We start from the raw sequence: 72,089 nt of genomic DNA on the forward strand, positions 1-72,089 counted from the left end.
GCTTGTCGTCGGACATGAGGAAATTGCGGCGCAAAGTTAAAAGACGTGAGCTTGTTTATGAGTTGGGCATATACAAATAGTCTTGATGATTTCTATTGTCCTGAACAAGGTTGATTGTCTTGTGAGACTAGATTATAAGTATTGTTTGATTTGTGTCCTCTTTTAGGGTTTGATTTGGTAATGGTTGTCTGTTATATCACCCAGTGAAGTAGACCGACTGTGAGGCTTTCTTTTGATGTGTAATGCATCCTTGGGTTCCTTTTGCCAGTCAGTTGTGTCTTGAGATTGAAAGCGAGACAAAATATACAATACTGAAATTGATCGGGCTAGGTCCGTAAAAAAATTTCATAGAAAGATTCAAATCGGTAAAAACAAAAGCAAGAGTGTTAACTCAAATGGATTCGGGTTGGTTTATTAACGTAAAAAAAATTACAATCTGAACTTTGATAATCTGACCAACTGGAATAATTCGGTCGACCTTTTTTTATTATTTTTTTAATATTTTTTTATTTTTATCTCAATATTTCATTATTAATATACTAATATTTACTATTTATTTATAAAACATCTTAATTTTTAAAATAAAATTTAATTTAATTTAATTCTAAAATTCTCTTAAATTTTCAATCCGGATCCATCCAAATCCAACCTAACCTGAATCTAAATCAACTAAAAAAACTCCAATCCATATTCGACCCAAATCCAAAAACTTCCAATCTCAACCCGATTTTTTCTGAGTCTACTCAGATCCAGATGATGGGTCGAATTCATTTTTAATATCCCTAATAGTAAGTGAACCATGGCCTAATGAGACCGGTAAAGCTTGTAGACAATTTCAATAGACTAATGAGTTCCTAAGCCTATGATCGTGGGTATTGGTTATACGATTAATGTTTAATTTTGGTAGTCGACTATAAGTTGATCCCGTGATTTATCTTCCTTCATATAATTTGGGGATGAGATGTGAGAAACGTCTAATATGAGCATAATCAATTTTTGCTATAATTAATATTTACTGGGTGTTGTTGGGCTTTAGATGACCTATTATAGTTAGAACCGTAAATGAACTAAATAAGTTAAGTTTTAGTAATTTAGTTACACTAAGTCAAACATAAAATTAATTAAATTGTTGAAATAATTGTTCAATTTTTTTTTTCTGAACTCAAGTTTGGTTCAAGTTTGACTTGAGCTTGGTTTAAATTTAATTTGAGTTTGATTCATTTAGATATTATCAAGCTCAGTTCAAGCTTATTTGATTGTTTAAATTTTTTTATAATTTTAAATTTGTTTGATTAGTTATTAAGTTTGATAATATAAGACTATTTGTTTATTTTAAGAATTTCTTTATTTATTTATCATGAGAATTTTATTGATGAATATAATTCATAAATTTTATTTGTGGATATTATTCACGAACAATTTACAATCCGTATTTATAAATATTATGTTTAAATTTATTTATTTAATTATTATATATATATATATATATATAAATAAATAAATTTAAACACTTTATGTTAAGCGACACTTTATGCGCGATCGTGAGCGAAATTCGACGTAGGTTATCTGACGCGACCAAAACTCATTTTTTTAATCTCTCTCATTTGCATGCAACAACTTTTCTCTCTTATCTGCATGCAATAATTATAAAAATTTTTAATCTCTCTCCTCTGCATGCAACAACTTTTTTTTCTTTCTTTTAAAATTAAAATGATATTTTATTTTCTCTCTCCTACTATTACATGCAAAAAAAAATATTATGGTAGTGATGATATAATGTTGTGCAGTAGCTACTAAAACTTATAGCAGTTACTATGCAATAGCTGCTACAACTTGTAGCAGTTATTATGCAATAGCTGCTACAACGGTGCAATAGCTGCTACAATTGTGCAGAAGTTGCTACAACTATGCAGTAGTTGCTACAACTGTGCAGAAACTGCGACAACTGTGCAGAATCTACTACAACAGTGCAGAAGCTGCTACAACGATGCAGAAGCTGCTACAACCGTGCAGTAGCTGCTATAACGGTGCAGAAGCTGCTATAACGGTACAAAAGCTGTTACAACGGTGCAGTAACTGCTATAACAGTGCAGAAGATGCTATAACAGTGCAGTAGCTGCTACAACGGTACAGAAGCTGCTACAACGTGTAACAACTATTGTGTAGTAGCTGCTACAATGTTGTAGTAACTACATCACCTTTAAAAATTAGCAGTACAGTGATTGTTGCATGCAATCAGATGAGAGAAATTAAAAATTTTTATAGTTATTGCATGCAGATGAGAGAGAAAAATTGTTGCATGCAGATGAGAGAGAGATTAAAAAAAATTAGATTTTGGCTGTGTCAAATAGCCCATGTCGAATTTCGCTCACGGTCGCACATAAAGTGTCGCTTAGCATATCAAATTTATATATATATATATATATATATATATATATATATATATATATATATATATATATATATATATATATATAACAATCATAAATAAGTATATTTTATTCACGAAAGGTTTGATTCATTTCCATAGTAGCCTTCTTTGGATTACTGATTTGCCATTCCTGGGCCAATGGCATGGGCTGTAATAAAACTACTGGGCCGCATTCCTACTGCCCCGTATAGCCCATAATGGGTTGAACTAAGAAAAAAAGAATGTTTTAATGGGCTGCTCTTCATGATTTGGTATGCAATACAAGTAGTTGACGGGCATTGCTGGGATGATTTTGATCTTTAGGAGCGGAAGATAAACTTCAGTTCCATAGGAAAAGAAAATTTGAAATAGACAGACATTCATGTTTTGTACGTAAACATTGTGCTCAACTAGTCGTAGGAACACAAGCAAACACATTCATGTTCTGTGCGTAAACATTGCACTTCAACTAGTAAAATGAACCAACCGCGCTTAAACGCCCAGTAAGGAGAATCAGCAATAAATGAAATGGAGGGAGTAATGGAAGGAGCTTTTGAAGGACAAAAGAGCGAGCCAAAGAATTTCTAGGGCTACATCTTAGCAGCCTCTCCTACTATTGCAATTGTCGCACGTCCAGAACACTTGGTTTTCTCTGTTTCCATCATCTATGTTTTCGCTTGTTATGAGAAACCGATAAAGGAACCCTGAAGAATCAACAGCTCCAACGGTTTCAAAAATTCTGTTGAATAAAGGAGAAAAAGAGTCAAATAAATATTCAAGTCATGCAGCTTTAATGACTAAGTCAACTGATTTAAAAAGTCCAGAACAATCATAAAATCCTATGAACAAATGATGAAGTTTAAGTTCTACAAAAGTGTCATTTCATTTTCACTGCTTAAGCTTCGTGTATTGGATGGCTTTGCAATGGTTAAAGGATAGTAGTCTGACTCGGGCTTAAATGATAGCTACAATTAGTAATAAGTTATAAAATCTGGTTCTTGTCATGGGCTCTGTTGCATTATCTAATCAGTAAATCAACAAGGTGAAGGTGGAATCCCCTAGTTCGAGACAAAGAGACAATTTTGAAGCCTGGACAAATTGAGAAATCTGTACTAAATTCAAAATGGATTCCAACTTAAATAAGAAACAAGCGAGGTTTACATTGACACATTTGACTTCATTCAACTTACTCATGTGGTTTGCACATGCATAGTTGAATTCCAATCGACATGTTAGCTCCCTGAAATGAGCTTAGCTGACTTTCAAATCAGTTTGAGGAAATATGTAGACTTCTGCTTTGCACTGCACAGCTAACCTGGTCGAAGAAAAATCCTCAGTCAATTATTTCAGCAGAAACTAAATAAAAACAATGTTTGATACTTCATAAAAGAAAAACCTACAAGACAACTGCACAAAGTCTGAAAATCCTTGGAATAATTTAATATGTGAAGCGCAATAGCCTACCAGATTTTCCATCTAAGTTGCAGCTGCCAATGTGCTGAACACGCACATAGTATGAAGATAGGCATGAGGAAGTTTGACTACAAGAAACAACTGATGTCAAATAAAAAAAATGTTCACCATAAAAGGAATCAATAGTAGCAAACGAATGACTAATATGACTATATCACACCTGTCCAATGACATTTGAACTAAGCTTAATTCGCTTGGGATTACATAAGTGATTGATACATCCATGTATGTTTTCTTCAAGGAGGCCAAAAGGTGTGTGCGCATGGCATCACCGTGGTCCCAGACCTGAGCTACCAGCGAGTTGTTAAAAGTGCTTTCAACGCTAAGGAGCTAGCTACTAACATTGCAAAGGCTCTTTACTTCTAGGTAATCCAACTTAGCCCAGGCTCTTTTCTCATTCTTGGTCCTGCTAACTTCCTCATGTATTCAGCATCATGAGGTCTTCCTAGTTCACTATACAAATTGGATATGAGAACGGCTGTAGGAATAAGTTCGCCTTGCATTTTCATTACTTTATCTGTAGCTGACTCCGCAAGCTCTAGATTGCCATGAAGCTTGCAGGCAGATAAGAAAGTTGCCCAAATTGATACATCAGCTTCAAAAGGCATGTCAAGAATTAGACGTTTTGCTCTATCCAACTTTCCAGACCTACCAAATAAATCAACCATGCATGCATAATGCTCCATGCTTGGCATCATTCCATGCTTAGAAACCATTAGATCAAATATCTGAATCCCTTCGTCTACCAGCCCACAATGGCTACATGCTGACAAAAAAGAAACAAAAGTTACATGGTTCGGATGTATGTTATTTTTCTCCATTAAAGTATAAAGCTCTAGAGCCTCAAGACCATAACCATGTTGTGCATATCCAGCGACCATTGTGTTCCAGAGGACTATGTCCTTATATCTATGTTCATCAAAAAGTCTCCTACTCTCTTTCAGGGATCCACACTTAGCATACATGTCCACAAGAGAATTGTTGGTGTAGTGATCCATGGTCCCATGCTTTATGCATTGTGCATGAAAGCATCCCCCTCCTTTTGGACAAGATAAATGACCACAAGCCTTCAAAACACTAGAGAAAGTGAAGCTATTAGGCGATATACCTGAAGATGTCATTGTTTTGAAAAAATATATTGCATCAAAATATTGACCCGACATTGTAAGCCCTGATATCATAATAGTCCATGAAATAACATTTTGATATTCCATCTTGTTGAAAAATTCTAGAGCTTCATCAACAGTCCCATTTTTACAAAGACTATGTAACAGTGCATCATTAACCATCAGCTCTGATGCAAAACCATGTTTAATTGCATGGACGTATGTGATCCATTCATGTCCACAACATGAAGATAACAAAGCAACAAAGGTAGCAAGATCAAAATTGATATTATTATTATTCATGTCATTGAAGACGGATATGGCCTCTCTATAGTTTCCATTTAGCCCATGCCCAAATATCAAAGAGTTGTAAGACACAGTATTTCTCTCATGCATGTAGCCAAACACTGTGCAACTTTCCTTTATAGAACCACATTTAGCATACATATCAATCAAAGCAGTATTTACCACCACATCTTGTCGAAATCTGGACTTCTCCACAATCCCATGAATCGCCCTTCCCGAATCCAAAGACTTCAAACTACCACAAGCTTTGAGTACGCTAGATAAAGTGCAATCGTTTGGTAAAAAACCTTCCAACATCATGTCAATGAAATAATCCAATGCTATTTTGTCAAGTCCATTTCTTGAAAATCCACCGATTGTGGCATTGTACAATGCAATATCACATGACTCGGTACCCCGTAAAACCATTTCCATGCTCTCTGTATCTCCAAATCTGCTATACATATCGACGAGAGAAGTTCCAACAAAACAGTTAGAATCAAATCCCATCTTTAGAATAAGACCATGAAGTTGCTCTCCGATCCCTCTCTCTAAGTCCGAGCAGGCTTTAGTAATGCTCGCAAAACAAAATTCTGATGCCTTAATATTAAATCTCTTTCTTGTTTGCTTAAAGACCCATATAGCTTGCTCACACTCACCATGACTAACATATCCACTCAGCATAGCATTGAACATAACAGGGTCGTCACTTGGGCATTGGTAAAAAAGACTTGTAGCACCGGCCAGATCACCAAGTTTTGAGTACATATCAACAAGTGCAGTATTGACAAATGAGTCAGTTGCCCGTCCAGAGACAACAGCTTGTGCATGAATTTGCTGGCCAAGGCCCAAATCCTTTAGCTTCGAGCATGCCACGACTGAGGCTGAGAATATGAAAGGATTCAGCTCAATTTGCGACCTGTGTAACTCAGACAATAGACGCAAACCAAATGAAGGATTTCCCAGCTTAGAATTTGCAGAAATGAGTGTGGAATAGGAAACCAAGTTTGGTTCATCAATTTCATCGAACAATGCATTGGCATCACTGACGCTGTAAGATTTTGCGTAAAAGTTGAGCAGATGGTTGCAAAGATAAATATCATGCAAATATCCGATCTTGATCACACGAGCATGGAAGCATTTTCCCCCAAATAGAGAATTTTGAACTAAGGCAGATTTGATTCCAGAAACGATCCAAGAATAAGATGCAGAGCTGGGTAATCTCATTGAATTGCCTGAATAAACAACAATGGAGATGCCAATTATGCAAAATTAAGCCACTCCAGGAAGCAGAAAGAAGACCGACAGGCCTTTCTCAAACGAAACTGCTGCTGCTCGGGGGAGTCCCGACCGCAACAGGAAGCTCGGCGACGGCAAGGAAAGGACACCGATCGTTGGGCTTTGAGGTCGCTCGGCTCCTTGAAATGGCCACGAGGAGGAGATGCTCGTCGCGTTTGAGGTAGCTCGGTGGCAGATGGGATCGAGACGGAGAGCTCGCCGGGCAGGGTTGGACCGGACGTTCGTGAGCGCGTTCCGAATGCTCGTCGAACTGTTAGGGGTTTAGTTGCTGAGATTTATGAATAAATTTATTTATTGATTTTACGGCAATTTCCCAAGAGCTACCTGTGGTTTTTCGAATTCCTAGAATGCACCCCAAGATTTCATTCTTTCCAAAAGCGTGTACAATTTTCATTTTAGCTTCTTTTGTTCCTCTCTCCTTTGTATATAACATTCTCTTTTTTCTCTCCATTAGTCTCGTGGCTAACTCAGTGGATAACTACATGCGATAACTACTAGGGTGCGTTTGGTTCGAGATTATTTTTGATAACCTTGATTATCCATCCAAGGTTATCAACAAAAATCTTGTTTGATTTAGGTATTCGATGATTCCCAAGTAATGTTCCATGCCCGACACGTCAGCAAAAGGGTCATGTAGCCCAGAATCGGAAAATCTCAGAAAACTAAGGTTTTTGTTGATTCCGGGGTTAACGATTTTTTTTACCAAAAATATCCTCCGATAAGAAAAAACATGAAAAAAAGAGAAAAAATGTAAAAAAAATATTTAAAAATGTAAAAAAATAAAAAAATGTTTTAAAAAATTTTAAAATTTATTTTTTTTTAAAAAATAAATAAATAAATAAATAAAAAATTTTTTTTTAAAAATGATAAAAAATTTAAAAAAGATTAAAAAAAATTTATAAAAATTTAACATTTTTAAAAATGTTAAAAAATTTAAAAAATTTTTAAAAATAAAAAAAATTATAAAAATTTTAAAAATAAAAAAAATTAAAATTAAAATTTAAAAAATGTAAAAAAAATTAAAATATATAAATATAAATAATATAAAAATATAAAAACATTAAAAAAATAAAAAAAAACACATAAAAAAGTAAAAAAATATACAAGGAAAAAGAAAAGTAAAAAAAATAAAAAATAAATAATAATAATAATAATAATAATAATGATCCTGTCCGAACCAAGAGTCAGCGGACGCTGGGCACGTGGCGCTCTCTGCTGGATCCTCGAGTGCTCCGGCGAACCTGCAACAAAACCGAGCCGGGAGGGGTGCCCCGGCGACGGTCCTCCGACGCTCAAGTCAGGTAAGTGGTGGAGAAAGTGGCTGCCAAATTTATATTCTGCGTACCTTTGGCGAAGTAATGGCCTCTTTATATAGGACGGAGAAGGAACTGATGCACGCCCACCGAGGTGCGTACGTGTCAGCAACCCATGCCACGGTATGCACTTGTCAGAGAGCTTACCTGACACCATGCTGCCACAGTCCGAGCATGTTCTTTGATGGGACGGCAGGACCACCCGTTGTCAGACTAGAAGTAAGGCACAGCCATACGACTTGACGGCTGTCAGAAGATGTCCCCGTCTTTTACCCACCGTCTGACTGGGGTGCCCGGCCCGCCGGGCGGGCGATGAACGTCGTCCGGACGGCCTTGATTCTTTGCGCCGTCCGGGCGGCACCTCCTTCCGCTCGGTCATTACGCACTGCTTTATTTGAGCGTCGGACCCCTGGTCCCTACCAGGGTGCCTTTTACTATCAGATTTCCCTTTCTTCTGAGTCCGGTCGGCTCGCCCTTTTCCGGCGAGCCACTGGACCCTTTGACCTCCCCTCAGCGTTGACTCCTTATGGGGTTCCGGATTTTTACCGCCGGATCAAGCATGTTAGAAGTAGAGAATGTGAGCTAGATTTGAAAATCTATTTTGGAGCTTAATGTCAATTATGGACTTTTAATTTTCTTAAGGTTTCTACTTAATGATGGACACTTGATTGGTTAATTGGATCGATACATTTTCATGCCTAGTGAGGATAAGCCTTAATTGAGTGATGCACTTGTGTTATTGCACTCTAGAACTTGCTTTGATTCTTTCAAAACTATAATTCAATGGATTGAATCATATTAGTGAAGGGTAAATCAATTTGCTTTAATATTCTTCCACACAATATCTTTCTTATCTACTTGTTTATCATCATATCATTTCATTTCCTCTCATTTCTTAATCTTTTGGATGTGGGTACTTTGTTTGTTATATGATGAATTATTAGGCCAAGAGGACAAGGATTCAAGTGTGGGGGAAATGTGAAGTGGTTTTGAATGTTTGGATGCACTTGTTAATGGCTGAAAATTAAATTCAAGACAAGGATGGAATTTTTAAAGGATGTACTAGAGTTAAATGTTAAAGGCTGTAGAGTTTGCATTAGTACAATTCTATGGGTTGAAGTTTACAGAATTTCAGAACTTGGCTGTACTAAATTGGTTGTAGCTTGTGAAATCTGCGGATTCCAAGTAATTTGAATTGGTTAACTTGGAAGTTTCTGTTATGTGCTTTATGGATGTTCAGTATTGGAGTTGCTGACTCGAGCTCTTGGTTACTGAGAATTGTGTAATTTCTGCAACTTTAACTCAAACTATTTGAAGAAATATGTTCAAGAAGGTTCAGATATGCTAGAATTCGAATATTTTGATGATGTTGCTACCTATGGTGCTGTGCTATAGCCTTCAAATGACTGTGATAAGGAACAAGTGCAGCTTTAGAATTGTATCAAGTTGTATCAACCTTTTATGTTCAGCTCTCAATTAGCAAGGAAAGAACAGTGATTCTCTTACACTTACAGATTCAAATGAATTTTGGAAGTATCAAGAGGCTTAAATGGAAATTGGGAGCTATTTGTATATGATGAGTGTAATGGCTGGAAATCTGTTATGGAAGAGCAGAATTTTCAATTTAATTGGTGGACACCACACCATTTATGAAGCACTTGAAGATGGTATTATTGAATTTGAAAAGAAGAAATAGTGAGGAAGGAAGGCTTTAATTCTGAAAATCTGAAGTTGCAGGAAACTCAATAAAGTTGCTGCATTCTGTTCATTGGGCAGTTTTCTGTGCCAATTTTGGAGTTAAATTTTTAGCCAAATAAATTGAATTCAAGCTAATTGTTAGTGAGTAATTGAATGCCATAGTTCATAGAGATTTATCAGCAAAATTTGAGCTAAGTGTGAGTGAAACAGAATTCTGGAACTTAGAAATCTACAACTGAACAGCATGGGGATTTCTGTGGTTTTGTTTTAGCTAAATTTCCAAATTGGAAATAGATTGAAGTAAAGCCTTCATTTGTGGAGAATAATTGAGATGATCCATTGAGATTGGAGTTTCAAGGCTTTAATCCTTGAGTGAAATCAGAGGCTGAAATGAAACTGCACAGTGATGTTTTAGAGGGTGCTGTTTTGCTGGAAACTGAGTTATAGAAGATGAATTGTATTCAATAAGCATTCAAGATTATATCAATATAAAGGATTGTATCATAAGCTTTGGAAACAAATTAGATTCGGTACATTTGAATCTTCTAATTCATCTTTTCTGTTGAATATTTCAGATAAGAAGTGTTGATTCTGGGCAGTGCAGAAGAAGTGTTTTGCTGAACCCTGCGGAATTCTGAAGGCAGCTGATTGAAATGTGATTCTAGATATTATTTGGGATGTAAATTGCTATTGATATATGTCATTAAGATATCTTATAATGACATTAAAATTCTGAAACTGTAATTGTAGGAATCTGCAGATTTCTGGGCAGGTTCTGTACGAATTCTGGAAAATGAATTATAGCAAGATTGAATTGCTTAAATCCAGAAATTTTTGAGAGGATGATTTGATAGGAATCATAAGGGGCAAGATGAATTGAATCTCTGTAATTTAGCTGAATTTTGTAGTGAGATTTGATACAAAACAGGAACACATATTGAGTGGACAGAATTTGTATGTCTTCACTAAACAGCTGCTGTACTAATCTTGTAACTTATGTTCTGATCAAAAATGGGATTGAATTCAAGTTTTTACTGATTGAATGCTAAATGAGGGGCATTGTCAAGTACAACTATTCTATCCTTAAGCTAGAATGACTTGGAATTCCAAATCTTGATACACTATGCTGAATTCGTTGACGTTGCAGAAATATGCAGGAAATCTGTTCCTATAGTTCACGCATCTAATTGTTGAGTAATTGTTAGGTTTTATTGCTCGAGACTAGCAAAGCTTTAAGTGTGGGGGAGGTAAGGTATGGTCCAAGTTGTCTCATTGATTGAAGGCACAAGTAGAGAACAAGAAAGTTTATATTGACACCATATCAGTTGATGAAATGCTGAAATGTTGAGTGGAATTAGAAATGTAGAATTTTATATTAAAGGTGTGTTTAAATCCAGAGGGAAAAGCAGTGATGTTCTTGCATTGTTTGAAACAAATGTTGTTGCATTTTCTCCATGCTGTTGCAAATTTATTTGATAGAATTTTGAAGAATCAAAGTGCTGAAATTGGAAAATGCAGTGCAGTGAAGGTTCAGTTTGCATTTGTAAGTGCAGTTTTTGTGCCGGAATTTTGAAAGGCTAAGAATTGAAGCTAAGTAAATGAATATTACTGGAATTGGGAAGGAATGAAATGTTTCTCAAGGGTTAGTTTTTAGGGATGTAATCTTAGAAAAATTCTGAATATGAGAAGAAGAATAACCTTGCTAAGCTGAATTGAATTCTTAGAGTTACATTCATTGGAATTAAAGGAATGAGAATGAAATTGTTGATTGATGTTTATGCAATTGGAAGGAAGTAGTTAAGTAAGTTACAAGCTGCAAAGATTATCATATCAATCTTGGAATCTGCAAAGCTATATGCAGGAATGTTGATAGAATTGAAGCTGCAGTGTAAGAAAATTGTGAATTGAAGCTGTTTTGTGTGCCAGGAATTCAAAAGGGCTGAGAACGGGAAGGAAGTTAAGAAGATATACTTCAACTGAGAGTGAATGGATGTCTTTCTATGATTGAATCTAGGGGAGTAAGCTCAGATAGTTAGATTAAAAACAGCACATCTAACATTGAGTTTTCTGAAGTTGGAAGTGGTGGCCGGAATTCATTTATATAGCATTCTTTGTATCCATGTCTTCCACTTAAGCTAAATCTTTCTTGCTTATCTTTTCTTTGAGCAAATTTTTTTTTCTTTTCTTATCTTTTCTTGCAACTAATGCTTTGATGTGCACTTAATTCATATTCTTACATTTTCTTGTCCATGATTAACCTTTATATCGTGATTTGTATCCATGATCATGGTAGAGAGTAGAAGATAAGCAAGCATATGGTAGTTCAAGAAGCACAAGTAGCATGAGTGCCCTCCATTTTTGTGATTACATGTAAAATAGGATGAGGGACACAAAAACTCTTATCTTGTGAGGTTTTTAGTGTGAATCAATTTCAATTTATTCATGATAGATGGAAATTATTATGTGGCTAACCAAGAGTAAAGTTTTAAGTCCATGAATGCTTGAGATTTTGGAATGTGATAATCTTAGATGGTTTACTTTCTTTATTTTCTAATCATGTTTAGGAATTTGTTTCGGGGGTGCCATTTAAGTAGGATTTTAGTTTTCTTGACTTGAACGGGACGTTCAAGACTAAGTGTGGGGGATTTGATAACCATGATTTTACTGTATTATTTTGATTCATTTATGCATGGTTTTGATGTTGGTTTCATAGTTTAAATCATGGTTACATTACATTTTTGTGCATTGCATAGATTTTGGATTTAATTGCAAATCATATTATTTTTGGTGTTATTTGATGCTAATATTTAACTCTTATTTTGTAAGCATCAAAGGATCTATTTGGACTGAAATTGGGCTCGGATCAGAATTTAAACGAGAAGATCAAGCTTTGGGTTGATTTGGGGCCGTTCATCAAGAATAGGAGAGATCTGGATCATCCGTTGAAGATCTGGCCGATCCAACTTAATGGGGAGCAGATCTGAGCCATTTATGAAGATCCAGAAGTTTTGATCCAGATCTGAGTTCATTCAGCCATTGATCCAGCCGAATAAATTTGGACCGTTCATTTAAGACTGGGCGGATCTGGGCCATCCAGTGATGATCTGATCGATCCGACCTACAGGAGAGTAGATCTAGACCCTAGATCAACATCAGCACCTTCGGATCATATTTTAGGCAAACTTTCACCGTTGATTTAGCTCCGAATCAATCTCAGCCGTTGGTTCAAATCTGAGATCTGTTTAAATGAGAAGCTACAGTGTTCCAGCTTCTTCGTCGATTCCTCCGCGCTCAGCTCCGCGTCCCGGCGTTTTCTTCAGGATTTCGGCCCCATCCTCTTCCAGATCTACTTTTCAGTGAGCTTCATTGGCGTTGGAGTTTCTATCCATTGGCTTCCAAGTTTCGATCATCTGCTCGCGCCGGCGACTTTCTCTCCGGAGCACAGATCTGTTCGTGTGCTTTCTCTGTTTCAGCCATCATCGGAGGGATTCTTTGGTGATAGTGGCTCGCCCTCCATCAGAGAGCATCGATCCAGAGAATGCAGATTTCAGATCTGCAGAATTTCGATGCTTGCAGTTCATTTCTTCATCAACTTTTCCAGGAAGTTTTTCTCTGGTGCTGCAGGAGATTGAACTAAATTCAGTGGTTGAGAGCTCTTTCGTCAAGTCCGAAGTGAGGTTTCATCAAGGATCCTTGTGTGACGGCAAGGAGAGGCTTGTTAAAAGAGTAGATTTGATTAGAGATGGTTTAAATTTTGATTATGCAGTTTATTGTTTCTGCATTTTAGTTTTCTTAAGATTTCATTGTCGAATTTCTTGTTTCATGAAATCTGAACTGATAGTTATAGATTTATTCCTTTAGATCTCATTTCTGCAATTAAATTTTGTTCCTCTCGTTTCTCTAGCTGAGAATCTTTATTTTTGTTTTTGCAACTTTCCTTCCTGCAAATTCCATATTCGTATCAAGTTTCTGCATATGTTATTTCTGCAATTTTAATTCTGTCATAGTCCTTTTAGCTTCTTAGTCATAGATTATGTTATTTTTCCTTAGTTAGGATTTGATTACTGCTCAAGATCAGATTTGTTAGTTGCATTTTAATTCGCAATCTAGGATGTGAAGCAAAACTGATCATTCCCATTTTATCAGAAGAAAACCTCAAAAGGAGAATAATGCTAGTCTAATTTCAATCATTCTACTATTAGTTTTCTTGTGAGATTCGACTTGGGACTCCATATTACACGAGATTTACTTAAGTTAATTGAGTCCTTAACTCTTATTAATTTGATGTGCCACGTGACATGAAAATGGTAAACACCAGTGGGAAGTCTCAACAGATCATAGTTTATCGGAAGTTAAGCAAGGGAACCCTAGACTTGGGTTAACCAAGTTAGGGTTTGACAATCAATTGGGTAATTGATTGGGTCAAAGCCAATCGATCATGTGGTAAATTGAAAATCTTTCTTCGTGAAACAGAAAGGTTCTGAATTGATTGGGCAATCGATCAAGGGTTACACCAATCAATCAGGTGATCGATTGAGAGTTTTTCTTCGTGAAACAATAAATGTCTTAATCAATTAGGTAATCGATTGGGAGCACGCTTGATCGATCAGCTAATCGATCAAGAGGAGTTTTTTTTTCACGGAGCACAATGGCTTCCTCATGAGGAGTTTAATCGATCAAGTGAGAATAGAGAGACGTTGAATCAATTGGGGGTTGTTCTCGTGACAATAGAGAGATGCTAAATCGATTGGTTAATCGATTCAACCCTCTTCAATCGATTGATTAATTGATTAAAGTGAGGTTTTTCGTGAAGCACTGTGTTTTTCTATGCTTAATTGATTAGGAAAGTGCTCAATCGATTGGGAGAAGTTTGTGACAAACAATGGGATTCTAAATCGATCAGGTGATCATTTGGGAGAAGGTCGCGAGTGAACATAGGACTTATGAATCGATTCGGTGATCGATTAAGAAGCCTAGTAATCGATTGGCTAATCGATTGAGAGAAAAAGGGAAAAAAATCATTATGACGTTTGGACGGCTGGATTTGCTTGGATCTGACATGACAATCAATTCGGGGTAAGACCAATCAATTGGGAATCCTAATCCGCGGGATATAAAGGCGTTCAAAGATTCAAATTAATATATTTTTCTTCTTCGCTCTCTTCACCAGTTCTTGAAACTTCTTGGAGACAAGTTGTAACGACCCGGTCCTTCGGCCCATTTGGCGGTTCATTTGATGATTTCTCATGTCGTCGACCGTCGACCCTTGGTCGTGCCGTTACTCACTAGGTCTTTCCTCCCCTGGCCAGTGGATTTTCGCCTTTCCCAGGATTCAAACTCTAGACCTCCAGGCTTAAGTACTAGAGTTTATGAATCATGGTAGCCAAGTGATAGTCAGGATTCGAACTCTAGCGCCGCTCACTTGGCTACCAGGATTCATAAACTCTAGTACTTAAGCCTGGAGGTCTAAAGTTCGAATCTCGGGGAAGGCAAAAATCCACTGGCCAGGGGTGGAAAGACCTAGTGAGTAATGGCACGACCGAGGGTCGATGGTCGACGACATGAGAAGTCGCCAAATGGGTTGAACGACCGGGTCGTTACAATAAAAAGGCGCAAAAGTCAAATTAATATATTTTTCTTCTTCGCTCTCTTCGCCAGTTCTTGAAATTTCTTGGAGACAAGTGTTGCTGTATTTTTCAAGTATCAAGAGGCAATATATAGTAACAAGAGATCAAGAGCAAAAGTCATTCATTGTTTATTTATTTCCTTATTCTTTTTACATTTCTTGTTATATTTCTTGTATTTGCTTGTATAAGGTTTCTCCGTCTCCTAAAAGGAGGTTTTCATAGTATACTGTGAGTAATGAGAGTGGACTCTTAAATTAGTCATCTCAAGGAGGTGGATACCAAGTAAAATCAAGGGTATTAGCATTACTTCAAGTTTTTCCACTGCAAATCATCATCCACGAAGCAATTGGAGTTAATCACCCACCTCTAACTCCCCAAGTGTCCTAACAAAACTATCCATTGTACCACTTTTATGAGAAAATATCACGACTTAGAATGTTAAGTATTAAAATTTAAAAATAAAATATATAATAATAAATGAATGAATTAAATTGTAGAACACAAAGTGAGAGAGCTAAATTAAAATTGGATCTAGTTTCAAACTAAATCAAACAGTTAGGCACGGAGATAAGAATTATGTTGGTTCAAACCGGAATTGATTTAGAGTTGATTTGATAAAGTTATGATTGAATCAAATTTAAGATTTAAACAAGTTCTATCAATTTAAAATGAATTAGGGTATTTTTGAAAACATTTTCTTTCCTTTTCCTCTCCCTTTTCTCCCTACTCACGCTACAACCCACACCTTGCCATACACCACCATCGTGCCTTCTTCCATCCCTCTCTTTTATTTTTATTTTCCCTTCTTCTCCTTCTCTTTTACAACGACAGTAAACCTATAGTTTTTTCCTCTCCTCTTTTCAAGTACAAAAGTTCTCTTTTTTTCTCTAACAAGCAAGAAACATAGCATCTATCCTCTGCTAGCAACAAGAGCAACTCTCATATCTTTTTCTTCTTCTTGTATTTTCTTGGGTTTTTTTTGATACCGCAAGAATAACTCTGTTTTACCTTACTTTGCTCTCTTTGTGTTGTTGTCGAGCTCACCGACACTAGTCAATGTTGCTAACGAAAAAGGTAAAGTTCTCCTCTTTTTATTATTCCTCTTTATCTTCTCTTCTTTATTTTCCTCAAAAGTAACTATCTTCCTTTTATTTTTTCTAGCAAGCAACCCTTTATAAATAGTTCTTTTTTCCTTTTGTCCAATCATAACAACAAGAGAAATAAATTGTTCTTTTCTTCTTTCATATTTTATTAATTGAAGGAGAGGTGTAAAGTGTAAATTTTATTTTATTAATTTGTTAGTTAGGATGATTATTTAAATTAAAATGAAGATCTCATATACAATGTTAAATATTATGATAAAGTGAGATTATAAATAATTCATCTTTAAGTCGTAGATAAATTCTAGGAATCAGGATCACTATTTCAACAATAATCAATGACTAAATATTTTTGTATTGTATTATTTTTTAAAAAAATTTTGAGTCGTAGATAAGTTCAAGGATCAACGGATCAATTAGAATCAATGACTAAATATTTTGTAGTATATTATTTTTTTTAATTTATTGAATTTGTACCGGTTAAAATTCCTAGCTATGCTATTAGGAATAAGTTCCTCTTATCTAAAAGGCCGCCCAGAATAATGATTTATCTCTCTTTAACACCTGTGTGAGGGCGTTAATCTTTACCACATGAATTGCTAACTTAATTATCTTCAGAAGTACGGCCAATTTAAAAACTTATATTATCAAAACAAAATAAAATAATGAATAGCTAACTTAATGTTACTTTTGGTAATTTGTTGTCTTTTCGTAATCCAAATCACAGCTCACAAATTTGACTACATTCGCAAAGTCAACTCGCATGCCGCAATTTGGTTCGAAGAACCGTTGACTTTGAGATGATTCTTGATCGATAATGCCGGGTTACTACCCGTTGACATTGATAGAACGAGAAAACGGCCTTTCGATTGAGTTCAATAGTTCTTTAGATCAAGAAGTAAATCGAGCGATAGCGATCATGAGCAGCGGCGGCAACGGCACGAGCTCGGATCCGTACTACTTTCCCGGCGGTTCGCAGGGGCGGATAACCGGCTTCGGCTTCGGCGTTGGCATCTTCGCCGGCATCTTGGTCCTCGTCGGCACCATCACCCTCATGTCGTTCTTCTGCCTGCGGACCTCCCATGACGGCGGGGACACGGCGCCGCAGTCGCGCCGGCGGCGTCGGCCGGAGGAGGCGGCCGTTCCGGACGTGGAGGCGGCAGGGCTCGACGAGGAGACGCTGGGGAGTTACCCGAAGGTGACGCACGAGGAGGCGATGAGAGCCACGTCGGCGACGAGGACGACGGCGTCATGCTGCTCGATTTGCCTGGCGGACTATCGCGACGCCGACGTGGTCCGGCTGCTGCCGGAGTGTGGACACCTGTTCCACGTCGACTGCGTGGATCCGTGGTTGCGGGCGCGGTCGACGTGCCCCGTCTGCCGGGCGTCGCCGGCGCCGAGCCCGATGCCAACGCCGCTCGCCGAGGTCGTTCCGCTGGCGATGGCACGGCGGCCGGATCAATAAATTATTTGAACCGGTTTTTGTTTTTTTTTGTCAGATTTTTTTTTCATATCTGTACTGTTAGAATCACTTATCTCCGCCGTTGACTTTTTTCATTAGTTTTTATATATGATTCAGATTTCGTCCAACTAATTTAAAAAATATAAAATATTTCTTTCTTACTCGTCTATTTGATAAATTCAAATCACAACTACACGTACTCAGAAATCACAATTAAAGTTAAAATTCTCATTTATTTATTTATTTTAAAAAATGTTTTTTTTATCATAATTTATTACTTTCTTGATGATGTGCAAACAAAAAAGAGGTAGCATCAAAAAATAAGGATGAACATTCAGTTAATTCAGTTCATAAATTAATCGAATTAATCAAAAATTAATTTAGTATTAGTTAATCGAATCAAATCAAAATTTTACTAAAATTAAATTAACCGAATCAGTTATTTCGGTTAACATCGAATTAATTAAATTTATTTAAAATAATAATAAAAAAATTTATACAAAATTAATATTAAATTAATCGAATGCGAAGCAATGAACTTTTATTGCAAATGGGAAACAGAAAGGACATTACTGGGTCCAAGAGAAGAATTTATTGTGCCCAACTTTATTCTATTTTGTAAGAGATTACTTTCAATACTCCAATCTGCAATCATTTTACACTTGCTCCAAGAACATGGGGAAAGGGAAGATATCCTTGTTCTAATCCAAATCCCAATAGTTGATGGTTAATTAACAAAGCAGGGCTATTCGTAGGATTGCTGTTCTAACAAAAAATGCTTGGTCTGGTTCTGGAGGCCAATGACAACTCAGATGATGCTGTCGCCTCTCTTCTCCCTAAGGTTCAATCTCAGACTCTGCAGCACTGGAGAACAAAGAACAGAAACTTGTCGGTTAGTTCTCATACAGGCTCCACCGGTCTCTCCTTGAAGCTCTTGAGTGTAATGAAGTCGATCTGGAGGCGCTGATGGATTAGCGTGGAGGTAGTCGATCTGGTCCTTAGATCAGCTTGGAGTTGCCTGATTGGTATGGCTGCCAGGAAGCTCTTGATGTATTCTTTGCAGGATTCCTTTCCATGGCATATGAGCTCATCCTCAGAATTGGAGGTCACAATATCGGGTTCTTCCTGTGTGGCTTTCATTCTCTGTTTGCTAATTGTCGTGGTTTCATCAAACTTGAGGATGTAAGCCTTGCTGCACCCTTCATGAAGTCTTTCCCCAAGTGTCTATTATGTAATAAGCATCGTGCTCGACCTTGAGGATGAAAAAATGGTCATTCCAACTGATAATGTACAAATGAGGATCGTCGGCGGCTGAGGTCTCCAATTCAGCATGGCTGATTTCATCCCAGATCTCGTCAAAAGACTTAGCCTCCTTTAGAAAGTTGAATTCTTCACCATCATCAGCTGCTCCAGCATCAGGATGGAAGAATCCCACAAAGGACTTTGCAGGGACAAGTGAAAGATGTCGAATCTTGGCCTCGAGGACAGTTTCAATGTCAAAGTGTCTATCATGGAATCGGTCCTTGTATGAACAATTCTCACAAAGGTCCCTCCAATTAGAAGAGCCTTCCCGGATAAGTTGGTCTAATTGAGATTTGATAGGCATCACATGGGGGTTAGCATAAAACCAGTCGGCGATGATGGTAACAAGAACAGCACAAGCAGCCTTGCCGGATGTTTGTTCACTCCTCTGGTCGATCGAAGCAAAGAAGACTCGGGTTTGGAGCTTCGACTGACCGTCACGGCTTATTATATCTTTCAGTTCCCATCTCCCTACTACAAAGTTGTCATCACCAAAGTCATGTGCTGGTGAGCAGTTCTCCGATGAATTGCCATTACAGTTCTGCAATAACTTTTGAAGTTATTTGAAAGCTATTATATGATTAAAATGGTGCTCATAGACAGAGCAGAGTAGGCAAGCAAATATATCCAGAATACAGTTTAGGAAATGTAATATTCATGAATTAAGATATATGAATGGTTGCACTAACCGAGGATGTCAATATAAGCAAACAGGGCAAAATATATCGATTTTTGCCTTCAATATCAATGCTGTCCAAGCCTCGGGATGTGGCTATAAAGTTGATGTGGCGAAGATTTCACGTAGTTCTGCAAGACAACAAACGTAGCTAGGGGTGCTAAGTCGGGAAGGGGTTTCCGGCGTTGAACCTCCGACGCTCAAGTCAGTGTCCAGTAATCTCAAGAAATGGGAACTGTAGCTAGGGGTGTAATTGAACCGAATTGAGCCGAGCCAAACTCTTGAATGTTTGAGTTTGACTAGTTTATAATCGAGCCGAGCTCGAGCTTTATTTAACAAATATATTCATGGCTCACGAGCTTATTCGAACTTTTATCGAGCCTAAATAAACTTAATAAATATAAATTATAAATTTAAATATTCATTAAAAATTAAATTATTTATTTATAGGAAATTATAATATTCTTATTAAAATTTACAATTTTATTTTAATAAATAAATTTAATATATGTCTATATTTTTCATAAGTAGAATATAAAATATATAAATTCAATATCAAAATTATTATTTTTTTTTCATTTAAAAGTTGATTCATGAGCTTACTAATGAACAGCTTCACGAGCTAACTGTTGGTGCGGGTAGCACTAACGATCTAACCTAGGTTTTGATGAATGACAAATAGGTTAAGTTAGTTTTGTTGTTGTCTGACACTTTGATCAAGTGTGCAGGAGAAGTCCAGACAGGTCGACGGGCTGACCGGATGTATGGCACGAAGCCCAGCTAGGTCGACGGGTTGACCGGATGGCTGGCGAGAAGTCCAAGCGGGTCGACGGGCTGACCGGACGCTTAGCAAGAAGTCCAGCTAGGTCGATGGGCTGACTAGATAGCTGGCGAGAAGTCCAGACGGGTCGAAGGGCTGACCGGACGTCTGGCAGGTAAGTGAGGTAAGTCACTGGAGGGGAGTGACTGCGAGGACGCGTTCCCGGGAAGGGAACATTAGGCGTCGATCCGGCTTAGATCCATTTCGGATGTCTAAGTCGAGATCGTGACTAGATTCCGGTCTCGGAAAAACGGAATCTAAGTCATACTATTTGTGCTAATTCATACTATTATAAAATGTGCTAATAAACTATTTTGCAAGAAACATATTGCCTCAGACTAACTTTGTTTTGCAGGAAAAGGGAGTTTTCTGGAATAAGGTGGTCCGGGCGCCCGGAGGTCCGGGCGCCGGAAGGCAAATTATATCCAGCCAAGTCGTCGCCACGTGGAGCATCTCGGTTTGAGCAGCTACGTCACATTCCAGGCGCCCGGAAGGAATCCAGGCGCCCGGAGCAACATATAAAAGAAGCCCAGGTAGGAGCTTCAAAAACAGATCTGAGAACTCCTCTACTGCTGGTCCTGCTGCTCTACGTTCTTGCGACGCCAACAAGCTCCGACAAAGTGCTCCTTCGGGTTTTAGTTAATTTCCTTGTCGGTATTTTTTCACTAGCATTTCCTGTACTTATTTTGTAACTATATTCGAATTGATAGTGATTGTCCAACGAAAGTGGTCAAGGACCACGGGCCTTCGAGTAGGAGTCGTCACAGACTCCGAACGAAGTAAAAACAACTGTGTTCATTTACTTTTCCGCTGCGTATTTTAACTCAACTTTTCGAATCGATATTCACCCCCCCCTCTATCGAACGATCACGGTCCTACAAGTGGTATCAGAGCAGGTACCGCTCTGATTTGGTGCAACCACCAATCAGACTGGGGGTGAAACCTTTCCTTTGTTTTTTATTCCTCTTAATTTTTTTTTTCTAATTCTAAACTGGTATATCATTTTTTTTGCAATTAAATCTAAATTGGTGAAACACCAATCTAGATTTGTCTACTATTTTTTGCGTCCCGCACTACTAATCCAAGACCAAGTCTTGGGATTTTTTTTGTCTCTTTTCTTTCGTCTGTACATAGGACTAAAATGTCTCAGACAGAAGGATTCAGCACAGTACGCCCTCCACTCTTCAACGGGGACGATTTTCCGTACTGGAAAAAGCGGATGGAGGTTTACCTCAAGACAGACTTCGACCAGTGGATGAGCATTACGAGACCCTACAAAATTCCAGTAGACAACTCCGGGAATTTACTGGATCCTGAAGACTGGACAGCAGACTTAAAGAAAAAGGCATCAACAGAAAATAAAGCGATCAACACTCTACAGTGCGGATTAACAAGAGAAGAACTAAACAGAGTCGGTCCACACAAAAACGCTAAAGAACTGTGGGACAAATTGATCGAGCTGCACGAGGGAACGAGCGACGCCAAGGTAACAAAACGAGACCTGCTTTTAAATAAAATTTTTAATATAAAAATGCAGGAAGGAGAAACGGCGAATCAGCTCCATGCGAGGATGAAGGACATCCTCAACGGGCTTCATGCGATAGGCTACCAGATGGAAAACAGAGACTTAATAAGGTACGCATTAAACGCCTTTCCACGTAATAGTTTGTGGGCATCAATAGTGGATGCCTACAAAATTTCAAAAAATCTTTCTAAGTTAAAATTAGATGAGCTTTTCTGTGAATTAGAATTACATGAACAAACTAATGCTGGAGCCGAGAAAGGTATAGCTTTATTTGCAGGTTCCACCAAAGAAAAGAAAAGCAAGCCTGAATTTGAAGAAGATTCCGACCAAGACTCCGAAGACGAAGAACACCTGGTGAACTTGGTAAGAAAAATGTTCACCAGGAGAAAGAGGAGCTTCAGTAAAAAGGACCTTCAAAAGATCAGCTCTCCCACAGAACAAAGGAACGTTACTTGCTTCGGCTGCAATAAAAAGGGACACTACAAGAACGAATGCCCAAAACTGAAGTTCGACAAACCGAAGCCAACCAAAAAGAAGGCACTCAAAGCAACGTGGGACGACTCCTCGGACGAATCGGAGGAAGAAGAACAGAAACATCAGAGCCACCTCGCACTGATGGCCCACGAAGCTGAAATAGAAGACGAGTCGGAAGATGAAGACGGGTCTGAACCCGAAACAAGTCACGAGTCCGTACTCGTTTCCGAAAGCCCGAATAAGGTATACTTTAATTTAAACAAATTTTTTTTTAGAATTATTTCCTGTTTAAACAATAAATTAATTAAAATAGAAAATGAAAACAAATCACTTCTTGAGGAAAATCAAAACCTCAAGGAACAAATCAAAAATTCAAATCCAACTCAAGATCTAACACTTGAGAAGGAGAATTTATCATTAAAAAATGAGATTAATAATTTAAAAGAAATGTTAGAAAAATTCACAACAAGATCAAAAAATTTAGACTTAATCCCGAATAATAAAAAAGCATGTTATAATAAAACCGGACTAGGATATAAGTCGAATTCAAATAAAACCTTCAAATCATTAATAACCTAATACAAATCAACCAATCTAGCTTGGGTTCCGAAAGTGTGTCTGACCACACAAGTAGGACTTAATCAATATTATATACCTAAAGAAAAAATACATTATATAAAATCGAATAAACCAAACCAAAATCCAAAATACAAACCTAAATCAAATTCAAAATCTAAACACTTTAAAAATCAACAAAATTATCACCAAGTTAACCATAACTATAAAAAGAATCGACACAAACCTAAAACCAAAATTTAAAATCAATGGCCAATAATTCAGGGGGAGGCTCCAGAATAGCTGGCAACTCCAAAACTAACTTACCCGACAGAGTAACCCAAAACAAATTAACCCGGCAGGGTAATTAGGATTAGAGACCAAGTTTAACTTGAATCATGGTACTGGTGAAGTTTTTGGATGATAGTACGTTAGGGAAACTTGAGCATCGCATGTCTAGAAAGATATGACTTCGATCTGGTGCATTTGGCCAAGTGGAACTGACCGAAGCTACCCTTAAACGAATCCTAACCAGTTAGACCAAGATTTAGTACTAAGCTCCGTGGATAGGACTATTCGGAAAACCTCGAAAGGTTGGTTACTTCTAATGACGTCCATGTGACTCACCAAGCTTAGAAGTTTATCCGAAGAATGCCTGTTTGTAGAGACCAAAACTAAACCTGAATCTAATACTAGTTAAACCAAACTCTGTAATCAAACCAATTTCATCTCACAAAATCACAGGATTCCCTGATTGATAATATAGATCGGGTGAGATGAATAAGACTTAAATTTGCTTAATTAAAAATTAATTTCAAAATTTTATTTTTAAACTAAAAAAAAATTTCAAAATATTAATTTTAAACTTAAAAATAAATTTTAATTTTAAACTTAAAAATTAATTTCAAAATTTTTAATTTGAAACTTAAAAATTAATTTTAAAATTTTATTTTTAAACTCAAAATTTTTTTTCAAAATATTAATTTTTAATTTTAAACTTAAAAAGTAATTTCAAAATTTTAATTTTAAACTTAAAAATTAATTTCAAAATTTTTAATTTGAAACTTAAAAAATAATTTCAAAATTTTATTTTTAAACTCAAATTTTTTTTTCAAAATATTAATTTTTAATTTTAAACTTAAAAAGTAATTTCAAAATTTTAATTTTAAACTTAAAAATTAATTTCAAAATTTTTAATTTGAAACTTAAAAATTAATTTCAAAATTGTAATTTTAAATTTAAAAATAATTTCAAAATTTTAATTTTAAACTTAAAAATTAATTTCAAAATATTAATTTTAAACTTAAAAATAAAATTTTAATTTTAAACTTAAAAATTAATTTTAATTTTAAACTTAAAAATTAATTTCAAAATTCTAATGTTAAACTAAAAAAAAAAAATAATAATAATTTCAAAATTTTAAGACTTAACTTAAATAATGTCTGCTCAAAAATAAAAGACTAACTTTAAATCCTACTTACTGTAGGAAACCAAGTGGATTTTGGACAGTGGTTGCTCCAAACATATGACTGGAGATCACACCAAGTTCACTCAACTCACTTACAAAAGCTTAGGAACAGTTGCCTTTGGAAACAACGACAAACTCAAGGTAATTGGTATAGGTAATATTGAATTAAAATTAGACTTTATAATTACAAATGTTTTACTTGTTGAAAATTTTAAATATAATCTTCTGAGTATAAGTCAATTGTGTGATACTAGGTATAAGGTTAAATTTCTATCCACAGAGTGTTTAATCAAACATCTAGATAATCCTACCATAAGCCTAAAAGGTTTTAGAAAAGACAACATCTACGCCATCAACTTAACCATTTCTTCCATTAAGTGTTATTTAACACAAAAAGAAGAAACTTGGTTATGCATAGGCGGATGTCTCACACCAACTTCAGAAATATAAGTAAACTAAATGGACTTGTGAGAGGCTTACCAAAATTACCTAACTTAGATTCAACCATATGTAATGCTTGTCAACAAGGCAAACAAACTAAATCCACTCACAAACAAACAAATCAGCTACAAACTAACTCAATATTAGAACTTCTACATTTAGACCTTTTTGACTCCCATGGAGTCAAATCTATAAATGGAAACGTATATTGTTTAGTAATTATAGATGATTATTCTAGGTTTACTTGGGTAAAATTCTTAAAACATAAAGATGAAACTTTTGAAATTTTTATAAATTTTTGCAAACAAATTGAAAACGAAAAAGATATTAAAATTAAAAGAATTAGAAGTGACAACGGGGGAGAATTTAAAAATCACAACTTTAACAGTTTTTGTCTTGAAAACGGTTACCATCATGAGTTCTCATGCCCTAAAACCCCCCAATAAAATGAGATTGTAGAAAGAAAAAATAGAACCTAACTTGAAGCTTCTAGAACAATGTTAAATGAGTATAACCTACCTAAATACTTTTGGGCAGAAGCTGTTAGTACAGCCTGCTATGTACAAAATAAAACTCATAACAAAACATTCTTCGAAATGTTTTATAATAAACAGCCAAGTATAAAATATTTTAAAGTATTTGGGTGCCCAGTTTTTATCTTAAATACAAGAGAACACTTAGGAAAATTCTCCTCTAAAATTGAAAATGGAATTTTTGTAGGATATTCCCTAAATAGTAGAGGCTATAGAATTTACAATAAGGTTACCTTAAAAATTGAAGAAACTACTAATGTAAAATTTGAAGAAACTAAGCAAGACTTAGAACTTACACAACCACATGAATTTGTTCCAGAAACCAACCAAACTCTAAGTCATGAAGAAGAGGAACAACATCAAGAGAGTCAACCCCCTAGAACAATAAGAGTTAACCCAAATCACCCAACTGATCAAATAATTGGTGACCCAGACTTGAGAGTTCAAACCAGATCATCCTTTAGAAACCTAAGTCAAATTTCTTTAATTTCAAAAATTGAACCCAAAACTGTGGATGAATCCCTACTAGACCCAGACTGGATTATAGCTATGCAAGAAGAACTAGCCCAATTTGAGCGTAATGAAGTTTGGGACCTAGTACCACCACCTAAGAATAAGAAAATAATAGAAACAAAATGGATATTCAGAAACAAATTAAGCGAAACTGGGGAAATTACTAGAAATAAGGCTAGGCTAGTTGCCAAAGGGTTTAGTCAGGTTGAAGGACTTGACTATGATGAGACCTATGCCCCAGTAGCCAGACTAGAATCCATCAGAATGTTACTAAGTTATGCAGCCCATAAGGGATTCAAACTATACCAAATGGATGTTAAGTCTGCCTTTCTTAATGGACTAATTAAAGAAGAAGTGTATGTAGGTCAGCCTCCTGGGTTTGAAAGTCTAGAACACCCTGATTATGTTTTTAAGTTAAAGAAAGCATTATATGGACTTAAACAGGCACCCAGGGCATGGTATGAAAGGCTAACATCCTACTTAACATCTAAATGATTCAACCAAGGTCAAATTGACCCAACCTTGTTTGTTAAATCATTAAATGCAGACATATTTATTGCACAAATATATGTAGATGATATAATATTTGGCTCAACAAATTCAGATTTTTTAGAAGAATTTATTAATTTAATGGAAAAAGAATTTGAAATGAGCTTAGTAGGAAAATTAACTTATTTCTTAGGATTACAAATCAAACAAACAAATGAAGGAAATTATATTTATCAACACAAATACACTAAAGAATTACTTAAAAAATTCGGAACGGAAAATACAAAAGAAATAAAAACACCTATGACAGTAAACACAATCTTAGATAATGACCCAAATGGAAAACCAGTTGATTTAAAATATTATAGGAGTGCAATAGGTAGCCTACTATACTTAACTGCAAGCCGACCTGATATTTTATTTGCAGTTAGTATGTGTGCTAGATACCAAACTTGTGCTAAGGAATCCCATCTGACACAAGTCAAAAGAATTTTTAGATACTTTAAGGGAACAACAAATGTAGGAATTTGGTATCCTAGGACAAATAATTTTGAACTAATAGGGTATTCTGACTCAGATTATGCTGGATGTAAATTAGACCGCAAAAGTACAAGTGGTGGATGCCAATTATTAGGTTCATCACTTGTCAGCTGGTTTAGTAGAAAGCAACATTGTGTTGCTCTATCTACAACTGAGTCAGAATACATAGCTATAGGCGAATGCGTTGCACAATTATTATGGATGATGCATACTCTAAAAGACTTCAACTTAAATATCACAAATGTAAAAGTATTAATTGACAATATAAGTTCAATTAACTTAACCAAGAACCCTGTGCATCATTCAAGAACCAAACATATTGAAATTAGACACCACTTTATCAGGGATCATGTTACTAAAGGTGATATTGAACTCAAATACATTGAGTACAAATCAAATTTAGCTGACATTTTCACAAAACCACTCCCTGAAAGTGAGTTTAGTAACTTACGTCGAAAATTAGGGATGCGCTCAATAGACTAGGAATTTTAAATTTCAAAAGTGTTTTCAAAAATAATTCTTTCAAATTATAAGTTAAAATTGTGTGTTTTCAAAACTTTCCATTTTTAGGTTTTCAAAAACAGTTTTGGCCTTAGACTAGTTTTGAATCCTTAGAAAGCATGTACTCATAGGACTAGTTTTTGAGCATCTCACCAACACCTTAGGTTTACCTTGCTTGTGTTTGACAAACATAGAAAGGGGTGAGATGCATAGGCCAACTGTCTGGACTTAAGATGCTTATTTCGGTGTATCAGCATAAGTCTGGACGTTAAATACAACTCAGATATTAATCAGATTAAGTTCATCAGTCAAGTCAAAGACTGACTGCTTATAATCAACTTAATCTGACTAACCAAGTGAAAGCTACTATCTTCTGATAGTTAGTTAGTATCTAATTGATTAGACAGCTGTTTAAATTTAGGTATCAAGTTCAGGGGGAGAAATTAATTAAAATTTTGTGTGTTTGAAAAATGCCTTTGTACAGCTATTTTAAAACTGACTTATTTTTAAAACACCAGTTTACAAAAAGCTAAACTAAGTGTTTGAAAAACTTGGAAGTTAAATCTCACCTAATTTTTAAACCCGATTTAAAAAGTTGAATATTTAAACTTATTCAGTTTTGTAACATATGCTTGAAAATTAAACTTTCCAAATTTAGCTTTTATCAAATTAGCCTTAAAAATTTATTTTGGCAAATTTAATCTTACTTGTTTAATTTTTGCTTTGTTTTGAAAAATTGAAGTTGAAAAATTTACCTTTTTGAGAAGTAAATATTACTTAAACTTGAAAAGAAAATTTGAAAATCCTGATTTAAAAATTTTTACACGCTTGAAAAGTTAAACTTGATTAACTTTAATTTTATACTTTTCAAAATTCAACTTGTCTCCCCCAAGTCAACTTGATTTTTTTTCCTTGGATTTAAAAATTGTACTTTTATCTTTGAATTCTGAACCAAACTCAGATTTTTTTCAAGATTAACTGTATTTACTTTTTTAAAGTAACTCTACACTATGATTATTTACCCTTGCTTATTTTTTTTTTTGATGAATGCCAAAGGGGGAGGGTTAGGTGGTTAAGTTAGATAAACCAACTTGAAAACACTAAAACTAACTTTAAAACCGATGCACCTGTTTTTTTTGCGCTCTTTCTTTTTTGCGCTCTTTCACTAACTTAACCAGGTTGTCATTCCATCAAAAAGGGGGAGATTGTTGGTGCGGGTAGCACTAACGGTCTAACCTAGGTTTTGATGAATGACAAATATGTTAAGTTAGTTTTGTTGTTGTCTGACACTTTGATCAAGTGTGCAGGAGAAGTACAGACAGGTCGACGGGCTGACCGGATGTATGGCACGAAGCCCAGCTAGGTCGACGGGCTGACCGGATGGCTGGCGAGAAGTCCAAGCGGGTCGACGGACTGACCGGACGCTCGGCAAGAAGTCCAGCTAGGTCGACGGGCTGACTAGATAGTTGGCGAGAAGTCCAGACGGGTCGAAGGGCTGACCGGACGTCTGGCAGGTAAGTGAGGTAAGTCACTGGAGGGGAGTGACTACGAGGACGCGTTCCCGGGAAGGGAACATTAGGCGTCGATCCGGCTTAGATCCATTTCAGATGTCTAAGTCGAGATCGTGACTAGATTCCGGTCTCGGAAAGATGGAATCTAAGTCATACTATTTGTGCTAATTCATACTATTATAAAATGTGCTAACAAACTATTTTGCAGGAAACATATTGCCTCGGACTAACTTTGTTTTGCAGGAAAAGGGAGTTTTCTGGAACAAGGTGGTCCGGGCGCCCGGAAGGCAAATTATATCCAGCTAAGTCGTCGCCACGTGGAGCATCTCGGTTTGAGCAGCTACGTCACATTCCAGGCGCCCGGAGCAACATATAAAAGAAGCCCCAGGCAGGAGCTTCAAAAACAGATCTGAGAACTCCTCTACTGCTGGTCCTGCTGCTCTACGTTCTTGCGACGCCAACAAGCTCCGACAAAGTGCTCCTTCGGGTTTTAGTTAATTTCCTTGTCGATATTTTTTCACTAGCATTTCCTGTACTTATTTTGTAACTATATTCGAATTGATAGTAATTGCCCAACGAAAGTGGTCAAGGACCACGGGCCTTCGAGTAGGAGTCGTCACAGGCTCCGAACGAAGTAAAAACAACTGTGTTCATTTACTTTTCCGCTGCGTATTTTAACTCAACTTTTCGAATCGATATTCACCCCCCCTCTATTGAACGATCACGGTCCTACACTAACGAGCCGAGTATTGTGAAGCTTGATCTTGGTTTATTTATCTTAACAAGTCTCACTAAACGAGCTTTTATTGAATCGAGCTTCAAATATCTCATGAGTGGTTTGGTTCATTTACACCCCTAATTGTAGCAAGTAGATGTAGACGACAAAATTGTGCATACTTTTTCCTTTTATTATGTCAACATGGTGCTCGTGCACACATCTCAAGGCATAAGCACATCTTCCTAGGTGTCCTATGAAGAGACAGGACACCATACCTTAAGCAGCCATGCAATCCTCTTATGTGACAACCTGGAAGCTTCTAATGTATGATTGCCTACTGGACATACCCTGTTGTCAGCGACACAAACTCCCAAAATGATATGACAAGATACTTGATGGGGTAATCAGCCGATCGGGATCCGTTCAACTGGGCTGGCTCCGCTCGACGGTGTCCTCAGGACCTGTCGACTTGTCATTTTCCTTGTTTCTTAATTGTCGGTGGTTATCCAGCTCAGACCGGACGCAAAGCCTGGTCAACGAGGCCAGCTGCTGCTTATTTCTCTTTATTACCAGAGGGCCATTTTACTTGGCCAGGGCAAAACCCAACTTACTTGTCCACACATCTATCACCATCAACTCGGCCGCAACCTGCCCATTCGACCATACCTGGTCCGCTCAACACGGCATGGTCCGCTCGACGGACTAGGATACCCCACTCAACTTTATCTTTCACGTCAGCCGGTCTTCCTTACTTTGGCTCACCTTTGGTGGGACCCCATATCATCACCGGATCAAATATAACAAAGACAAAAAATAAATGGAAAAATAAGTTTCAGCACCTGCTTAATGCATGCCTACCAAGAATGCAACTAAATATAACTATGAAGAATCACAATTCCAACACAAGAACTAGTGAATAACCAGAATATACCTGTAGAGATGTTGATCTTTCAATAGAGCTTAGTTGACGCCGAACAAAATCAATGTCATCACCACCCTCTGCTGCATTTGATTTCTTTAAAAGAGGCTCCTCTTTATTCTTTGTATATCTGAAGCTAAGCCTCCATGAAAGGATACTTCTCTTTGATGTGTTGGAAATAAGTTGTTCAGACACAAACATCTCTTTCTCTTCAATATGTGATTCACCGGTACCTGAGTTCTGCTGACTATAATAAATCAACCCCTCATTGTCCTTTGTCACCATTCCCGTAGTAAATAATTCCGTCATACAGTTTGCATATGCTAAAGTTCCATAGTTGAAGGATTTCCTTTCACTGGAATCCCCCGTAATAGATTTTACATCTTCATGGTCATCATTGAGTGACTCTATGCCAGAAGAGCACTTTATCCGTGCGGAAATGTTCCTATGAGAAGAATTCTCACTACTGATGTAACCAATCTGACACACTGTCTTCTTGGGTTTTTGACACAAAACTAGAGCTTTCAGTATACCAATTTTTCTATATCCAGGTTTGCTAAGAGGAAATTTATTATTTTCAGAACGGAAAGCATCAGAGATAGGAGGTGAAGATAGAACAGGAACTACATGATTCTGCACAACCTCTGCTGATTCATAGACATTCCTTAACTCTAGTAAGCAACATGTCAACTGTGGCAAAAGAATGTCACATTATCAGTGACATGGAACAGAAATGGTGACGAAAGGTAAAACATGCAGCTTATTAAGAGAACAAAAATTAGATTGTCTTAACCAACAATTGACTTAAAAGATTTATGTCAAAGGTCTGATTATTACTAAAATCACGATAAAATCAATGAGCGCGTACATACTTTTAATGTTGGCTGAAACTCAGAAGCAACACTTGCAGGAGACAAAGGAACAGCAGTCTCAATCTCCTTCCCTTCAGTAGTCAAAGCAAACTCTGCAAGGTTCAAAGAAGCCTCTCCAATCACCGTGTTCTTATTCTTAGTACCTTCACTTAAACCCTAAGAGTGGACATTAAAAAGGTTATTTGCAGGATCTAAATTTTCTATAAAATCTCGAACGTGGCATAGCTTAACTCGAAGAGGGAAATTCATCAAACTGAGGAATAATTTGTCGACAGATAGCACCAAAAAATGAAACGCAGCACAGCAAGGCGCAATATTCATATTGCAGAGACATGATATAAGAAATAATGTCATTCCAGAAATGTGTAACTTGCAAAGTCATTTGCAAATAAAATAGCAAAAAGTCAACTGCAAACTTTAAGTTTGGTGCCATGACCATAGATAGAAGAAACTTTAATTTATTATGTTATTCAGATTTAAACTACTATATCACACATCAGATATTCTTATGAACATGCTCTGAAACTATTATTTTCAGAAACAAGAAGAATTTAATCATTGAATAAACTTTACAATTTCATACTTTAGAAACTCTCATTGTGTTATTCTCAACAAATGCGAAAAATCAGCTATTCCAAACATAATATCAAAAATTTTACATTCAAGTTCTCGTAAGTAAACAAAGATATGCACACAATCCACAAGAGCAATGGAAGACTACATTTTAAGGGGTTTTTTTTTACTCTTCTAACGTTAAGTAAAAAGTGGAAAGAAACCTCCCAATTAATAATTAAGACTGTGAAGTAAATCTGCGCAGGTTAAGATAGAGCGAAAAACATTTTGAAGCACTCTGAGAAGACTACGAGGAATCTAAAATTTGATTCAAACTAATTGTTCAAAGCCTGGATGATGTCCGAATGATATTACTTAAAAGCAATAGGTTTATAGAATCGAAAACTTTGGGAATAACGAAGAAAATAGAAACAAAGAAAAGGAAAAAAGGAAAATTTTTAGGGCAATCCAACTCACGGAGTAGACGGTGAAGGCGATTTCCCAAGGGATGAAGGCGGCGGCGTCGCCCTTGAGGGCAGTGAGGGTACAGGCGATGAGGAATTCCTCGTCCCACACCACGACGCCGCCTTCCCGGATCTCCTCCTCCCGCGTCCAGCTCCGCCTCACCCGGTCGCGCCGCAGCGATTTTAGCACCGTCTTCGGCCCCCTCCACTTCACCTCCACTGCCGCGACCGCCGATTTCTTAGGCATCCCCTCGATCCGACGCACCACCAATCGGACCTCGTACTTCTTGTTCTTCGCTGACCCCCATTGAAGCCACCTCATCATCCTTGACGCAACCGCCATTTGCCGTACACCTAAAGCAATGCCGTGGATACGGAGATCGCTTCTCTTCCTTGGCCGAAGCGTTTGGCTTTTATAGTAATCCTGCCTTTGATGCCCAAGCAAACTGAGTCTCCAAAAACATGAAATACCCAAAATACCCTCAGTCTGTCCCAGAAAGGCGTTGTGTTACACGCCAGAACTTAGGAAAGAGGGGTATTTTAGGAGTAAAACAAGAATTAAATGAAGTCAATCATTAATTAATATAATTTCGTTCATTTTTCACTCTGTTGATTAGATATTATGTCGATTTATTAGATGCTGAAATTCTATTTTCTTCTTAACTTCTACTGCTTTTAGTTGTTATTTTATTTAAGAATTCTATAAAAAATTAATAAGAAATTAAAATAAAGACATCCACTGAAGGAAGGATATGTTTTTTTTTTTAAAAAAAAATAAATAAATGTTGGTGGCAGCAAAAGACGATTTACTCACACAGTCTGTCCGTCAGCCCATCCAGGTTAACACGAAAAATAAATGTCATTGTTGTCCTGTAGAAATTAAATAAATACTGAGTATTTCTTAACTTTTAATATTAAATAAATTATATTTAAATTAGAACATTTGACTCAGAAATAGTATAAAAAAAATTGATAAGGTAAGATAGAATTTGAGGTGATTCATTTGACTCTATACAAAAATAATAAATTAAAAAGTATTGGTAGTAAACAGTCAAAAAGTCTAGTATTTTATGATTGTGCAATTCATTTGAAGGATAAATATATCATAATTAAGAATTAAATTATGGATATCTGAGAAACAACTTAATACCCTTATGTTAGTCATGTACGATCCGACAATAGGAGATGAATTGCTTAAAATTATAAAAATATCTTTCTAAAAAACTTTCGATTTAAGTTAGACAAACATTTAATCAAATTAGAATCAAATAACAAGAGAGTACAAGACGACCGGATTTACTTAATTTGAAATTATCAAATTAGAAGATTGCTATTTCAAGACCATAAAGGCTCACTAGTATCTTCTACTACGAGCGAATCCTCGGAGGTAGAGAAGACTCGTACATGTGTTGAAGACAAAAAAAAATTAAAGTACAGAGTGTGGAAATAAAAGTACATAAAATGTTGTTGAGTTTTGTTCTAAATGAAGAACACCGGAGTTCTATTTATAGTCCACTAGTCGAAAATAATCATTTGCTGACGTAGTGACTTTAGGCACCTGGTCCTGGCCCAGGCGCACCCAGCGGTGCATCTCATCTGCTTGTAGCGGCTATGCAACGATATGAGGATAAAACTTTATCCTAGCTCGGGCGTCTGGAGTGTTGCTGACGTAGACATATGACGTCATCCACAACACAATGACTCTCCGAAGGCCCTGACCCACTCCGAGCGTCTGTAGTTCGGCCACCTGGACTTAGTCCAGGCACTTGGACAAGGTCAACTCATCGTTGACTTTGTCCGACTTTGGCTCTGGTTGCTTAGGTGATTCTCCAGCCATCCAAATTTGAGCTCACCCGAATTCAACTCCGACTTTGTCCTAGAGCATTCTCCCGCTCTGGCTTCTCATTCCTCAGAAGCACTGCCCATGTCCTTCTCGCTCCACCGGTGTACTCTTCTGCAGCTTCTCGTCCCTCGGATGTACTGAGTCCGTCAACTCGATTCCCATGTCATCCTTCTCGTTCGCCGCATTTTTCGCTCGACTTCTTGTGTTGCTAAGTTCCTACACACTTAGACATAAAGATAAAATATACAATAAGATCTAATTTGACTTAGTTGACCATATCATAACCAACCCAGGGTATTTACAATCTTCCCTTTCTGATGTGCATCAACCCAAGTTAAATTAGGGTTAGTCAAAACATAAAATAAGCAATTATTACAATAGTTCAATAATTTGGCAATTATTAGAAATAGGATATTTGTTGTTGGGGTTCAATCAAAGTCTCACATTGGAAAGATTTGGTAAAGATTATGGGGTTAAAAAGATGCATAATATCTCCATTGGCATGAGGCCTTTTGGGGAGAGCCCAAGAGCAAAGCCATGAGGGCCTAGACCCAAAGTGGACAATATCATGTCATTGTGGAGATATATGAGCATCCTTTCTGTCACAACAAATGATATCAGAGTCATGGTACAGACTAGATACAATGTGGGGAGGCCTTGAACGAAGTTAAGGGTGGGCCCGGGGTATGTCAGGTTGACCGGATGTTCGCGGGGAACCCGGAGTAGGTCAAGGTGACCAGATGCTTGCGGGGAGGCCTGAAGTAGGTCAGAGTGACTGGATGCTCGCAGGGAGGCCTAAAGCAGGTTAGGGTGACCGGATACTTGTAGGGAGGCCTGAAGCAGGTCAGGGTGACCAGATGCTCTCGGATAGACCCGAACATGTCAAGATTGACCAGATCCAACTACTTACAGGGAGGTCTGGAACAGGTCAGGATGATCAGATGCTTGTAGAAAGGCCCCGAACTGGGTCAGGGTGGATAGATACTCGAGGGGAGACTTGGAGCAGGTCGGGGAGACCAGATGCTCACGGGGAGGTCTGAAGCAAGTCAGGATGACTTGATGCTTGTGGGAAGGCGAGTATGTCAGAGTGACCGGATGCTCGCAGGGAGGCCCGAAGCAGGTCAAGGTGACCGAATGCTTGCGGGGAGGCCCGGAGTAGGTCAAGATGATCGAATGCTCGCAGGGAGGCCCAGAGTATGTCAACTTAACCGGGTGCGAATGCTTGCGAGGAGGCCCAATGTGGGTCAAGGTGACTAGTGTTAGAATGTATACTAAAAGCCTAGCTTTTGGTATAAAACATTTATCTAGAAATAAGAATCACATTGGTCAAATGTCTACATTTGTGATAAATGTAGTTGTTTAATTAATTTATATTGTAGATAACATGGTGTGTGGTGTCACACACAGAAGATCATGTTATCAGTACCTTATAAATTATAAACAGTAGCTCACGACCATGATGGAAAGGAACAAACCATTGGAAGGTCGTAGTGTAATTAGGTGTTAGTTTATCTTAACTATATAATTACACTAGTACACTAAGAGTGTATTGAGTAGGACCATTAGAGGTCGTTTCTTTTATACTGACTTTATAAAGGAACAAAGACCTCAGTTATTATGGAAGTGTGTGCTCTTAATCCTAATATAATAACAAGCACATATATTTGATATTTATTTCTTTAATTTATCAATGAGTGAGATTTAGTTCGATGAATCAATAAGCCCGATAAGTTGGGAAATGATATCACTTATAGTGTGTGTTGTTGATTATAGAAGGAAACTGTGTCCTAGTAATCTAGGTTGAGAATGTCCCCAAGAGGAGCTCATAAGGATTGTCATGTTAAACCCTGCAGGTGGACTTAGTCCGACATGACGATGAAGTTGAGTGGTACTACTCTTGGAGCTAGATATTAATTAAGTGAGTTGTCAGTAACTTACTTAATTAATGGACATTTGTTATCTTAAACACAGGGAGACTAACACACTTATGATAAGAAGGATCCCAAAAATGTAATTTGGGATTGGTGCGGTAGTTCAATAATAGTTCTCTAGTGGAATGAATTATTATTGATAAAATTAAGTTGTGTGTTCGGGGCGAGCACGGGATGCTTAATTTTATCGGGAGACCAAAACCAATTCCTCCTCTCGGTCCCTATCGTAGCCTCTAGTATATAGAGATTTACACCCACCGCATACCCACCTTCTTACCCATCCAATGGGGCCGGCCAAGCTAGCTTGGAACCCAAGCTAGGGCCGGCCAAGACCAAGTGGATAAGCCATGTAGGTGGCCGGCCAAAGCTTGGGTCCCAAGCTTAGGTGGCCAGCCACTAGAATATTAAAAAGGATTTTTATTAAAATTATTTCTTATGTGGATATCATGATTTTAAAAGAGAGTTTAAAAATTAAAAATTTCCTTTTATAGTTTTCTACAAAAGATTAAGAGAAGAGATTAATCTCTTTCCTTATTTGTAGTATAAAAGGATGGTTTTAATTTTTTGTAAAAACTTTCCTAATTTGTAAATCATCTACATGTTTAAAAGAGAGTTTAAAATTTGAAATCTTTCCTTATTTGTTGATTAAAGGAGGATTTTAAATTTTAAGAAAACTTTCCTTTTTAACCATGTTCATGATTTAAAAGAGAGTTTAAAATTAAATATTCTCTTTTATAAGTTTCTACAAAAGATTAAGAAAAGATTTGATATATTTCCTTATTTGTAGATTAAAAGAGTTTTTAATATATAAAGATAACTTTCTTTTATTCCACATATTTAAAAGAAAGATTTTAATTTATTAAATTTCCTTTTTATAAATCAATCATGAAGGGATAAAAATTATTGGACAAATTTTTTATAAATTTCCGGAAGCAAATAAGGAAGTTTTAATTTTTGTTTAAAAGTTTATTTGCTTGGAGAATTTATGTGGTGGCCGGCCATTACAAATTGAAAAGAAAAATTATTTTTAATTAAATAAATTTTCCTTTTCAATGGCAAAAGAATTAAGAAAGTTTTTATTAAATTTTCCTTATTTGTTAAGACCAAGGATTATAAAAGAGGAGGTAGAGGAGGCTTCAAGGCGAAGGACTCTATTCTATTTTTCTCCCTCTTTTCCTTGGTGTGGTGGCCGACCCTTCCCTTTCTCTTCTCTCCTCTTGTTGTGGCCGAAATCTATCATCTCTTGGAGCTTGGAGGATGTGGCCGGATCAAGGAAGGAGAAGAAGGAGAGAAAGCATGCATCCCTTGGAGCTTGGTTGGTGGAAAATTCTTCATCCTTTGAAAGTTCTCGTGCTTGGCCGAAACTTGAAGGAAGAAGGAAGAAGGTGGCTAGGTGGTTCTCATCTCGGAAGATCGTTGCCCACACAACATCCGAGGTTAGAAGAGGAATACGGTAGAAGATCAAGAGGTCTTTCTAAAAGGTATAACTAGTAATTTTTCTTTCCGCATCATACTAGTTATTTTTGGAAATAATACTAAATACAAGAGACATACGATTCTAGTGTTTCGAATTTGTTTTCGATATAGTGTTCTTTTGTTTTTCTTTTCCTTGTGATTTGATTGTTCTTTTCGGTTGACCTAAAGTTATTTTAGGAAATTAAATATTAGCTTTCCTTAAAAGGTTTTGTCTAGTCGGTGGTGGTTGCTCCCATATCCAAGAAGGCCATGTGCCTCGCCACGTCAGTACTGGGAATCAATTTTGGAAATTAATATTTAATGGAATTAATAACTTAGGTGATTTGGATCAAACGTGTTAAGTTCCGCAGGAGATCCAAGTCAAAACCTAAAAGAACAAATAGATTAAGTTTTGGATCAAACGTGTTAAGCTCCGCAGGCGATCCAAAATTTAATTTAAAAGAACACATGGTAGCTAGGAAAAGGTTCAGACCTTTGTACAAAATTTTTGTACAGTGGAACCTCTAGGTTTTCCGAGTAGCAACCAACAATTGGTATCAGAGCTAGGGTTTTGCCTCTGTGTATTTGGTATTAGTTTAATTATGCACATGTCATACATAATTTAGGTAGGAAAATAGTAGGATGTGCTAACTTTGTGGATGCAGGATCCAACTATTATGGCTTATAGTTATTATGTGTGTGATTGGACCCTTGGACATGTCAATGGCATTTATTGTGTGTGCATGATTGTATTATAAAATACAGCAGGAGCTGTATTTAGTTTTATTAGGATTTTATTTTTTTGATCTAGTTTACATGTACATTCCTTCGAGGAATATAGGATTGAAAAATGTAAAATTCTATTTATGTCGCGGATCGAATCTTGCAAGGCGTGGAACCTTTTTGAGGACCAGAGGCGCAGCGAAACAAGGAGCAAGATGGATGCGACAACTAGACCCGGTGGCGGTGACCAAAGATGGCAGCAGCTAGGGTTGGCGACACACGGAGGACAGCAATAGATAAAAGCCATAATAGTTGAAAATTAGTTTTTCTATTTATTGTTTTTTATACTGTGTTGTGTGTGCTTGTTAGTATGCATGTTAGGTTGACTAGCATAGTCAAAATTCCTCACTTTAAATAACTAAGTGGGAGAGAGATTTATTTTAAATAAATTACACGGTCTCCATTACTGGTTTATAAGTGATGTAACAAGTTTGCGCGTTGGCTCTGAGTGCCTTCCTCCATATCGGATGAGCTTGTTTGCAGATCACTAGATTAAACTTCCATTTTGGATGACTATAGGAAGTTAATTAAGAGCGTGTGATCTTCCCCATCAGAAGGGGCATAATCTTATTAATGGACTTAGTGTCAAGTAATGGTATACACTTAGGCACGTCTAATAGTATCCTCCCCATCGGAGTCACTGCTATTATTTGTGTGACCGAAGAAAACCAACTATTAATTTGTCAAATAAATAGGTTGAAAAGATAATAAAATTAAAAACCCCTCTTACGAATGTTTGATTTTGTATACGTCCACACTATCGTGGCATACAAAATTCACGGTGTTTGAGGTAATTTTATTTGTCATAAAGATTTATTGACAAGGTAATTAATGGGTAAACCCCTCCTCTTACAAATGTTTAATTTTGTATACGTCCACACTATCGTGGTATGTAAAATTCACGGTGTTTGAGGTGTTAGTGAATTTAAATAATATTGTTTGAGGAATCAATGTTATTTTAAATTCAAAAAGTTTTGACCAAATATTTGATCAAAGACAGATCAACTATTTTTATTCGTCATAAAGTAAAGTTGACGAGATAATAAAATTAATGAATAAAATTTCCTCTTCGATTTTGTATACGTTCACACTATCGTGACATACAAAATTCATGGGGATTTTAAGGAGTTGATCTTGACCAAATATTTTTGTGATTCTTAGGATTTAAAATGTTTGTCAATCCCCAAGTAGTCATACTATAGAAAAGACTTAGTAGTCCCAATTGTAATGATTGGAAATAGGACTTGGACATTAAGGTAGACTGTCTTCTTAGAATTAAGAACAATATAGGTGTATTTAATTCATTAGTTGAAACATGTTTAGTGGTGTTATCTACTATAACCTGGAGTGTAGATACAGATGCCATTAATCATGTCTGCAATTCATTGCAGGGTTCCAGGAAACCCGACAAATAAATGAAAATTAAAACACCGTCCACATGGGCACTACTGTAAAAATGGTAGCTGTTGCAGTGGGAGATGTTTATCTTTTGATAAGAATAAAACATGGATTTTTGAGTAATTGTCTTTACGCACCAAGTTTAGAAAGAACTAGTTTTCAGTTTCTAAACTATTCAAAGAACTTGATATTCTGTCTCTTTTAATAACAAAGTTGTTATTAAGAAAAAGAGGGAAGTTATCTGTTCTGGTACGTTGGTTGGTAATTTATAAATCCAATAACTCTCATGATGCAACAAATGGAAATTAGTAACACATCTTCTAACTTTAAGAGAAAGTAACCTTCGGAAATGAACTAATTATATATTTGGCATCTAAGGCTAGGTTATATTAACTTGAGTAAGATTCATTGGTAGCTGATGAACTTTTGGGTTCATTAGTAGTGGAAATCTTTCCAACTTGCGAGTCTTACTTGGAAGAAAAAATAACCAAGATGCTTTTAAGTCTAAGGGGTATGGAGTCAAAGATATGTTGAAATTGGTTCATTATGATTTGTGTGATCCCATGACTATCCAGACAAGAGGTAGTATTGAATATTTCGTCTATTTTATAGACAACTATTCAAGATACAAATAAATTTACTTAATGTACCGCAAGACTAAGTACTTTGATTAGTTCAAGGAGTACAAGGCTGATGCGGAGAAATGTTAAAGTAAAAGTCACTATGGTAAGATCGTAGTGGCAAGTACCTCTTGGGAGAATTTAGGAGTCACTTATCAGAAGTAGGGATTCAATCCCAACTAACTACACCCAACAGAATGGTGTAGAAAAAGGAAGGTATAGGACTCTTATGGAAATAAGTAGATTGATGAGTTATTTAGAATATTACCAAAATCATTTTAAGGATATACTCTGGAAACGGAAATGAATATAGTACCTTCCAAAGACAGAACTCTCAACTCATATAGAATTGCTGAATAGGCGTAAGCCTATTTCGAAGCATATTCGGATTCGGGTAGTCCAGCACATATGCAGAAGAGAGACAATGATAAGTTGGACAGGAATTCACTTGTTTGTGGGTTATCCTAGAGAAATGAAAGTAGGTTTATAGTCTTAAAAATCAGAAGGTCATTATTAGCATCAATGACCGATTTTTAGAAAAGGACTATGTAATAAACCATGTGCCCATAAGAAAATTTGTTCTTAAGGAAATAATAAAAGACATGTCTAATCTAGTACCAACTGTACAAGATGAGATACCACAAGGAAACTGCAACACGTATCACAAATGATACACAATTGCAGAAAGTGCCTTGTCGTAGTGGGAGGGTTGTTAGACAACCTAAAAGGATTCATGTTTTGGGAGAGTTTTTGGACTCGATCCCTGGAGGACATGAACCTGATCTCCGGACATATGACGAAGCACTCCAAGATAAAGATGCAACATCTTGGCAAAGAGTAATGAATAACAGAATTAGAATATATGTATTCTAATAAAATCTGGAAGCTTGTAGAAACACCAAATGATGTAAAAGCCTTTGGGTGTAAAAAGGTCTATAATAGGAAAAGAGGGATAGACAGGAAGGTAGAAACTTTCAAAAGCAAGGCTAGATGAAAAAGGAAACTTTTTTCACTGGTAGCCATGCTTAAGTCTATCCGGATTCTTTTATCTATTTGGCAAGTGGATGTCAAGACAATATTCCTTAATGGAAGTCTTGAAGAAAGCATCCATATAAAGCAACCAGAAGGGTTCATTGTAAACGGCTAAGAGCATCTTGTGTGCAAGCTCAATCAGTCTATGGACTAAGGCAAAGCTTCAAGGTCTTGGAACATCCAGTTTATCAAAGTAATCCAGACCTATGGATTTATTGAATAAATGGATAAGTCTTGTGTATACAAAAGGTGTGATGGAAACGTGGTGGTGTTTCTTGTACTATACGTAGATAACATTTTTGGTAGTTGGAAACAATATCAAAATGTTGTCAGAAGTAAGGGTATGGTTGTCCAAATAATTCGATATAAAGGACTTGGGAGAATGTATATATTTTTGAGATCAAAGTAATAAGGGATCGTAAGAAAAAAATATATATATTACTTATCCCAAGTTTAATACATCGGAAAAATCTTTGCTCATTTTTAGCATGCAAAACTCCTAGAAAGGTTTCTTACCTTTTAAGCATGGAGTGTCTTTATCTAAAGAGATGTCTCCGATGACATCAAAGGAGATTGAGGACATGTAGGCAGTTCTTTATGCTTCGGCAGTTAGACAACCTAATGTATGCTATGCACGAGATCAGAAATCTGTTTTGCCAAGGGCATAGTTAGCAGATATCAAAGTAACCCTAGACAAGGACATTGGACTACAGTAAAACATATATTAAAAGTACCTTAGAGGCACTAGAGATTATATGCTAGCTTACAAGGCAGTTAATTTGGTTCCTGTAGGTTGCACGGATTTTGACTTCCAATCGGATAGGGACAATAATAAGTCGACCTCGGGGTTTTGTGTTTACTTTAGGAGGAAAAGTCATAATTATGGAAGAGTGATTAGCATAGGTGTTTTTCTGGACTCCACCATAGAAGCTGAGTATATGGCAAGCCTCTGAGGTAGCCATAAAAGCTGAATGACTTAAATAACCTCAAGATAGACTTAGATATGATTTCTAGTTTGTCCAAAGATTATTACAATTTATTGTAATAATAATGGTGCAGTAGCAAACTCGAAAAACCATGAGTCTATAAGGCAAGTAAACACAATAGAGCGCAAGTACTACCCAATACGAGAAATTGTATAACGAGAAGAAGTTGTTGCCGCCTAGATTGCATCAGATGATAACCTAAGGTCCTTAAGGCAAGAGCTTTTTGAAAGGCATGAGAATCAGATGTATGGCAGCAGATATAGCAGCTTAGTCTTTTAGTATAAGTGGGAGATTGTTAGAATGTATACTAAAACCCTAGCTTTTGGTATAAAACATTTATCTAGAAATAAGAATCACATTGGTCAAATGTCTACATTTGTGATAAATGTAGTTGTTTAATTAATTTATATTGTAGATAACATGGTGTGTGGTGTCACACACAGAAGATCATGTTATCAGTACCTTATAAATTATAAACAGTAGCTCACGACCATGATGGAAAAGAACAAACCATTGGAAGGTCGTAGTGTAATTAGGTGTTAGTTTATCTTAACTATATAATTACACTAGTACACTAAAAGTGTATTGAGTAGGACCATTAGAGGTCGTTTCTTTTATACTGACTTTATAAAGGAACAAAGACCTCAGTTATTATGGAAGTGTGTGCTCTTAATCCTAATATAATAACAAGCACATATATTTGATATTTATTTCTTTAATTTATCAATGGGTGAGATTTAGTTCGATGAATCAATAAGCCCGATAAGTTGGGAAATGATATCACTTATAGTGTGTGTTGTTGATTATAGAAGGAAACTGTGTCCTAGTAATCTAGGTTGAGAATGTCCCCAAGAGGAGCTCATAAGGATTGTCATGTTAAACCCTGCAGGTGGACTTAGTTCGACATGACGATGAAGTTGAGTGGTACTACTCTTGGAGCTAGATATTAATTAAGTGAGTTGTCAGTAACTTACTTAATTAGTGGACATTTGTTATCTTAAACACAGGGAGACTAACACACTCATGATAAGAAGGAGCCCAAAATGTAATTTGGGATTGGTGCGGTAGTTCAATAATAGTTCTCTAGTGGAATGAATTATTATTGATAAAATTAAGTTGTGTGTTCGGGGCGAGCACGGGATGCTTAATTTTATCGGGAGACCAAAACCAATTCCTCCTCTCGGTCCCTATCGTAGCCTCTAGTATATAGAGATTTATACCCACCGCATACCCACCTTCTTACCCATCCAATGGGGCCGGCCAAGCTAGCTTGGAACCCAAGCTAGGGCCAAGACAAGTGGATGAGCCATGTAGGTGGTCGGCCAAAGCTTGGGTCCCAAGCTTGGGTGGCCGACCACTAGAATATTAAAAGGATTTTTATTAAAATTATTTCTTATGTGGATATCATGATTTTAAAAGAGAGTTTAAAAATTAAAAATTTCCTTTTATAGCTTTCTACAAAAGATTAAGAGAAGAGATTAATCTCTTTCCTTATTTGTAGTATAAAAGGATGGTTTTAATTTTTGGTAAAAACTTTCCTAATTTGTAAATCATCTACATGTTTAAAAGAGAGTTTAAAATTTGAAATCTTTCCTTATTTGTTGATTAAAGGAGGATTTTAAATTTTAAGAAAACTTTCCTTTTTAACCATGTTCATGATTTAAAAGAGAGTTTAAAATTAAATATTCTCTTTTATAAGTTTCTACAAAAGATTAAGAAAAGATTTGATATCTTTCCTTATTTGTAGATTAAAAGAGTTTTTAATTTATAGAGATCACTTTCTTTTTATCCACATGTTTAAAAGAAAGATTTTAATTTATTAAATTTCCTTTTTATAAACCAATCATGAAGGGATAAAAATTATTGGACAAATTTTTTATAAATTTTCGGAAGCAAATAAGGAAGTTTTAATTTTTGTTTAAAAGTTTATTTGCTTGGAGAATTTATGTGGTGGCCGACCATTATAAATTGTAAAGAAAAATTATTTTTAATTAAATAAATTTTCCTTTTCAATGGCAAAAGAATTAAGGAAGTTTTTATTAAATTTTCCTTATTTGCCAAGACCAAGGATTATAAAAGAGGAGGTAGAGGAGACTTCAAGGCGAAGGACTCTATTCTATTTTTCTTCCTCTTTTCCTTGGTGTGGTGGCCGACCCTTCCCTTTCTCTTCTCTCCTCTTGTTGTGGCCGAAATCTATCATCTCTTGGAGCTTGGAGGATGTGGCCGGATCAAGGAAGGAGAAGAAGGAGAGAAAGCATGCATCCTTTGGAGCTTGGTTGGTGGAAAATTCTTCATCCTTTGAAAGTTCTTGTGCTTGGCCGAAACTTGAAGGAAGAAGGAAGAAGGTGGCTAGGTGATTCTCATCTTAGAAGATCGTTGCCCACACAACGTCCGAGGTTAGAAGAGGAATACGGTAGAAGATCAAGAGGTCTTTCTAAAAGGTATAACTAGTAATTTTTCTTTCCGCATCATACTAATTATTTTTGGAAATAATACTAAATACAAGAGGCATACGATTCTAGTGTTTTGAATTTGTTTTCGATATAGTGTTCTTTTGTTTTTCTTTTCCTTGTGATTTGATTGTTCTTTTCGGTTGACCTAAAGTTATTTTAGGAAATTAAATATTAGCTTTCCTTAAAAGGTTTTGTCTAGTCGGTGGTGGTTGCTCCCATATCCAAGAAGGCCATGTGCCTCGCCACGTCAGTACTGGGAATCAATTTTGGAAATTAATATTTAATGGAATTAATAACTTAGGTGATTTGGATCAAACGTGTTAAGTTCCGCAGGAGATCCAAGTCAAAACCTAAAAGAACAAATAGATTAAGTTTTGGATCAAACGTGTTAAGCTCCGCAGGCGATCCAAAATTTAATTTAAAAGAACACATGGTAGCTAGGAAAATGTTCAGACCTTTGTACAAAATTTTTGTACAGTGGAACCTCTAGGTTTTTCGAGTAGCAACCAACAACTAGATGCTCGCGGGGAGGCCCAGACCATAAGAGTAATTGTGGTCCTTCGTTTGAGAAGAGAATTGTTGGGGTTCAATCAAAGTCCCACATTAGAAAGATTTGGTAAAGATAATAAGGTTAAAAGGATGCATAATATCTCCATTAGCATAACACCTTTTGGAAAAAATCCAAAAGTAAAGCCATCAAACATAGACTCAAAGTAAATAATATTATACCATTATAGAAATATATGGACATCCTTTCGATCACAACATTTGTTTTAAGTAAAAAAATATATATTGCAAAGTATTATCTCTCTGTTAACCCCTTAAATTACTTTCTTCTTTCGATCATATAAAAAAATTAAGGGTTAAAAAAACTAAAAAAAATATCTAAGTTTGAGATGATTTTTCAAAAATTATTTTGTGACTATACAAATTCCAAAAGTTAAACAATTAGTTTTGGCAAAAGATAATTTAAAAATAATTTTTAAGTTTTGAAAAATATTTTTTAAAAAATTGATGATCAACAGAAAGGTCAAAATAAAAAATTTGAGGATAAATGAATATTTATTTTGATAATTATTTAATCAAATGAGAGATACTAATTTTAATAATTAAATGCTTAAAAAAAAATCTGATATCTAAAAAATTATAGTAATTTTTATGAATATAGAATATCTAATGTTTATACCGAACGAATTAAAATTTTGAAAGATAATGTCAAAATAATTTTTAAATATAAGAATATTATTTTTAGCAAATAATTTAAAATATATCAATTAATAGACAAAAAATATTAAAAAAATTTCTTTGGAAAAAAAACTTAATATTTTATCATAAATTTTTTTTATAAAAATAACTGATGAAACCTTTTTTAATATTAAAATATAATTTTTATTAAAAAATTTATAAAAAATTATTTAATGGTCTCAAAGTTTTTCTTGTGATAAGTAATAAATTATTTTTTCATGTAAAAATTAAAATCTAATTAATTTTAAATAGAAAGGATACGAGACAATTTATTTGAAAAATTAGATAATTTTAAGCATGTAAAGAAAAGAAAATATTAAAGTAAATTAAAATTAAAACATGCATAAATATTTAACCTAAATGTGATTTAAGAACTCAATAAATTCTTACCCACTGGATTAATTAGAAAATTTTTATTACATTTCTAATTTAACTCTTGTGATATTTAAAATACTAATTTAGCCCTTGATACTTATAATTTTGAATGTGTAGGTATAAATGATCAGTTTTTCTATTTGATCCTTTAAATTTTCATTTTCAATTTTAAATTTGTCGAAATCTTCTCATCGACAAGATTTTGCTAAGATTACTCTTAATTCTAAAGTTTCCTTTTTTAATTTTTTATTTTAAGTTTACATAGAGCCTTAGATATAGATTTTATACCTGAATACAACTAATCAAGAGATAGAAGACATACTTTACTTACCATATCCGATTTGAAGCTCAATTCTCCCCCTTCATCGTTGCTATCTTCTGATGTGGCTCCCCTTTTATCGATGCTTGCTTTTGAGTTACTTGATTCTTCTTGACTCACCATCGGTGCTAGTCCAACGTAAACTTCTATCTCGGATTCTGAAGAGCTTTTATCCCAGGTACTCTTGAGATTCTTGTGCTTGGTTCGCCTTGGCCTTTTGTCTTTCTTCTTCTTGAGCTCTGGACAATCATCATTGATGTGTCATTCTTTCTGACAATTGTAGCATCGAACCTATCATTTGCTCCTTGGATTTTTCTTAGTTTGCATCTCTTTAAATTTGTTAGATTTATTTTTTAAAAACTTTCTTACCATATATACTTGTTGATTTCGTCAAGGGATGAGTCTGGCTCGGGTTCATCTTTCTTGTTAGCTCTCAATGCTAAGTTATGGCTTATCTCTACTTCTTTTGTCATTCCTACACATCTAGATTCATGTAATTCAAAAGTTAAAAAAAATCTTCTAAGGTACTTACCTCCAAGTCCTCTGAGATGTAATAAATATCTACTAAGGTTGACTACTCCATTATTCTCAGGAAGGCGTTGAGTGTGTACTAGATTGTGTCCCGATTTGTTACCTTTTCTCCAAGGTTGTTGAGTTGGGTGATTAGTGTTGGGGTTGCGAGGTTGCAAACATAGTCCCACATTGAAAATATATGGGAAATCATAAGTTTACAAGAAAAAAAGATATCTCCATTGGAATGAGACAATTTGGGTAAAGCTCAAGAGCAACACCATGAGGGCTTAGGCCCAAAGTGGACAATATCATACCATTATGGAGATATCTAAATTCTTTTCAATCCTTCAATTGATATCAGAGTGAGGTTGTTCTTCACTGGACTAACCGCCGGAAGAAGCACGAGCCAGAGGCATGATCCAAGATCGAACTATGTGGGACTTGATGCTTGAGGGGAGACCCTGAGTAGGTCAAGAGTGACCCAATTCTCGAGATGAGGTCCTGAGCAGGTCAAGAGTGACTCGATTCTTGAGGAGGACCATGTGGTCCTTTGTTTGAAGTGGACAATATCATACAATTATGGAGATATCTAAATTCTTTTTTATCCTTTAATTAGTTCCTTGATCTTCGCTTGGAGTTGTACCACCTGTTGGTTGCTACTCGGAAAACCTAGAGGTTCCACTATACAAAAATTTTGTACAAAGGTCTGAACCTTTTTCCTAGCTACCATGTGTTCTTTTAAATTAAATTTTGGATCGCCTACGGAACTTAACACGTTTGATCCAAAACTTAATCTATTTGTTCTTTTAGGTTTTAACTTGGATCTCCTGCGGAACTTAACACGTTCGACCCAAGTCTCCTTAAGTTATTAATTCCATTAAATACTAATTTCCATAAAAGGTTCCCAGTACTGACGTGGCGAGGCACATGACCTTCTTGGATATGGGAGCAACCACCACCGACTAGACAAAACCTTTAATAGAAAGCTAATATTTAATTTCCTAAAATAACTTTAGGTTAACCAAAGAGAACAATCAAATCACAAGGAAAAGAAAGAAAACAAAAGAACACAACATCGAAAAACATATTCAAAATACTAGATCATAAGCCTCTTGTATTTGGTATTATTTCCATAAATAACTAGCATGATGCGGAAATAAAAATTACTAATTATACCTTGTAGAAAAACCTCTTGATCTTCTACCGTATTCCTCTTCTAACCTCGGACGTTGTGTGGGCAACGATCTACCAAGATGAGAAACCACCAACCACCTTCTTCTCCTCCAAGCAAGGTTCGGCCACAAAGGAAGAACTTTACCAAAGAAGAAAATCAAAATACTAACCAAGCTCCAAGAGATGCTAACTTTCTCTCCTTCTTCTTCTTCTTCTCCAAGTAGTATCCGGCCACCACAAGAACTCCAAGAGAGATGAAGTATTCGGCCACCACAAGAGGAAGAGAGGGAGAGGGTAATGGCCGGCCACAACACCAAGGAAAAAGGGAGAGAAGACAATAGAGGTTGTCTCCCATGAAGGCACCCTCACCTCTTCTTTTATATTCCTTGGCCTAGGCAAATTAGGAAATTTAATTACAATAAATTTTCCTTAATTTCCTTGACTTGATTTAATTGAGAGAAATAAAATAAAATTTCCCAAATCAATTTCAAGTGGCCGGCCACATCATTGGAAAACAAAAGAGGACAAGTTTTAATCAACAATTAAAACTTCCTAATTTGTTTCCGGAAATTTTAAAAAATAAAATTTCTCTTTAAAATCTCTTCATGATTAATAAAAGGAAATATCTATAATTTTAATTTTGTTAACATGTGAATAATTTTAAAGAGAAAATAAAACATCTCTCCAATCTACAAATAAGGAAAGAGATCTAATCTCTTTCTTTAATCTTTTGTAAATCTTTTACAAGAGAGATATTTTAATTCTAATTCTCTTTAAATTATATCTTCCTCATTATAATAAAAATTAAAATTAAATTTCTTTTTTAATTTATTTTGGCCGGCCCTACTAGCTTGGGTTCAAGCTAGGGCCACCCAATATACCTAGGCCGGCCCTAGCTTGGTTCCCAAGCTAGCTTGGCCGGCCCCTATTGGTGGGTATAGAAGGTGGGTATAGGTGGGTATAGAACTCTATAAATAAGAGGCTACGATAGGGACCGAGAGGAGGAATTGGTTTTGGTCTCCCGATAAAATTAAGCATCCGTGTTCGCAACACACAACTTAATTTTATCAATGATAATTCATTCCACTAGAGAACTATCATTGAACTACCGCACCAATCCCAAATTACATTTTTGGGCTCCTTCTTATTATGAGTGTGTTAGTCTCCCTGTGTTTAAGATATCGAATGTCCACTAATTAAGTGAGTTACTGACAACTCATTTAATTAATATCTAAGTCCAAGAGTAGTACCACTCAACCTTATTGTCATGTCGGACTAAGTCCACCTGCAGGGTTTAACATGACAATCCTTATGAGCTCCTCTTGGGGACATTATCAACCTAGTATCTCTAGGACACAGTTTCCTTCTATAATCAACAACACACACTATAAGTGATACTATTTCCCAACTTATCGGGTTTATTGATTCATCGAACTAAATCTCACCCATTTATAAATTAAAGAAATAAATATCAAATATATGTGCTTGTTATTATATTAGGATTAAGAGCACACACTTCCATAATAATTGAGGTCTTTGTTCCTTTATAAAGTCAGTATAAAAGGAACGACCTCAAATGGTCCTACTCAATACACTCTGAGTGTACTAGTGTAATTATATAGCCAAGATAAACTGATACCTAATTACACTACGACCTTCCAATGGTTTGTTCCTTTCCATTATGGTCGTGAGCTACTGTTTATAATTTATAAGATACTGATAACATGATCCTCTGTGTGTGGCACCACACACCATGTTATCTACAATATAAATTAATTGAACAACTACATTTATCATAAATGTAGACATTTGACCAATGTGATTCTTATTTCTTGATAAATGTTCATACCAAAAGCTAGGATTTTAGTATACACTCTAACACCACCTTCTCTCTCTTGTTCATCAGAAGGTTTGTTAGTTGATTTTTTAGGATGTCCCTTCTCGCTAGATTTGCTTCCGAGGTACCTTTATGTAACTCCAAGAATTTCTTCTAAAGTTCTTTGGCTGAGGTGTAGCTTCTGATGCAGTTGACCTCTTGAGGTGGAAGAACATTGAGCGGATGAAATTCTGTCTTTTCGTTTGCCACGGAGTCACTCTGTTCTTTCTTATTCCAGAGTTGTTCTTTCTTCACTTCTCCATATTGATCTTTGAGTTTTACAAAACCATATTTAATAGTTAATAGTATTGCAAATTTTGTTTTTAAAAATACCTCCATCTTTTTTTTCTGAATCCAAAGTCTCCCTTGAACTTTGGTGGATGGATGCTATCTTCGGTCATTTCTTGTGCTTTAGACGGTAGTTAATCCTTCTGAAGCAACCTTACTCTAATACCAATTGTTAGTCCCGTGCGGCCGACAAGAGGAAGTGAATTACCTAAAATTACAAAAATATCAGTCTAAAAAACTTTCGACTTAAGTTAGACAAGCACTTAATTAAATTAGAATGAAATAAAAAGAAAATATACTAGACGATCGGGTTTACTTAGTTTATAATCAGAAGATTGCTACTCCAAAATAATAAAAGCTCACTACTATCTTCTTCTACGAGCGAATCCACGGAGGTGGAGAAGCCTCGTACACGCATTGAAGAACAGAAAAGAAAGTATAGTGTGGAAATGAAAGTATAGTACAGAAAGTGTTGTTGAGTCCTGTTTTGAATGAAGGAGACCGAGACTCTATTTATAGCCCACTGGTCGAAAATAACCATTTCTGACGTGGTGACTCCAGGCTCCCCCCAATGGTGCATCTCATCTGCTCACAATGGCTATGCAACAGTCTAAGGATAAAAGTTTCTCCTCGCCTGGGTGCATGGACTCGGTCCGAGCGCCTAGAGTGTTGCTGATGTGGATATACGACATCATCCTCATCAACAGATTGTTGAGGCACCCATGTAGTGCAAGTACCCATAGTAGTTTTGATGTGATCAACCAAGTCAAGTTAGATCCAATTGTGGTTTGATGTCCTGTGTATGAGTGTACAGAAGAGTATGCTGACAGACGAGAAGGAGGAACACGACGTTTCTGAGGAACGAGAAGCCGTAACGGAAGGTTGCTTGAGAAGGTCAAAAAATGAGTTCGGGTGAGCTCTATTTCGAATGGTCGAAATCACCCAAGTGAGCAGAGCCGGAGCAGAAGACCTAAACAAAAAGTCAACTTTAGGTTGACTGGAGTCTAGGCACCCGGACTTGCTTGGTCCAACCGGGGTGCCTTAGCGACGCACCCCTATGTACATAGAGATTTTATCCAGATCCATTACGATGTGATCCGTTGTGACATGGATAAAGTTTTATCCACGTTCCGGTGCTTGAAACCCTTGCAGGCCCCCCAATCAGGGTTGTAAATACAGCCTTTGTAACACCCATGAATTTTTTTATAAATACATGAGTATTATTCTCATTAAGAGCATGGAAATAAATAAAAAGAATAAGAGAAAAAGAAGAGTAAGAAACAAAATAAAAATAAGAGGTAAGAGGTGGAGGTCAAGGATTGAACCTTGAACCTCCCACCCATAATGGAGAAAGATTAATGGCATGATCACCACTAGGATAGAGAGTAACATATGCATAGGAAGGAATAAAAATGTTAGTTAAAGGAGAGAAGAAAAAAATAAAGCAAAGAGCAAGAGAAAACCAAATTGCTCACCTCTCCTCCCTCTTGGTTAAGAGAAGGAACAAGAAGAAGGCAAGTTGTCTTCCTCACCCTTCCCTCTCCTCATTTTCGTGGGAATCAAGAGAGGAGTAATGGATGAATTAAGGGAAAGATTAATGAAGGCTTAAATTCCTCTCATGATGAATAAATAGAAAAAAAAATGAGAAGTAAATCTCTCATTTTCCTCATTCTTCCTCCTCCTTCCTCCTTTTCTTTTCTTCACCGAGACTAGGAGATCCTCCCACTCTTTGATCCGAGCACTAAGTCAAGTTCTTCTCCAAGGAAGCTAATTTCCAAGAAGAAATCTTCAAGTTCTAGCCCTCCCAAGCAAAGGAAATCAAAGGAGGCACAAGAAGAAGAACCTTCTTCCTTCCTTAACAACTAGAACACTTTCCTCCTTAAGAAAAAAACCACAAGCGAAAGGATGTAAGTGTTGGTCCCTTTGGAGACCGGCAAGAGGGGAGGGGTGAATTGCCCTACAAAATAAAACTCGAACCTTTCTCGGATTTCAACTATATACTGAATACTTGTAATAAATAGATAAATAAAAGAGACTAAGTAAAGAAAAGTAGACACCAGAGATTTACTTGGTTTGCAATCAGGGGATTGCTAATCCAAGGAATATAAGCGCACTATCTGATTCTCCTCTGGGCGGAGTAGCCTCTTTACAACGTTGACAGCACAAATGAAAAGAACAGAATTGAAAGCACAGAAAGAATTGATTACAAGTTCGTTATTTTGAATGTGCAGACCAGTACTCTATTTATAGTACTGGTCTGGGCGCCTGAAAGGAGTTCCGGGCACCCTGGGGGGGGGGGGGGATAAAATTCTATCCCCAACGATCAGATCGCGTTTGACGCGATCCTGGTCAAAATCCAGGTCTGGGCGCTCGGAAGGGTTCCGGGCGCCCCGGAGCCCGAAGTCAACAGCGTTGACTTTTTCGCCTCCGGTTCAGCTCGTCTCAGTCCGGGTCTTGTTCGCTCCGGCTCCGCTAGCTTGGGTGATCTCGACCATCTGGAATAGGGCTCACCCGAATCCAAGTTCCGACCTTCTCTTCGAGCAGCCTTCCTTCCCGGTTTCTCGTCCCTCGAACGTCGCGCACGTTCTTCTCGTCCACCGGTGTACTCTTCCGCGGTCACCTCGTCCCTCGGACGCACCGAGCCCGTCGGCTCTCTCCCCGTGCCGTCCTTCTCGCTAGCCGCATCTTCCGCTCGACTTCCTGTGTTCCTAAGCTCCTGCACACTTAGACACAAGGGTTAAACAAACGCAGGACCTAACTTAGCTTGTTTGATCACATCAAAACACCTTGGGGTTCCAACAATCTTCCCCTTTTTGATGTGAGCAACCCAAGTTAAGTTAGGGTAACCATATGCAATAAAACCAATTTATATTCAAATAAGTCCAAATATTTTTCAATTGAAAAATTATAGTACCTCCCCCTAGACTTAACATACTTCTCCCCCTTTGATCACATAAAAATTGGGGTTATAAATAAGTCTAAGGTAAATTCAAACAAAAACTTTAATAATGTCTAAGTAAAATTAAATTTAAAGATATTCTTCAGAATTTTTCTTTTGAAAAAAAATATTTAAGTAAAACATTTTTCAGATAAAACGGTCATAAGTGTTAAAAAAATGAAGTTTGAAACTTATCTCAGCATCCCCCCAAAAAATTTTTCTAATTAATTAAAAAAATTCTAAGTTAATATTCATAAGAACCAATTCTAAGTCAATTTTAAAAAAAATTATAAGGCAATATTAAAAAAAATTCTAAGATAACTTTTAAAAAAAATTTCTAAGTCAATTTTCATAAAAATTTCTAAGATAAAAAAAATTTAAATATTTTCTAACACAAATTGAATAACTCTTTTAAAGCATTAACTAATTTGAATTAATGCTTTTTCAGTTAGTCAATTAAACTTTTCATTTCGATACTTGGCTTCCAGGTCGTGGCGAGGCACTAGGCCTTCTTGGTTATTGGAGCAACAACCACTTTCTTAGACAAAGCCTCATAAAGAAATTAGTTGTTTAATTTCCTTGCTGAAAATGCTAAGTCTAATTTTAATTTTAAATTAAATAGGTTTTTGGAACCCAATAGAGGTTCCTACCTACAGAATTAACCAAGTATTTCCTAGGTATATAGATTTTTGATATATTTCTAATTTGACTTTGATGAAATCTATAATACCAATTTAAACCTCTATAATTTCTAAAAGTAGAAATATTTGAACCATTAGATTTTTTCTATCTTTCTATTTCTTCTTTTAGTTTTTCATTTTCAATTTTTAATTTTTCAAAATCCTCTATAAGACATGATTTTGCCAAAATTCTCTTTGTTTCTAAAATTTCATTTTCTAATTTGGCATTTTTATTTTCTAATTTATACATGGATTTAGTCATAGCTTTGATACCAAAGTAAAGTTCATCAGGGGGCAAAAGGCATACCTCACTTACCATATCAGACTTGAAGCCTGAATCTCCCCCTGCTTCGCTACTTCCATCTGAGGTCGCTCCCCCTTCATCGATGCTGGGTTCTGATGTACTTTGTCCTTCGTGGCTTGCCATCAGTGCAATCCCCGCATATTCTTGAGCTTCTGATTCAGATGAAGAAGTGTCGTCCCAAGTTGCTTTTAGGTTGTGTTTCTTGGGTGTCTTCATTTTGACCTTCTTGAGTTCTGGGCAGTCTTCCCTTAGGTGTCCCTCCTTCTGACACTGGTAGCACCGTACCTTTCTTCTACCTTTTTGATTCTTGTTATTCTGCATTTTAAATTTATTAGATCTAAAAAACTTTTTAAAGTTTCTTACCATGTACGCTTCTTGATCGTCTTCGGAGTCTGACTCGGGTTCATCCTTATTGGTTGCGTTCAGCGCCATAGTCTTGGTTGTGTCCTTTGATATCTCTGCACATCTAGTTTCGTGTAATTCAAGGGTAGAAAACAACTCTTCTAAAGTACTTACCTTCGGGTCTTTTGAGATGTAGTAAGCATCGACGATTGATGTCCATTCCGGAGTTCTTGGAAACGCATTGAGTGCGTAGCGTATAGTGTCCCGGTTTGTTACCATTTCACCAAGGTTTTCGAGACCAGTAACTAGTTCTTTTACCTTTGCATGTAGACCGGCTACTTTCTCACCTTTCTCCAGACGGATGTTCATCAGTTTGTTGCGGAGGATGTCCCTTCTAGCGAGCTTTGCTTCGGACGTGCCTTCGTGGAGTTCCAAGAACTTCTCCCAAAGTTCTTTAGCAGATAAGTAGTTTCCGATGCGGTTGACCTCTTGAGGCGGTAACACGCTCAACAGGTGATGTTCCGCACGGCTGTTTGCTACCGACTCATTCTGCTCCTTCTTTGTCCAATCGCTCTCTTCTTTTTCTTTTCCATCTTTATCTATTGGAGCTACAAAACCATATTTTATAATAAACCAAATTTCAAAATCTGTTTTTAGGAATACCTCCATACGACGCTTCCAGTCTGCGAAGTTCCCCTCGAATTTTGGTGGAATGATGCTCGGTCCGGCCATCTTGTTGCTTCGATCGGTGGTTAGTCCTCCTGAAGCGCCTTGCTCTGATACCACTTGTTGGTCCCTTTGGAGGCCGGCAAGAGGGGAGGGGTGAATTGCCCTACAAAATAAAACTCGAACCTTTCTCGGATTTCAACTATATACTGAATACTTGTAATAAATAGATAAATAAAAGAGACTAAGTAAAGAAAAGTAGACACCAGAGATTTACTTGGTTTGCAATCAGGGGATTGCTAATCCAAGGAATATAAGCGCACTATCTGATTCTCCTCTGGGCAGAGTAGCCTCTTTACAACGTTGACAGCACAAATGAAAATAACAGAATTGAAAGCACAGAAAGAATTGATTACAAGTTCGTTATTTTGAATGTGCAGACCAGTACTCTATTTATAGTACTGGTCCGGGCGCCTGAAAGGAGTTCCGGGCGCCCTGGGGGGGGGGATAAAATTCTATCCCCAATGATCAGATCGCGTTTGACGCGATCCTGGTCAAAATCCAGGTCCGGGCGCCCGGAAGGGTTCCGGGCGCCCCGGAGGGCTCCGGGCGCCCCGGAGCCCGAAGTCAACAGCGTTGACTTTTTCGCCTCCGGTTCAGCTCGTCTCGGTCCGAGTCTTGTTCGCTCCGGCTCCGCTAGCTTGGGTGATCTCGGCCATCCGGAATAGGGCTCACCCGAACCCAAGTTCCGACCTTCTCTTCGAGCAGCCTTCCTTCCCGGTTTCTCGTCCCTCGAACGCCGCGCACGTTCTTCTCGTCCACCGGTGTACTCTTCCGCAGTCACCTCGTCCCTCGGACGCACCGAGCCCGTCGGCTCTCTCCCCGTACCGTCCTTCTCGCTAGTCGCGTCTTCCGCTCGACTTCCTGTGTTCCTAAGCTCCTGCACTCTTAGACACAAGGGTTAAACAAACGCAGGACCTAACTTAGCTTGTTTGATCACATCAAAACACCTTGGGGTTCCAACAGTAAGTTCCCCTCACCTGTGGTACAATAGCTATGTGATTGTTATGTAAAAATATTGCTTAAAAACCTAGGGTTGTTTCATGAGGGTTTCGGCCAAACAAAAAGAAAGAGTTTAAAGAACCTTGAAAACCAACTAAGATATGTTCATGATGTTGCTTATGTTATGTACCTTATGGTAGGAGGGTTAAACTAATATTTTCATGCTAGAATGTTTGGTTAGAACATAAATTTATGAACTTAGATTTTCGGCATAGAAGGAACAAAAGAACTAGAAGAGCTCTAAACCTAAACCAAGCATGTTCCCTTGTTCTTATGATGTGTACCTCATGATAAATGATGTTGTTAATGTTTTTCCCCCTTGTATGTCAACTTAAACTTGATTCCATATTCATGTACATTCAGCCATGATAGAGTTGAGGGCCTAGAAGGGCTTTAACCTAAAAATTTAAGCATGCTATGATTCTCATAGGACAAGATATGAAGCTAATATGACATGCCATGATCTTAGGTTAAGTTGAACAATATTTCTTATGTATATGATGATTCGGCCATTTTAAGACTTGAACCCTAGGAAAGTTTAAAGCAAGTCTAAGATACTTATGATCTACTTGATGAAGAGATATGAAATAAATTAATGTTCACATGTTGCTTGAAACTTGAATCCTTGTTCTTTAGCATTCGGCCACAATTATTTTTAAGACCTAGGATGCTTAAATTTCTAAACTAAGTGGTCCATGTTATTCTTTGAAATGAATGCTAGGAAAGTTCTTATGGTCTTCATGCTAATATGCCACTAGAAACTTAATTCCCATGTTTACAAGATTCGGCCACATTAGGTTAAAAGGCTTGAGAAGCTTGAAACTTAGACTAAAAGTACTTATGGTGATTCTCATGATATGTATTGATATGTTAATATGAAGATCAACCTTTTCATGTTGCTTGTAACCTAGAAACATGTTGCTAGGGTTTCGGCCATGTTAGGGTTAAAGGCTTAGAGAACTTAGAACCTAAATCAAATATGCTCAAGTGGTTGCTTATGGAATATGATATGAAAATTGTTAGGGTTGTTCTTGCTTGTATGTTGTTAATAACCCAAAAGGAGGCTTAATGAGTTTCGGCCAGGTTATGAAAAGGGACCTAGAAAGCTTGGAACCTATACCTAACATGCTTAAGATGCCTCTTATGTCATAAGAAATGATAGATGTTTAGGGTTCACATGTTCTTTTGTTGCTTGATAACCTAAACCATCTCTACATGTTTCGGCCACCACTTGTTACTAGGGTTAGAGACCTAATTGTGTTCTTCCATGAACTTCACATGCAATGCTTTATGATATGTGGAGAGTATGACATGCTGTGATGTTCATTTATACATGTTAGGTCCTATTCATGACATGCTGTGTGCTTGATTTCATGATATGTTATGTGCTCATTTTCATGATATGCTGTGTGCTAAATTTCATAATATGCTATGTGCTTATTTTATGATATGCTGTGTACTTGATTTCATGATATGCTATGTGCTTATTTTCATGATATGCTGTGTGCTCAATCTCATGATATGCTATGTGCTCAAATTCATGATATGCTATGTGCCTAAACTCATGATATGCTATGTGCTCAAATTCATGATATGCTGTGTGCTTAAACTCATGATAGGTTGTATGCTTAATTATGCATGTGTTCATGATATGCTGTGTGCTCAAAATCATGATATGCTGTGTGCTCAAATACACATGCTTTAAGCTATGCCTAAAAGAGTTGCTTCCCTATAAGTGGGATCAAGAGCACTCTTCATGATATGAATATGACATGAGTGATATGGACTATGTAGATATGACATGCTATTTTACTTTTAAGGCTTGTACCAAGGGTGGGCTCCATAAGCGCCCCGGGGTCGATGGACTAAGAAACGGGCCTCGTTAGAGATGAGCTCCTAAGTGCCCCTAGGTCGATGGACTAAGAAACGAGCTTAGTATATGCCTTGTAGGGTTCAAGACTTGCTACTTGGACCTACTAGGACGCGCGCATTTATGTATGTGGTACAAGCCGGGATCCCCTCTTATGTTGAGATTATGTTTAAGTATCTATACTATATGTTTTAACAAGACATGATGCATGTTTTAAAAGTTCACCTTGCATATACTTTTTGAATATGCCATGATGAGTATGATGTTCATGTTATGATATGCCATGCTACCTTGTGTTTATACCATGATTATGCCATGATATCTATGATTGTGCTCATGATACGTATGATGATCATGTATGATATGCTATGATACTTTATGCTTTGATATATGCTTCGTGATTGTTGACATGCTATACGGATTTTGTGAGTAGGAAAGGAAACTTACTGAGCCATGAGTGCTCACAGCTTACTTTCTTGTACCACAGATAAGGGCAAAGGTTGGATGAACTAGGGGAGCAGCAGGAGGGGCTAGCAGGATGTGTGTGGTAGTGACTGGCTAAAGAAGAAAAGACCTGCTTTCATTAAATATGAATTGTGCTTAGTTGATATTTTTATGATTGTAACTCCATGACATTTTATCATGTTAACTCCTATATGTCTTGAAATAATGTAAAGCATGACATATGGATTCTATGTTCTAAAAATTTACAAGTAAGTCTTCCGCTGTAATAAGTTAATAAGTCGTTAAGTAGGGTAAAGTAACCCCCGTGGCCTTAGCAGGAGGGGCGGGGCGTTACAGGATGGTATCAGAGCAAAGTTAGCCTCTCACTACACACATATCAAGCCTTCCTCCTGCCGCTCCAAGTAAGAATTTATATGTTTAAGTTAAAATTCTTTTGATTTTGATGCCTTAATATTATGCATGTCTACTTATCTTTTCTGATTATGATAAGTCACAACTATAGGATAGGTATGCATGATGGTAGAATAAGAATGATAACGACCTTATGTTAACGTGGATAGAAATAATGGTAATTTATTGTCGTCTAATGAAGATAAGCATGGCTAGGAGACGCACTACTCGAGCAGACGAGACAGCGACTCCACCGGATCTGACACAGGTAGTTACCGACCTCCAGCGCCAGATCACGGAGCAACAACAGCTGATTACGACTCTAATGGGTCAGCAAGAAAATCCTGTCACCCCGCCAGTGAATCAGAACGCAGTGCCCATTATTCCAGTAGCCGCACCAGTACCGCCGATAGCCCCTATTCCGGTGGTCCGACAGGAGACCTACTTGATCCAGTGGCTAAGGTTGAAACCGGAGAATTTCTCAGGTACTTGCGAGCCATGGGACGCCCAGGCATGGTTCAAGACAGTAGAAAGCATAGTAGAGCTATTGGACTGGCCTGTACCGGAAAAGATCAAATGCGTATCGTTCTGTTTTTCCGGAGATGCAAGGATGTGGTGGGAAAGAGTAAAGGCTAAGAGACAGATTAATCTGATGACATGGATGGACTTCGAGACAGAGTTCTTTGAAGAGTTCTTCCATATGCAAGTGACGAACCGACACTATGACGAGTTCACCGAGTTCCGGCAAGATGACCTATCAGTAAACGAGGCGGTAAAACGCTTCAGCCGTTTGGCACACCTATGTCCAGAATTGGTTCACACAGAAAGAGAAAGGGTCAGACTGATGCTGAAGATGCTTCGACCCGAGATAGCATTAAATGTGGCCGGCGGAGTTAATAGACCGCAGACTACAGAGGAACTAGTCATCAGTGCCCTAATCACAGAACACTATCAGAAAGCAATGAACGAGAATAAGAGTCAGTCCCGAACAGAAGGACAGAGACCCTCAGGCAGCAAGACAAACTGGAAGGGGACCTCTACCGGGAAAAGGAAGCAATGGGACAATGCAAAAAGTGGGCCAACGAATAAACAACCGAGGTACCCTCAGTGTACTATTTGTGGAAAGCTGCATTCCGGATTATGTCACAAAGGTACAAGAAAATGTTATAATTGCGGACGGGAAGGACAATTGGCCAGGGACTGTTCCACTTAGTTCCAAGCACCACTCCAGCAGAATAACCAGAACAGGAGTGCCCCTCCACAACTACACCAGATGCAAACTGCGATAGAAGGGACTTCAATCAGCCAAGGAAGATTGGAAGCCCCACCAGCGACGACGAATGCCAGAGTTTTCGCGCTTACCGGAGAAGATATGGCGAATGCCTCTACAGTCATCTCAGGTCAGCCGCCTAATTCTAGTCAATATGCTAAAGTTTTATTTAATACTGAAGGCAAACCGGTGGTCGAATCTATCGGGAAACCGAGGAATATTTTATGTCCCGGAGTCGAGATTATCTCCAGACAACTCTCCACCCTGACCATAGCACCCACCCTATTCGATAATATATTAGAGAAGCAAACCAGTGACCAAAGCCTCCAAAAGATTAAACAAGAAATCTTAGGAGGAAAGAATAACGGGTTCCGTATCACGGACAGTGGAATATTATATCTCAGGGATCAATTATGTATTCCCGAGGATCCCGAGCTACGAAGGAAGATATTAGAAGAAGCTCATTCCACGCCCTGTGCAATGCATCCGGGATCCACCAAAATGTACCAGGATCTGAAAAAAAAATTTGGTGGTCCGGTATGAAAAGGGATGTGGCTCAGTACGTCAGTGCCTGCCTGACCTGTCAGAGGGTTAAAGCAGAACATCAGAGGCCGGGAGGATTACTACAGCCTGTCCAAATTCCAGAATGGAAATGGGAAGATATATCTATGGACTTCATTTCAGGACTACCCAGGACAACGAACGGCTATGACGCTATATGGGTAATCGTGGATAGATTAACCAAATCCGCCCATTTCCTAGCAATCAAGATGACTTATTCCATTGAGCAACTGGCTCAATTATACGTCAAAGAAATTGTTAGGTTACATGGGATTCATAAGACCATCATTTCAGATAGAGATGGTCCTTTTGTTTCACATTTCTAGGAAGGCGTCCAGAAGACTCTGGGAACCAAGCTATTATTCAGCACTGCCTTCCACCCACAGACCGATGGACAGACGGAGAGAGTTAACCAAGTATTAGAAGACATGTTACGAGCTTGCGCATTAGACTTCAAAGGGAGCTGGAGCCGATATCTATGCTTAGCGGAATTCACCTACAACAATAGTTACCAGGCTACTATTGGGATGACACCGTACGAGGCTCTGTACAGGAGGAAATGTAGATCACCTATATGTTGGTATGAAGGCGGGGAAAAGAAAGAGATGGGATTTCAAACGGAGCTTATCGATAACACCACCCGTGTTATACAGAATATCCGCCAAAGAATAGAAACTGCTCAAAGTCGACAGAAGAATTATGCAGATCAGCGACGAAGGCCATTGGAATTCAGTGTCGGAGACTCAGTATTCCTCAAGGTAGCTCCTATGAAGGGAGTAATGAGGTTCGGTAAGAAGGGAAAGCTAAGCCCGCGCTATGTGGGACCATACCAGGTTCTGAAAATAATCGGCAAGGTAGCATATGAAATAGAGCTGCCTCAAGAGATGTCAGCCATTCACAACGTGTTCCACGTTTCGATGCTAAAGAAATGTATTCCGAACACAAGTCAAGTGATCGAACCACAGACGGTACAAGTGCAAGAGGACCTAACCTACGAGAGCCGACCAATTCAGATATTGGATCAAGACGTCAAAAGACTAAGGAACAAAGAAGTACCCTTAGTAAAGGTCCTATGGCAAAATCAACAGTACGAAGAAGCTACGTGGGAAAGGGAAGATGATATGAAACGGAGATATCCATCGCTATTCTAAGTTCGAGGATGAACTTTCTATGAGGTATGGGGTACTGTAACACCCACGAATTTTTTTATAAATACATGAGTATTATTCTCATTAAGAGCATGGAAATAAATAAAAAGAATAAGAGAAAAAGAAGAGTAAGAAACAAAATAAAAATAAGAGGTAAGAGGTGGAGGTCAAGGATTGAACCTTGAACCTCCCACCCATAATGGAGAAAGATTAATGGCATGATCACCACTAGGATAGAGAGTAACATATGCATAGGAAGGAATAAAAATGTTAGTTAAAGGAGAGAAGAAAAAAATAAAGCAAAGAGCAAGAGAAAACCAAATTGCTCACCTCTTCTCCCTCTTGGTTAAGAGAAGGAACAAGAAGAAGGCAAGTTGTCTTCCTCACCCTTCCATCTCCTCATTTTCATGGGAATCAAGAGAGGAGTAATGGATGAATTAAGGGAAAGATTAATGAAGGCTTAAATTCCTCTCATGATGAATAAATAGAAAAAAATGAGAAGTAAATCTCTCATTTTCCTCATTCTTCCTCCTCCTTCCTCCTTTTCTTTTCTTCACCGAGACTAGGAGATCCTCCCACTCTTTGATCCGAGCACTAAGTCAAGTTCTTCTCCAAGGAAGCTAATTTCCAAGAAGAAATCTTCAAGTTCTAGCACTCCCAAGCAAAGGAAATCAAAGGAGGCACAAGAAGAAGAACCTTCTTCCTTCCTTAACAACTAGAACACTTTCCTCCTTAAGAAAAAAACCACAAGCGAAAGGATGTAAGTTCCCCTCACCTGTGGTACAATAGCTATGTGATTGTTATGTAAAAATATTGCTTAAAAACCTAGGGTTGTTTCATGAGGGTTTCGGCCAAACAAAAAGAAAGAGTTTAAAGAACCTTGAAAACCAACTAAGATATGTTCATGATGTTGCTTATGTTATGTACCTTATGGTAGGAGGGTTAAACTAATATTTTCATGCTAGAATGTTTGGTTAGAACTTAAATTTATGAACTTAGATTTTCGGCATAGAAGGAACAAAAGAACTAGAAGAGCTCTAAACCTAAACCAAGCATGTTCCCTTGTTCTTATGATGTGTACCTCATGATAAATGGTGTTGTTAGAGTTTTTCCCCCTTGTATGTCAACTTAAACTTGATTCCATATTCATGTACATTCGGCCATGATAGAGTTGAGGGCCTAGAAGGGCTTTAACCTAAAAATTTAAGCATGCTATGATTCTCATAGGACAAGATATGAAGCTAATATGACATGCCATGATCTTAGGTTAAGTTGAACAATATTTCTTATGTATATGATGATTCGGCCATTTTAAGACTTGAACCCTAGGAAAGTTTAAAGCAAGTCTAAGATACTTATGATCTACTTGATGAAGAGATATGAAATAAATTAATGTTCACATGTTGCTTGAAACTTGAATCCTTGTTCTTTAGCATTCGGCCACAATTATTTTTAAGACCTAGGATGCTTAAATTTCTAAACTAAGTGGTCCATGTTATTCTTTGAAATGAATGCTAGGAAAGTTCTTATGGTCTTCATGCTAATATGCCACTAGAAACTTAATTCCCATGCTTACAAGATTCGACCACATTAGGTTAAAAGGCTTGAGAAGCTTGAAACTTAGACTAAAAGTACTTATGGTGATTCTCATGATATGTATTGATATGTTAGTATGAAGATCAACCTTTTCATGTTGCTTGTAACCTAGAAACATGTTGCTAGGGTTTCGGCCATGTTAGGGTTAAAGGCTTAGAGAACTAAGAACCTAAATCAAATATGCTCAAGTGGTTGCTTATGGAATATGATATGAAAATTGTTAGGGTTGTTCTTGCTTGTATGTTGTTAATAACCCAAAAGGAGGCTTAATGAGTTTCGGCCAGGTTATGAAAAGGGACCTAGAAAGCTTGGAACCTATACCTAACATGCTTAAGATGCCTCTTATGTCATAAGAAATGATAGATGTTTAGGGTTCACATGTTCTTTTGTTGCTTGATAACCTAAACCATCTCTACATGTTTCGGCTACCACTTGTTACTAGGGTTAGAGACCTAATTGTGTTCTTCCATGAACTTCACATGCAATGCTTTATGATATGTGGAGAGTATGACGTGCTGTGATGTTCATTTATACATGTTAGGTCCTATTCATGACATGCTGTGTGCTTGATTTCATGATATGTTATGTGCTCATTTTCATGATATGCTGTGTGCTAAATTTCATAATATGCTATGTGTTTATTTTATGATATGCTGTGTACTTGATTTCATGATATGCTATTTGCTTATTTTCATGATATGTTGTGTGCTCAATCTCATGATATGCTATGTGCTCAAATTCATGATATGCTATATGCCTAAACTCATGATATGCTATGTGCTCAAATTCATGATATGTTGTGTGCTTAAACTCATGATAGGTTGTATGCTTAATTATGCATGTGTTCATGATATGCTGTGTGCTCAAAATCATGATATGCTGTGTGCTCAAATACACATGCTTTAAGCTATGCCTAAAAGAGTTGCTTCCCTATAAGTGGGATCAAGAGCACTCTTCATGATATGAATATGACGTGAGTGATATGGACTATGTAGATATGACATGCTATTTTACTTTTAAGGCTTGTACCAAGGGTGGGCTCCATAAGCGCCCCGGGGTCGATGGACTAAGAAACGGGCCTCGTTAGGGATGGACTCCTAAGTGCCCCTAGGTCGATGGACTAAGAAACGGGCCTAGTATATGCCTTGTAGGGTTCAAGACTTGCTACCTTGGACCTACTAGGACGCGCGCATTTATGTATGTGGTACAAGTCGGGATCCCCTCTTATGTTGAGATTATGTTTAAGTATATATACTATATGTTTTAACAAGACATGATGCATGTTTTAAAAGTTCACCTTGCATATACTTTTTGAATATGCCATAATGAGTATGATGTTCATGTTATGATATGTCATGCTACCTTGTGCTTATGCCATGATTATGCCATGATATCTATGATTGTGCTCATGATACGTATGATGATCATGTATGATATGCTATGATACTTTATGCTTTGATATATGCTTTGTGATTGTTGACATGCTATACGGATTTTGTGAGTAGGAAAGGAAACTTACTGAGCCATGAGTGCTCACAACTTACTTTCTTGTACCACAGATAAGGGCAAAGGTTGGATGAACTAGGGGAGCAACAGGAGGGGCTAGCAGGATGTGTGTGGTAGTGACTGGCTAAAGAAGAAAAGACCTGCTTTCATTAAATATGAATTGTGCTTAGTTGATATTTTTATGATTGTAACTCCATGACATTTTATCATGTTAACTCCTATATGTCTTGAAATAATGTAAAGCATGACATATGGATTCTATGTTCTAAAAATTTACAAGTAAGTCTTCCGCTGTAATAAGTTAATAAGTCGTTAAGTAGGGTAAAGTAACCCCCGTGGCCTTAGCAGGAGGGGCGGGGCGTTACAGCCTTGATCCCAGTAGCTAAACACAATACTTGTAAACGTTCTACCTGTTGGTGCAACCTTAGGTCAAGGTTGACCTGGGTGACCCGACTCTAGTTGACCTGACTCGAGGTATATTTTGATGTTTGACAAGAATGGAGAAGTTATATTTTGATGTTTGACAAGAATAGGAACTTGGGGGATTGTGGGTGCAACCTTTGGTCAAGGTTGACCTGGTTGACCCGACTTGAGTTGACCTGATTACGAAAAAGTCCAAGTATGGAGACTTGGCACGGAAAGGTCCAAGCAGGGAGCTTGGCACGGGAAAAGTCCAAGTATGGAGACTTGGCACGGAAAAGTCCAAGCAGGGAGCTGGGCATGGGGAAAAGTCCAAGTATGGAAGCTTGGCATGGGAGGTCGGAGAGGGCTCGGTAGCTCGTTCTCCGGACTAGGTCAGAGAGGGCTCGGTAGCTCGTTCTCTGGACTGGATGGAGTCGGAGAGGGCTCGGTAGCTAGTTCTCCGGACTAGGTCAGAGAGGGCTCGGTAGCTCGGTCTCTGGACTAGGTCAGAGAGGGCTCGTAGCTCGTTCTCTGGACCAGACATGGAAGTCGGAGAGGGCTCGGTAGCTCATTCTCCGGACTAGGTCAGAGAGGGCTCGGTAGCTCGTTCTTTGGACCGGACGTGGAAGTCGGAGAGGGCTCGGTAGCTCGTTCTCTAGATCAGGAAGGCTTTAGGGTTTAAGGCTGGGAAATTGGATCGGTTTGCTGATCGATCCAGTGATACTATGGGTATCTTGATCGGTCTGCTGACCGATCCAGTGATACACTGATTCTCACTGTGGGTCATCTGATCGGTCTGGTGACCGATCAGTAACCAAACAGATTGGGAGAAGGAATAGGAGGGATCGGTCTGTGGACCGATCCACCTGTAGCCTGATCGGTCCACAGACCGATCAGGGCTCTACAACCAACTCTCTGTGAGAGTTGGGATCGGTCTGGGGATCGATCAGCCTACGGCCTGATCGGTCCCCTGACCGATCAGATCCGTCCTGGATCGATCAGGGTGGAGCCTGATCGGTCCAGGTCTAGTCGTTGAGTCACAACGGCTAGATTTCTGTGTCTGTGTCTTCTTCTTCGCAGGTTCATATAAATCAAGAGGTGGAGAGCCTCTACAGGTTGGTGGACTTCTTCTTGCTCCTGCGATCTGAGCTTTGTTGAGCTCTCCACTGCTGAAGCTTCGTGTGTGTTGGTGCAATCATGCCCTGGAAGTTTCAATGTGTTGATAATTATTTAAGTTTAGGTTAATACGGTGGAACTAACATGCATTGTGAGTTTGCAGGAGGAGTTTCTTGCAGGTCAGAAGACCAGATGCAAGAGAAGACCAAGAAGGTCGAGGACTGGATTCTTGGCAAAAAGAGTTCTTGCAGGTCAGAAGACCAGATGCAAGGCAAGAGAAGTCCAAGAAGGTCGGGGACCAGATTCTTGGCAAGAGAAGCTCCTGCAAGTCACAAGATTATGTGTGTGATAGGCTCACTGTCAGAGATCGACTGGAAAATCGATTCAGACATGGCTGTGCGGCAAATTGCCTCTGAATCGATCAGCCGATCGATTGAAGGTAAGGCAATCGATTGGTCACAGAATGCATCTGGATCGATCAGCCGATCGATTTAAGGTACTGAATCGATCGCCCGATCGATCCGTGAACATTCTGTGCGAAGCACAGAATCGTTCTGAATCGATCAGCTGATCGATTCAAGGGATTGAATCGATCGGCCGATCGATCCGTGAAGATTCTGTGCGAAGCACAGAATCACTCTGAATCGATCAACCGATAGATTCAAGGTATTGAATCGATCGGTCGATCGATTCACGCAGCTGCGAAATTCATGAGCAAGCGCTTGAATCGATTCAAACGCTGCCCCAATCGATCCAAGTCAAATAAAAGAATCTGCACCGTCGATCGTGACGCGATGGCTTCCAACGGATAGTTGTGAATCGATTGGAATATGACCTCAATCGATCCACGGCGACGGCGGCGTGATAAACGGCTAGTTTTCTCAACGTTTAAAACACGAGAAGAAACTGGAAAACAAGTATAACGAAAAACATACTGTTCCATTGCTCTCCAAGCCTTTTGAAAGCTCTCAAGTGATCAAGATTCAAAGCAAAGGGTTCAAGCTCCTCTCCACTACGTACTGAAATCTCACCTGCAAAGAAGAAGCTGGTTAAAGCTTGTAATCCTTCTCTACTTCTTCTTTGTAGCGTTTGTGATATTTATTTTGAAGAAAAGGGAGAGGTGTATTTCTGTTAAGGTTTCTCCACCTTCGGTGTGATTCCGAGAAGGAGGGTCTTTGATAGTGAAAGAGTGTGAGTGGTGTGGATCCTTGGATTAGTCACCTCCTTAAGGAGGTGGATACCAAGTAAATACCGGTGTTAGCATTGCCTTCAGATTTCCGCTGTGCAAAACAAAGTTGGTCAGAAAAAGAAGTGAGCCATTCACCCCCCCCCCCCCTCTAGCTCAACCGATCCTAACAAGTGGTATCAGAGCATTGGTTTGCTTTTGAGGATTCATCGTCAAGAAAGCACAAGTTAAAGAGCTACAAGATGTCAATGAAGGAGGGACATAGTACTTCACGACCACCATTCTATGAAGGCAGCAATTTTGCTTATTGGAAGAGCCGCATGGAACACTATCTCATGACCTAAATTGATATGTGGTTCTCAATCACGGAGGGATTCATGGCGCCAACTGAAAATGTAAAAATGCTTGAGTCATCCAAGTGGACTGTTGAACAAAAAATGAAGGCTCAAGCAAATGCAAAGGCGATTGTGACTCTTCAATGTGGATTAAGCTCGGAACAACTCAACAAAGTTGGACCCTTTAAGAGTGCCAAGGATTTGTGGGATAAGCTTATTGAACTAAATGAAGGCACCAAAGATTCAAGAATTGCAAAGAGGGATTTGTTGATAAATCAACTTCAAAACTTCACCATGAAGGATGGAAAAACGGTAAGCTCACTACATGGGAGATTCAAGGAACTCCTAAATGGTCTTCATTCAGTTGGAGAGAGTGTGGAGAACCGAGATCTCATAAGGTATGCTTTAAAATCTTTCCCAAGAAACTCTTTATGGTCATCCATGGTGGATGCTTATAAGGTTTCAAGGGATTTGTCAATAGTGAAATTGGATGAATTATTTTGTGAACTTGAATTGCATGAGCAAGCTAACACAAGCCATAAGGAGAAAGGTATAGCCTTGGTTGCAGGTGAAAAGAGCAAAAAGAAGCACAAGGAAAAGAAAAAGGAGAAGAAGGAGTCATCTTCAGAATCCGAACAAGATAGTGATAGTGATAGTGATGAAGAGCTATCATCAAGTGAAATGGCAAACTTCGTTCGAAGAATGATGAGACATTCAAGGAAGTTTGACAAAAAGGATGTTAAGAAAATCTTCAATGATGAGAAAAGAAAAGGTAAATCTCTTGTGGATTCTAAGAATAAAACTGATGTAATTTGCTATGAATGTAAGAAAAATGGGCACTACAAAACGGAGTGTCCAAAGTTGAAGAAGCAAGAGGAAAAGATCAAGAAAAAGAAGAAGGCGTTGAAAGCCACATGGGATGACTCATCATCAAGCTCATCGGAAGAAGATGAAAGGAAGAGCTCAAAGCACATGGCTCTCATGACCTTAAGTCATGTAGAAGATAGTGAAGATGAAGATAGTCATGAAGAAGATGTGGAGTCTTCAAGTGAGTCATCTTCTAGTGATGATGAGGTAATTTCTCCCAAGCTTGATAAGATGTATGCCACCATTGCATGCTTAACCAATGCACTAGCTAAATCAAAAGGGAAGGTCAAAAGATTGCAAAATGAATTGAAATCACTCAAAAATGAAATTGTGCCATGTGAAAGTTGCATGCTTCATGAAAATGACAAAAATGATGTTGATGATCTTGAAAAAGAAAATGTATCATTGAAATTACAAGTTGATGATCTTAGACGTGCTCTAGTAAAATTTACTTCAAGCTCAAAATACTTAGACATGATTTTAGGAGCTCAAAGAGGCGTGTACAATAAAGCGGGACTAGGTTTCAAATCTCAAGATAAGGAAGTTAAATTCATGTCCCTAATTAGTAGAAACCATGCTTCAAGGGTTAAGGTTGTTCAAGCTTGGGTACCCAAGCAATTTGTTATTGATGCTACCGGACCCAAAGTGTGGGTACCAAAACATTTGGTTCATCGTGTTTAAACAGGCATGCGCAAAGGGGGAGCATCCAACAACATGGTTCGTAGATAGTGGATGCTCTAAGCATATGACGGGAGACTCATCAAAATTTTCATCATTTAGACACAAAAGTAAAGGTACCGTTTCTTTTGGTAATAGTGGTGAGCTAAAAGTTATAGGAATTGGAGATATTAGAATTTCCGAGAAATTTGTAATTAAAAATGTGTTACTAGTAAAAGGCATGGCTTTTAATCTCTTGAGTGTTAGTCAACTATGTGACTCGGGGTATAGAGTTGAGTTCAACTCATCTCAATGCCTAGTCAAACATAGTGAACTAAACACCAATGTTCTCATAGGCCATAGAAAAGAAAATATTTATCAAGTTGAACTATTTGGTGCTACTAATGTGTTTGCTAAGTGTCTCATGTCCAAAGAAGAGGAGACGTGGCTTTGGCACCGGAGACTCGCTCACACCAACATAAAGAATATCAAAAATCTCTCAAGGAAGGAGTTGGTGCACGGATTGCCAAAGTTGAAGTTTCAAAAGGACAAAATTTGTGATGCATGTCAAATGGGTAAGCAAACCAAAGCTACTCATAAAGGTAAAAATGTTGTAAGTACTTCAAATGCTTTAGAGCTCATTCACATGGATTTATTTGATAGTAGCAAATATATTTCTTTAAATGGTAGTAGATATTGCTTTGTAATTATGGATGATTACACTAGATATACATGGGTGTTTTTCTTGAAACATAAGGATCAAACTCTAGATACCTTGATTGCTTTTTGTAATAGAGTAGAAAATGAAAAGGCTCATAAGATAAACAAAATAAGAAGTGATCATGGAGGTGAGTTTGAAAATGATAGATTCACAAGTTTTTGTATGGAAAAAGGCTACAAACATGAGTTTTGAACCCCTAGAACACCTCAACAAAATGGAGTTGTTGAGAGGAAAAATAGGGTGTTACAAGAGGCCGCTAGGAGCATGTTAAATGAATATTCACTACATAGTTTCCTATGGGCCGAAGCAATCAATACGGCTTGTTATGTCCAAAATCGAACTTTAATACATAGGTTTCTAGGAAAAATACCTCATGAATTGTGGTTTGGTAAACAACCTACAATTAAGCATCTTAGAGTATTTGGGTGTAAGGTCTATATTCTAAACACCAAGGATCACTTGGGAAAGTTTTCCGCTAAGGCGGATGAGGGGATTCTTGTAGGATACTCAAGTCATAGCAAGGCATACCGAATTTACAACAAAAGATCAAAACTAGTTGAAGAATCACTAAATGTTGTATTTGAAGAAAATCCCTCTTTAAACTCTATAAGAACAAACGATGAAGAATTACAATTTGAGTTAGAAAAACTAACACTAAATGAGGTAAATCATCAAGGAGAAGAATATCAAGAAAGTGATGGTGAGAAAAATGAACCTTTGCCACTTGAACCCGAAATTATAACAAATCAAGACTCAAGACCTACTAGGACTCATGTAAATCATCCCTTAGATCAAGTAGTAGGAGACATTACTCAAGGAGTGAGAACTCGATCTTACTTTAGAAATAAAGGAAGTCAAGTTGCCTTAATATCTCAAATAGAACCAAAAACCATTGATGATGCCTTGTTTGATCCGGATTGAATTTTAGCAATGCAAGATGAATTATCTCAATTTGAGAGAAGTCAAGTTTGGGATTTAGTTCCTAGGCCTAACAACAAATCAATTATTGATACAAAATGGGTTTTTAGGAACAAACTTGATGATAAAGGGATAGTGGTGAGAAACAAAGCT

General features: G+C 37.4%; 4 protein-coding genes across 16 annotated transcripts in view; 2 read left to right on the forward strand and 2 right to left on the reverse strand.

Moving 5' to 3' along the window:
- LOC122051216 (protein WVD2-like 4) overlaps nt 1–158 on the forward strand; it is a 4,000-nt gene extending 3,842 nt beyond the window's left edge. For all 11 annotated transcript variants that reach the window (XM_042612210.1, XM_042612211.1, XM_042612209.1 and 8 more), the window contains one exon: nt 1–158. This exon is cut by the window's left edge and continues 386 nt beyond it. In XM_042612210.1, the coding sequence (XP_042468144.1) occupies nt 1–40 (40 nt within the window). In that variant the 3' untranslated portion in view covers nt 41–158.
- Nucleotides 159–2,722: 2,564 nt separating this feature from the next.
- LOC122051218 (pentatricopeptide repeat-containing protein At3g02330, mitochondrial-like) lies at nt 2,723–6,824 on the reverse strand. 3 transcript variants are annotated; one of them, XM_042612219.1, is made up of 4 exons: nt 4,044–6,824; nt 3,875–3,951; nt 3,572–3,725; nt 2,723–3,149 (listed from the first exon to the last, which is right to left on the reverse strand). In XM_042612219.1, the coding sequence occupies exon 1, from the start codon at nt 6,499–6,501 to the stop codon at nt 4,246–4,248; it is 2,256 nt and encodes a 751-aa protein (XP_042468153.1). In that variant the 5' UTR covers nt 6,502–6,824; the 3' UTR covers nt 2,723–3,149; nt 3,572–3,725; nt 3,875–3,951; nt 4,044–4,245. The 3 variants fall into 3 exon arrangements, with proteins under 3 accessions (XP_042468153.1, XP_042468155.1, XP_042468154.1); XM_042612221.1 differs by having other exon boundaries at nt 3,601–3,725; nt 3,875–3,964; XM_042612220.1 differs by having other exon boundaries at nt 2,724–3,149; nt 3,601–3,725.
- A 10,304-nt stretch (nt 6,825–17,128) lies between these two features.
- LOC122050222 (putative RING-H2 finger protein ATL71) lies at nt 17,129–17,776 on the forward strand. The gene has a single exon (XM_042611149.1). The coding sequence runs from the start codon at nt 17,129–17,131 to the stop codon at nt 17,774–17,776; it is 648 nt and encodes a 215-aa protein (XP_042467083.1).
- A 641-nt stretch (nt 17,777–18,417) lies between these two features.
- Nucleotides 18,418–33,010, reverse strand: LOC122053573. The gene is made up of 4 exons (XM_042615597.1): nt 32,660–33,010; nt 31,631–31,786; nt 30,771–31,448; nt 18,418–19,616 (listed from the first exon to the last, which is right to left on the reverse strand). Exons 1-4 carry the CDS (start codon nt 32,987–32,989, stop codon nt 18,975–18,977), a joined length of 1,806 nt encoding a protein of 601 aa, XP_042471531.1. The 5' UTR covers nt 32,990–33,010; the 3' UTR covers nt 18,418–18,974.
- Between the last annotated feature and the right edge of the window lie 39,079 nt (nt 33,011–72,089).

Source organism: Zingiber officinale, chromosome 3A (assembly GCF_018446385.1).
Source record: "Zingiber officinale cultivar Zhangliang chromosome 3A, Zo_v1.1, whole genome shotgun sequence".
Lineage (NCBI taxonomy): Eukaryota > Viridiplantae > Streptophyta > Magnoliopsida > Zingiberales > Zingiberaceae > Zingiber > Zingiber officinale.

Excerpts from the sequence above, each read along its gene's own strand:
- LOC122051218 (XM_042612219.1), bottom strand. The coding sequence starts at position 6,501 with ATGAGATTACCCAGCTCTGCATCTTATTCTTGGATCGTTTCTGGAATC.
- LOC122050222 (XM_042611149.1), top strand. The coding sequence starts at position 17,129 with ATGCCGGGTTACTACCCGTTGACATTGATAGAACGAGAAAACGGCCTT.
- LOC122053573 (XM_042615597.1), bottom strand. The coding sequence starts at position 32,989 with ATGGCGGTTGCGTCAAGGATGATGAGGTGGCTTCAATGGGGGTCAGCG. Across the intron at positions 31,787-32,659 it reads TCGCCTTCACCGTCTACTCC|GGTTTAAGTGAAGGTACTAA; the intron begins GTGAGTTGGATT and ends GTCCACTCTTAG. Across the intron at positions 31,449-31,630 it reads AGTTTCAGCCAACATTAAAA|TTGACATGTTGCTTACTAGA; the intron begins GTATGTACGCGC and ends CTTTTGCCACAG.